Genomic DNA, 72,089 nt, shown 5'->3' on the forward strand with positions numbered 1-72,089 from the left:
TTGAGTTTAACCATGATTTTTGGATATAGTTTCATCTTCATAAGAAAAATCATTTTCCCAGAAGAACAACTTTTAAATCAAAGTTTATCATAGTTTTTAATTAACTAACCCAAAACAGACCGCGGTGTTACTACGACGGCGTAAATCCGATTTTACGGTGTTTTTCGTGTTTTCAGGTTTTAAATCATTAAGTTAGCACATCATATAGATATAGAACATGTGTTTAGTTGATTTTAAAAGTCAAGTTAGAAGGATTAACTTTTGTTTGCGAACAAGTTTAGAATTAACTAAACTATGTTCTAGTGATTTCAAGTTTAAACCTTCGAATAAGATAACTTTATATGTATGAATCGAATGAAGTTATGGACATCATTACTACCTCAAGTTTTCTGGATAAAGCTATTGGAAATGAGAAAAATAGATCTAGCTCCAAAGGATCCTTGGATGGCTTGAAAGTTCTTGAAGCAGAATCATGACACGAAAACAGTTCAAGTAAGATTTTTACTCGAAATAAGATTGTTATAGTTATATAAATTGAATCAAAGTTTGAATATGAGTATTACCTTATATTAGAAAGATATCTTACTGTAAATAAGAAAGATTTCTTGAGGTTGGATGTTCACTTTACAAGATTGGAAGTAAGCTAGCAAACTTGGAAGTATTCTTGATTTTATAAAACTAAAACTTATAGAATTTATGAAGAACACTTAGAACTTTAAGATAGAACTTGAGAGAGATCAATTAGATGAATAAAATAGAAGAATGAAAGTGTTTGTAGGTGTTTTTGGTCGTTGGTATATGGATTAGATATAAAGGATGTGTAATTTTGTTTACATGTAAATAAGTCATGAATGATTACTCATATTTTTTGTAATTTTATGAGATATTTCATGCTAATTGCCAAATGATGGTTCCCACATGTGTTAGGTGACTCACATGGGCTGCTAAGAGCTAATCATTGGAGTGTATATACCAATAGTACATACATCTAAAAGCTGTGTATTGTACGAGTACGAATACGGGTGCATACGAGTAGAATTGTTGATGAAACTGAACGAGGATGTAATTGTAAGCATTTTTGATAAGTAGAAGTATTTTGATAAGTGTCTTGAAGTATTTCAAAAGTGTATGAATACATATTAAAACACTACATGTATATACATTTTAACTGAGTCGCTAAGTCATCGTTAGTCGTTACATGTAAATGTTGATTTGAAACCTTTAAGTTAACGATCTTGTTAAATGTTGTTAACCCAATGTTTATTATATTTAATGAGATGTTAAATTATTATATTATCATGATATTATGATGTATTAATATATCTTAATATGATATATATACATTAAATGTCGTTACAACGATAATCGTTACATATATGTCTCGTTTCAAAATCATTAAGTTAGTAGTCTTGTTTTTACATATGTAGTTCATTGTTAATATACTTAATGATATGTTTACTTATCATAATATCATGTTAACTATATATATATATCCATATATATGTCATCATATAGTTTTTACAAGTTTTAACGTTCGTGAATCACCGGTCAACTTGGGTGGTCAATTGTCTATATGAAAGCTATTTCAATTAATCAAGTCTTAACAAGTTTGATTGCTTAACATGTTGGAAACACTTAATCATGTAAATATCAATTTCATTTAATATATATAAACATGGAAAAGTTTGGGTCACTACAGTTTTGATATATGTCTTGAACTCCTTCAAATATGTAATAATACATCTTAATACACTATATATATATATATATATATATATATATATATATATATATATATATATATATATATATATATATATATATATATATATATATATACATTTTAACTGAGTCGTTAAATCATCGTTAGTCATTACATCTAAGTGTTGTTTCGAAACCTTTAAGTTAACGACCTTGTTAAATGTAATTAATCCCATTGTTACTATATCTAATGAGATATTAAATTGTTATATTATCATGATAACATAGTGTGTTAATATATCTTAATACGATATATAAATATTAAGACGTTATTACAACGATAATCGTTACGTATATATATCGTTTCAAAATCCTTAAGTTAGTAGTCTCATTTTATGTATAATGTTCATGGTTAATATACTTAATGAGATACTTAATTATCATTTCATCATGTTAAATATATATATATATATATATATATATATATATATATATATATATATATATATATATATATATATATATATATATATATATATATATATATATATATATATATATATATATATATATATATATATATATATATATATATATATTATCATGTCATTTACAAGTTATAACGTTCGTGAATCATCGGACAAATTGGGTTGTCACACGTTTACATAAAATTTGTTTCAATTAATCAAGTCTTAACAAGTTTGATTTCTTAACATGTTGGAAACATTTAATCATGTAAATATTAATATCGTTCAATATATAACCATGGAAAAATTCGGGTCATGACAGTACCTACCCGTTAAAGAAATTTCGTCCCGAAATTTGAAGTAGTACCTATTCAATGGGCGGTGTTTGTAAAAAGATGTGGATACATCTGTTTCATCTGGTCCTCTCTTTCCCAAGTGAACTCAGGACCTCTTCGAGCTTTCCAACGAACCCTAACTATAGGTATGTTGCTTTGCTTGAGCCGTTTGACTTCACGATCCATGATTTCGACAGGTTCTTCTATAAAATGCAGTTTCTCGTCGATTTGGATTTCTTCAAGAGGAACAGTGAGGTCTTCTTTTGCAAGGCATTTCCTTAGGTTCAAGACGTGAAAGGTATTATGTACTCCAGTAAGTTGTTGTGGTAGCTTAAGTCGATAAGCCACCGGTCCAATACGTTCGATGATCTTGAATGGTCCTACGTATCTTAGGTTCAATTTACCCCTCTTACCAAAGCGTATCACACCTTTCCAAGGTGAAACCTTTAACATAACCATGTCATCAACCTGAAATTCTAACGACTTCCTTCGAACATCAGCATAGCTCGTTTGACGACTTTGGGCGGTCTTCGATGACTTTGGGCGGTCTTCAATCTCTCCTTGATTTGCACAATCTTTTCAGTAGTCTCCTGTATGATCTCGGGACCAGTTAATTGCCGGTCTCCTACCTCATTCCAACAGATAGGAGATCTACACTTCCTTCCGTAAAGTGCTTCAAATGGTGCAGCGTTAATACTCGTATGGTAACTATTGTTATACGAGAATTCTGCTAATGGTAGATATTTATCCCATCCATTTCCGAAATCGATCACACATGCTCTAAGCATGTCTTCAAGAGTCTGAATGGTCCTTTCACTTTGCCCATCGGTATGAGGATGATATGCAGTGCTCATATCCAGACCATTCCCTAGAGCTTCATGTAGTGATTGCCAAAACCTTGACGTAAACATACTGTCGCGATCGGATATAATGAAGATAGGTACTCCATGTCTTGAAACAACTTCCTTCATGTATAATCGTACCAATTTCTCCATCTTATCCATTTCCTTCATAGGTAAGAAATGTGCAGATTTGGTGAGACGATCGACAATTACCCAAATGGTGTCGTAACCCCATGCAGTCTTTGGTAGCTTCGTGATGAAATCCATGGTAATACATTTCCATTTCCATTATGGGATTTCTGGTTGTTGAAGCAGACCTGACGGTTTCTAATGTTCTGCCTTGACTTTGGAGCAAGTCAAACTTCTTTGATGTACATTGCAATATCAGCTTTCAAATTTGACCACCAAAAGTGTGCCTTAAGATCTTGATACATCTTTCCAACTCCAGGATGTATCAAGTATCTCGTCTTATGTGCCTCATCAAAAACCAACTTTCTTAACCCTTTAAACTTCGGTACCCAAATGCGTCCATTAAAATACCGGGTTCCGTCTTCTCGTATCTCAAGTTGCTTGTCTAAACCCTTGAGCATCTCATTTCTAAAGTTTTCTTCATTAAGAGCTCCTTGTTGAGCCTCCTTAATTTGGGTAGTGAGGTTCGTACGAATCTTCATATTCATTGCTCGTACTAGAATCGGCTCTCTTTCCTTTCTGCTTAAAGCATCTGCTACTACATTTGCTTTCCCGAGATGATAGCGAATTTCACAATCATAGTCATTTATCAGCTCGACCCACCTACGTTGTCTCATGTTTAGTTGTTTTTGATTGAAGATATGTTGAAGGCTTTTATGTTATACACAGTACATTTAACCCTGTAAAAGTAGTGTCTCCAAATCTTTAATTCAAACACCACTTCTCCTAATTCTAGATCATGAGTCGTATAATTTTGTTCATGAATCTTCAGTTGTTGGGATGCATATGCAATAACCTTCTTTCGTTGCATGAGGACACAACCAAAACCTTGTCGCGAAGCTTTACAATAAATTACAAAATCATCGTTTCCTTCAGGTAATGATAGAATAGGCAATGTAGTCAACTTCTTCTTCAATAATTGAAATGCGGCTTCCTGCTCAGAAGTCCATTCGTACTTCTTCCCTTTGTGTGTTAATGCTGTCAATGGTTTGGCTATCCGTGAAAAATCTTGAATAAACCTGCTGTAATAGCCAGCAAGACCTAAAAATTGACGTATTTGCGTCGGAGTCTTTGGGGTTTCCCATTTTTCAATGGCTTCGACCTTCGCGGGATCGACTTGAATTCCTTGACTGCTCACGATGTGACCAAGAAATTGTACTTCCTTTAACCAAAAGGCGCACTTAGAAAACTTTGCGTATAACTATTCTTTCTTCAACAGTTCCAGCACCAACCTTAAATGTTGCTCATGTTCTTGTTCATTTTTGGAATAAATAAGAATATCATCAATAAAGACGATAACAAACTTATCCAAATACGGACTGCATACCCGATTCATGAGGTCCATGAATACAGCTGGTGCATTTGTCAGCCCGAACGGCATGACTAAAAATTCATAATGACCGTAGCGTGTCTGAAATGCAGTTTTTGGAATATCTTCTTCTTTGACATGCAACTGATGATATCCCGATCTTAGATCGATTTTGGAGTAAACACGTGATCTTTGTAGCTGATCAAACAAGTCATCAATTCTCGGTAATGGGTACCAATTCTTGATAGTTAACTTGTTTAATTCGCGGTAATCTATACACATTCGGAAGGATCCATCTTTCTTCTTGACGAATAAAATTTGAGCTCCCCACGGTGAAGTACTCAGTTGAATGAATCCACGGTCCAGTAATTCTTGTAACTGGCTTTGTAACTCTTTCATCTCAGACGGTGCAAGTCTGTATGGAGCACGAGCCACTGGTGCAGCTCCTGGTACTAGTTCTATTTGAAATTCTACAGATCTAAATGGAGGTAATCCCGGCAACTCTTCTGGAAAGACTTCAGGAAAATCTCTTGCCACAGGCACGTCGTTGATGCTCTTCTCTTTTTCCTTCGTTTCAACTTTATTAACATGTGCTAAGATAGCATTGCTTCCTTTCTTCAAACACTTTAGGGTTTTCAAGCAGCTAATGAGTTTTAGCTTTGAGTTACCCTTCTCTCCGTAAATCATTACTGACGTTTTATCCTTACAAGGAATGCGAATTTCCTTCTTGGCACACACAACTTCAGCTCCTATTTTGGACATCCAGTCCATGCCGACTATTACATAAAAACTTCCTAATTCTATGGGTATCAGATCAATTTTAAATGTTTCTCCGGCTAAATTTATTTTACAATCACGGCAAATTTTATCGGCTTTAATTAGTTTACCATTAGCTAACTCAATCATGTACTTAGCATCTAGAGGTAATGATGAAAAATTCAATTTAGCGTAAAAGTCTCTACACATGTAACTTCTATCGGCACCAGTATCAAATATAATAGATGCTGATAAGTCATTAATGGTAAACGTACCCGTAACAAGCTCCGGGTCTTCACACGCCTCTCTAGCATTAATAACAAATGCTCTTCCTCGTGCAGGTCCGTTATTCTTCTCTGGATTCGGGCACTGGCTCTTAATATGACCCTATTTTCCACACCCATAACAAATAACAGTAGCCAGGGCAGTTCTATTTGCATTGGTGGCAGGAGTCTTGGTGCCATTTGTATTTGTAACAGGAACCCAACAATCTTCAGCAAGATGACCCCGACGATTACATTTGTTACACACCACATTGCAAAAACCAGTGTGATGTTTATGGAATCTGTTACATAAGGGATTACGCCCTTTGTAACCCGAGCTTGAAGCACTACCCGCACCTTGCGTGGTTTCCTGTATCTTGAGAGATTGTTGCTGGTGACCTCGATCACGGTTTCCATCCCACTTTCTTTTGTTATCCGATACCTTGGCATCGATATTTGATGCGTTCTTATCCAGGATGATCTGATCCATTAGCTCGTTTGCCATGGTGATAGCTTCATGAATTGTCTTGGGTTTGGATGCTGTAACACTAGCCTTGATGTTCTTTGGCAGACCATCTTTGTACATTTCAATCTTTCGCTCTTCCGTTGGTACCAATTCAGGACATAACAAGGCTAATTCCATGAATCGCCTGTTATAGTTGGTAAGTTCAGTTCCGACAACTTTCAAATTTCGTAACTCGGCTTCCATCTTCCTAACCTCGTTCCTTGGGCAGTATTCGTTGATTAGCATATTTTTCAATTCCTCCCAAGGAGTATCATATGCTTCATCACCCCCTACAGCTTTTACATAGTTTTTCCACCATGTAAGTGCACCATCCTGTAATGTGCATGAAGCATACTTTGTCCGATCTCCTTCCGCACAACCACTGATTTTAAATACGGACTCCAGTTTTTCGAACCATCGGGTTAAACCGACTGGTCCTTCTGTTCCACTGAATGATGAAGGTTTGCAACCTTGAAATGCTTTATATGAGCATCCAACATGAGGGTTTGTGTTGTTTGATGCTGCTCTTGCCGCTTCGACCCAAAGCATTCGGTCATTTACGCGTTGGTTGATAAGCTTCTCAATTTCTTGTTCCGTCATTCGATTTAATCGAGCCATGTTTCTTCAATAAACATATAAGATAATTAATCACATAGAATATTATAGATGTAGCAAGTAATTAATGGTACATCGTGGCATATTAATAATATGAACCAATTATTATAAAAGCCTTTTCTTCTTATTAGCGTTTTATAATTGTAGCTTGGGTAGTACCTACCCGTTAAAGTTCATACTTAATAGCTAGTACACAAATTAACTACTACAATCATGATAATATTCTATCATGAAAAACTTAATGCATTAACACTTCACGCTTATTCTTTTGGTACAATATTTTACAATAATTCAACACCACTATTTTACATAAAACATATGTAAGATGAAATATAGCACACTATATATTATTATATAAGGCGTGAAGTCGAATAGCTGCAAAAACAGATTAGAAATGACGAGGCTTTCTTGGGAATTCAAGGAAATCTGGGAAATCATAGAATTTTCGCTTCCCTACTGTCAGAGTGCGTATTTCAGCGGTAAGTCTAGGTTTTGGTTGGGGTTCAGTAGATGACATTTCTGTAGTATTGGTAAGACATGGTTGACTAGGTGTGGTAGTATCGGGAGCACTTGGTACAATAATTGTTTTATTAATTTCCGGATTTGGAAATTCTGGTTTTGTGACTATATGTTCCTTTCCCTTTTTAAATTCTTTCTCAGTAATCTCTTGTACTTCTTCATCGGGATTGTTTTCAGGTTCTTTCACTTCCGGTTCTTCCAGAAATTGTGAATCTTCCCAAAATGCATCCGACTCCAGGTAATCATCGTCATCAGTTATATAGATGATTGATACACCTTCCCTCGGGCCTTCATCATTATCAGATAAGTCGATGATTGGTACTTTTGCTGGAGATTCAACTTTAGAGTCGCTGAATGTGATAATGAGATTGATGCTAGAAGTAGACATCTATCACACATTAACTACCGCATTAGTGATATATCACATAATATTTTCATGTTAAAATATTCAATTTTTTTTACCAAAAATGATAAGTAATTGTTTTCAAAAACAAGCTCGGTCAAAGTCCAGACTCACTAATGCATCCTAACAAATACCGGTCAGACACACTAATGCAATTTCTAGTTCGCTAAGACCTCTGCTCTGATACCAACTGAAACGACACGTCCATATTACTATAAACACAGTACGTTATTCATTGGTCCCATAGCGAGGTATTTGACCTCTATATGATACGTTTTAGAAAAATATTGCATTCGTTTCATAAAAAGTACACCATTATTATACATAATGCATGTTTTAAACAAGTGGGCGATTATTTAAGAAATAATCCCCATGATACATCTATTTCCAAATACTACACACGTGACATAACAGTCGAATATAATACATGACAAAGGTTTTATTGAATGCAACACTTCATTTAAACAAAAGCATGAGACTCCATGCACAGCTTGCTCAGATAATGCAACAGCGGAAGACTTTCTTAAGGACCTGAGAATAAACATCCTTAAACAGTCAACACAAAGGTTGGCGAGATATATAGATTTAAAGTTAGCATCGATAGAAAAATAGACCACAAGATTTCATAGTTACAAACATTTCAATAAAGATATTCCATAAGTTGTTGAGCGCTTCGATAACCATACTTAACCATTAATGTGGCATATTCCCTTTATTATGAAATCTCCCTACACTGTACCAAGTGTAGTAAAAATGAAGTACTATGCAACCGTTTATGAAACTAGAGCAACTGGGGTTGTCAAACCCGATAGATCTATCAATAGGATTCGCGCTTATATGTTCTTACAACATGTAAATATTAGTTACCAAGCTATTAGGGAAGATATGCAAAGTGGTACAACTCAACGTAGAATATATTTTAAGTACTTGTGTCTATGGCGTAAAACATAAAATGCATGTATTGTCATCCCAAAATATTTGTAGATTTTAAAAATGGGACTATATACTCACGGTAGTAAAAGTATATTAATAATAAGTTTTCAACTTATTAAAAATATGGCAGTCGTCCTTGGATTCACGAACCTATAATAATAATAATAATAATAATAATAATAATAATGATTCCGATAATAATACGACATGTGAATAAAATAAAATAAGTTCATAGAATTAATTTTTAACATTTTTATGTTAGTAGTCCTTTGTTAGTAGTCCAAAATAGTCCGAAATGTCCAACAGTCCAATAATCGGTATATATATATATAATCTTAGAATTACCCCACGACATATTGGATACGTATTGTCTTTGCATCAACCCAGAGACATATTTTATACGAATTGTCTTAGAATTAACTAAGACGTATTGTGTACGTATTGTCTTAGGATTTATCAAAACGTATTGTATACTTATTGTCATGGAATGTACCAAGATTATTATATATATATATGCTATCTCGGAATTAACTAAGATTATAATATTTTGTTATACTAATGACAACATGTCTAAATATATATAGAAAAATTTAGCAAGGATATGGTTAATATAGTTTTTACAATATAAATTTCGTCCATACAATGTTAATTTTAGCAGATTTTGTTTCGCTCGCCAAATATTCATTACAACTCCGTTTAAAGTGAATCAAATTGCTATGGTTTCATAATGAAATGTAGTATTTAGAACTAAACTGAAAAAGTAGTGGTTTATAGTCGAAGTTACAGGTTACAAGTCATATTTGAAAGAGGTAGTCATTTCCGTCGAAAAACGACATCTTGATGACCATTTTGAAAAACATACTTCCACTCTGAGTTTAACCATGATTTTTGGATATAGTCTCATGTTTATAAGAAATATCATTTTCTCGGAAGAACAACTTTTAAATCAAATTTTATCATAGTTTTTAATTATCCAACCCAAAACAGCCCCCGGTTTTACAACGACGGCGTATGTCCGGTTTTACGTGTTCTTCGTGTTTACAGGTTTTAAATCATTAAGTTAGAATATCATATAGATATATAACATGTGTTTAGTTGATTTTAAAAGTTAAGTTATAAGGATTAACTTTTTTTGCGAACAAGTTTAGAATTAACTAAACTATGTTCTAGTGATTACAAGTTTAAATCTTTGAATAAGATAGTTATATATATATGAATTGAATGATGTTATGAAAATCATTACTACCTTAAGTATAGTAGGTAAACCTACTGGAAATGATGAGAATATAACTTGAGCTTCAAAAGATCTTTGATGGCTTGGAAGTTCTTGAAGCAGAATCATGACACGAAAACAAGTTCAAGTAAGATCACTACTTGATTTAAGATAGTTATGTTTATAGGAATTAAACCAAAGCTTGGATATGATTATTACCTTGATTAAGAATAAAAAGTTATTGAGATTAGATGGAAGTTCTTGATCTTTGATGAGTTGTTGGATTGGATTAAAAAGATTGGAAGTAATCTTGCAACATCTTGATTCTAGGTTGTTTTTATGATGATTAAAGCTTGTAATTGAAGCTAAATGATGGGGAAAATACTTGGAGATGATCGACTATGAAGTTAGGAGTATTTTGAGAGAGAATTGGGAGTGTAAGTATGAGAAAATAGAATGAAGAAATGGTGTGCATGCATAAAAATGTTTTTAGTTTATAAAGAAAGAAAAGATTCCTAATTTTGTTTTCTTCCTAAATAATTCATGCTACTTGACAAATGGTTGGTTCCACATGTTCCTTAATCATTTAAAGCTGCTAAGGAGCAGATTTTTATTGGTATATACCAATAGTAAATACATCTAGAAGCTGGGTATAATACGAGTGCACATACCGAGCGAATACGAGTAGAATTGTTGATGAAAATGAATGAGAATGGAATTGTAACCATTTTTGTTAACTATGAGTGTTTTGATATATGTCTTGAACTCCTTCAAATGTGTAATAATACATCTTAATACACTATATATATATATATATATATATATATATATATATATATATATATATATATATATATATATATATATATATATATATATATATATATATATATATATATATATATATATATATATATATATATGCATTTTAACTGAGTCGTTAAATCATCGTTAGTCGTTACATCTAAGTGTTGTTTCGAAACCTTTAAGTTAACGACCTTGTTAAATGTAATTAATCCCATTGTTACTATATCTAATGAGATGTTAAATTGTTATATTATCATGATAACATAGTGTGTTAATATATCTTAATACGATATATAAATATTAAGACATTATTATAACGATAATCGTTACGTATATATATCGTTTCAAAATCCTTAAGTTAGTAGTCTCATTTTATGTATATAGTTCATGGTTAATATACTTAATGAGATACTTAATTATCATTTCATCATGTTAAATATATATATAAGTTCATATATATATTATCATGTTATTTACAAGTTATAACGTTCGTGAATCATCGAACAAATTGGGTTGTCACACGTTTACATAAAATTTTTTCCAATTAATCAAGTCTTAAAAAGTTTGATTTCTTAACATGTTAGAAAAATTTAATCATATAAATATTAATATCGTTCAATATATAACCATGGAAAAATTCAGGTCATGACAGCTTATGTGGTCGAAGGTTTGGTATTATACTTGTGATAGTACGATTGTTTATATTGCTAGCATGTATGCGGTAAATGTGTAAGTGTCTGCAAGTAAGTAGATTGTATATGTAATCGTATAATTATTGCATTCACTAAGCGTTATCTTACCCTCTCGTTGTTTACCATTTTAGGCTCTGGCGTGGATAAGGGCAAAGGTATTCAGTTGAATTAGTGACTCTCAAGAATTATAGCTTTTGGAAGTTCGACCAAGATATGGGTAGTTTAACCCCAAACACCATGCTCTAAGTGTCGTTTGGAAGTTAAACTTTTTGGTGGTCGAAACTAATATTTTGAATTGTAACGAGCAATAATGCTCGGTAGTCAATTATTTTATCGGGAGTCTTAAAACATGTAAACTTTGCTTATTGATGTGGCACGAAGCCTTTTGAAACGTTGGATCTTGTGTTAGCGAGAAAATTGGCACTTGCGTAAATTATGTTAGTTGGAATCTGCATCAGACACAAGTCGCGCCGCGGCCCTCATGGGCGCGCCGTGGATTATAAAAGGATTTGGAGGTTGAGTGTTTTAAAGGTCCCAACGCTCTGAAACTGTATTGAGCCGCGCAGCGGGCTAAGTCTGACAGACAAGCTTGACTTATTTATAAAAAAAATTATTTTTGTGTCAATTTTGAGTTGGGTTGTTACAAGTGGTATCAGAGCATGGTCTAAGGGATTTAGGCGACTTGAGATAGGTGCCTAGACTTAGACTTTATTGTGTGTGCGCTTTATGTGATAACTCGGGAATTTCCTACCAAATTTAAACTTAATTATATATGTTTCCGACACGATAAGCAAAGTCTGTAATGTTGAAGTCTCAAAAACTTCGAACTGTCTCCATGTATACATTTGATCGTTGAACTATTCATTTAACCATGTGACTATCTCCAACGATTCACGAACTGTTGTTGTAAATAAATATGTATATATATACATACATATATATATATATATATATATATATATATATATATATATATATATATATATATATATATATATATATATATATATATATATATATATATATATATATAATTATTAGTGTATATGTTAAATTACATTAATATAATACAAATAAATCATTCAAATTGAATTACAAAATTTAAAGTGATGAATAAAATAATTAAATTATTAATAAAATATCTTATATAATTAGTAAGTATAACATAAATAATAATGCATAATATTATGTACAAGTTAAAATATAGTTGTTATAATTACTCTTAGTATTATCATAAAAATAAACATAATAATATTAACATCAGTGTTAATAATTGTATGATATAAATATGAAACCAAATATGTATAATTATTAGATTATTGTTAATATTATTATTATTATTATTATCATTTAATGATATCCATTTTATTAAAATTAGTATTATTATTAATGTTACTATCCTTATTGCTATTATTAAAATCATTATATTGTTATTACATTTACTTTTATTAGTTATATAAATATTTCGATAGTTATTATTATTAGAAATCAATTTCTACAATTAATAATAAATATTGTATATATAATCTTTATTAAAATAAGATTATTATTATTACATATATATATATATATATATAATTATTATTAATATTGATCGTATATTTTAGAACCACAGATAAAACCAATAATTACAGATAAACAGATAATTTATTTAAACCAGATAAATAACAGATAAATAATTTATTTAGGGTTATATTAGATATATAAATATTCAGAGAAACAGATATATAGATATAAACTATGATATACACAGATTATATATATATATATATATATATATATATATATATATATATATATATATATATATATATATACATATACAGACTACTGGATACAGATATATATATAAATATAGATACACGATGTAACTATATGAATACAGAAAAGAGAGTAACCAGTTTCAGATCGTTTTCAGCTGTAGCTAATTTACTTTTTAGTACAAATCAGAATCTAAAACAAAAGGATAAATCCAAATTTCTGTTAACAATATCATTCATGCTTTATTTTTTTATTGTATTTGTGTACCTGATGATGGAACCTGTCGACCTTTGATCCACCAATACTAGTGTTATAGGATACCAGTTAACTTACAATAACAATTCACGATTTTATCTTATCACTTACAGCCTTCAAATTGTCAAAAACCAAATCGAAAATTTAAAAGAAGCAGAAGACTGCTCTGTATATACTTTTTATTTCAAAAACAAAGATTTCGTAAACCATTTTTAAATTGTGTTAATGTGATCTTATTAGGAATATTTTACTTAAATTATCTGGAAGGTTTCATGAATCAATTTCTCAAATCGATGATGAATTTAAGAGTCAAAGTATTTTTATAAAAAAAGTCAAACTTTGTTTTAAGATCAAATTGAAGATTTACGTGACATTTCTGTTATAACTAGTAATCTCAAAAGTTTCTATGAAAATTTTACTACATATTTCATGAAGGTTTTGGGGTCTCAAAACATCTCTATCTTAAAAATCGAATTGGTGTTCTTCACTTTTCTTGGTTCTTGTAGCGACTGCTGCAGCATTTTTTTTTAATTTTTCCTGTTACAAAATTCAATCCAACCACTTTCAATTAATTTCTGTTTTGTTTAACGGCCTCAATTAAACATCCAGTTATGATTATTAAATATTTTGGAAACGATTTGAAATTTTGTTGTAGAAGGGAAGAAGAAATAGAGTGACAGATAGAATAGGATATATTCTTAAACTTGGTAACTATAACAGATAAGTAAACAGCAGAGCAACGGTTTGGGAAGTTTTGGGTTTACGAGAGGTCACGGGTTCGAGTCCAAGGGAGGGCTGTTTCTTTTTGGAATTATTTTTATGTGAGGTAGTCTATTTTTCATTATTATTATTATTATTATTATTATTATTATTATTATTATTATTATTATTATTATTATTATTATTATTATTATTATTATTATTAATATTAATATTGTTGTTACTATTATTATTATTGTTATTATTTAGTAATGTTATTATTACAAATTATTATTAGAATTATAATTATTGTTGTTAACAAGATTAAAAGTAATATGAACATAATTATTATTAACCTAAGAGTTATCAGTTGTATCATTATTATTAAGTATTAACATTATTATTATTATTTCTATTATCTTTAATAATAAAATTAACACTATAGTTACTAGTATTATTATTAAAATTATATCACTAAAATCACTATTATCATTTCTAATACTAATATTAATATCATTAGTAGAATTATCATTAATATTGATATTAGAATCATTATTAACATGATTATTATAAACGTTATCATTAATACGGATATTATTATTTAAATTAGTATTACTATTATCATTATAATTTTTAATATCAATACTATTAAGGATTATCAAAATATTTATCAAAGTTATCATCATTACTAAAATTTTCATTTAAGATTATTATTAACAATATTATTATTACTATCATTATTATTAATATTTTCATATTAACAATATTATTATTACAATTAAACATTTCCTATATAAAAATATATTATTGCAACTACTATAATTTTACATATAATTATATGTATTAAAAACTATTTATATAAAATTTTACATATAACAAATCATTGATTGTTAATATAATACTAATTATATATATACAAACTATAAAAACATTATTTATTCAATATATAAGATATAAAAACTTAAGATATAATAAATATATTTGTTCCGCTACAAGAATATGTTTTAATATATACATGACTAATATAGGTTCGTGAATCCGAGGTCAACCCTAGACTTGTTCAATGTCGTTCTATGTATTTTTACTACAAAATACATTAGGTGAGTTTCATTTGCCCTTTTTACTCTTTACGTTTTTGGGCTGAGAATACATGCGAATGCTTTATTAACTGTTTTACAATATTTATATGCGTGAGTTTCATTAATCCCTTTTTAAATGCTTTTGCAATATATATTTTTGGGACTGAGAATACATGCGTTGTTTTTATAAATGTTTTACGAAATAGACACAAGTAATCGAAACTACATTATAGGGTTGAATGATCGAAATCGAATATGCCCCTTTTTATTAAGTTTGGTAATCTAAGAATTAGGGAACAGACACCCTAATTGACTCGAACTCTAAAGATAGATCTATCGGGCCCAACAAGCCCCATCCAAAGTACCGGATGCTTTAGTACTTCGAAATTTATATCATGTCCGAAGGAGGATCCCGAAATTATGGGGATATTCTTATATACAAATTGTGAATGTCGGTTACCAGGTGTTCAATCCATATGAATGATATTTTTATCTCTATGCATGGGACGTATGTTTATGAGAAATGGAAATATGAAATCTTGTGGTCTATTAAAATTATGAAATGATTATTTATGTTAAACTAATGAACTTACCAACCTTTTGGTTGACACTTGAAAGCATGTTTATTCTCAGGTACGAAAGAAATCTTCTGCTGTGCATTTGCTCATGTTATAGATATTACTTGGAGTCATTCATGGCATATTTCAAAAGACGTTGCATTCGAGTCGTCGATTTCATCAAGATTATTATTAAGTCAATTATAGTTGGATATATTATGAAATGGTATGCATGTCTGTCAACTTTCGATGTAATGAAAGATTGTCTTTTCAAAAACGAATGCAATGTTTGTAAAATGTATCATATAGAGGTCAAGTACCTCGCGATGTAATCAATTGTTGTGAATCGTTTATAATCGATATGGAGTTCATCGGGATGGATTAGGACGGGCCTTCACAGTTGGTATCAGAGCGGTGGTCTTAGCGAACCAGGTCATGCATTAGTGAGTCTAACTGATAGTCGTTAGGATGCATTAGTGAGTCTGGACTTTGACCGTGTCTGCATGTCAAAAGTTTTGCTTATCGTTTTTGTCGGAAATCATCTGCTTATCATCCTTAGGAAATTACCTGCTCATTATTCTTAGTCTAGACATGTCTTACTGCCTCTGTTGCATAGACAGTGTATAGATAAATTCATATCTTAGCGTATCTATTATTGTTGCGTTTGCCTGACAGCTTTCGTAGATTCCTCTGTAACTTATGGGATTTTAGTATTATATATGCATATGTAAATTATATATTGCAGGGTACTAATCTACATCCTATAATCTATTTCTTATCGAAAAGTCCTTCATCTGATCGTACGAGATGAATTCCTCAACCAGTTCGAATTCCTCGGATTCCGACAGCTATTCCGATATGGAGTTTCACCTATCAGTGTCACCGGAATGAATCAACCAATCAGTCATCCCCAATTCATCTAATGAGTTCATAGTCGACTCAATCAATGGAGACGAGAAGAAGGCGATCTTTTTCACCAACCAAATTCACCTCTTGACGAAAAACCTGAAGCACCTATCGGCGAACCAATTTGAAACACCATTTTCACTCTCATTTCCCGAATATCTCGCCACGAACATATCATATCTCATATTCTAAACTTTATTCATTCGCTGTCCCAACCGCCAATCATCCTGGATTAATCAAAGAAGTCAACGAGCTTCGCGCCTGAGTTGTAGCCTTGAAAAATATGGTGCAAAATGTACCAGCTTCAGCAACATCATCAACATCAACAGTATCACCAACAACAACATCTGCATCCCAAGACTCAATTACATAATCTGCCCCACGAACACTAACATCATACGCACCATAGATAATAAGGAGTACCAACAGCAATGAACGATGAAGTATTGATCCTTAACTTCATTAATATTCTGCGAAGAATATGTGGATCCTAATAGTTTTAGAGATTACTTTTTCTAGCTCAAATCGAAAATCAAATGAGTTTAATATTATATTGACTCATTAAATCCATAATTACATCTGAAGAAAATATATATGTATATATACTTTCATAAAGATTGTGATTAAAAATTCTCTTGTACAAACTGTTAATGGTGAAAATATTTTAACGGGTAGGTAATACCCAGGGAATATTTAAATCTCACGTTAATAAGTTACACTGTACATTCTTCAATTCAGATTCAGCAGTCATTAACAACACTGCTCAAATTCACACATATACATATCCGTTCACCAAAAAACAACTATTTTCATCCAAGTTCAATTTCATATTTGGATTTTGACCTATCAGAATCCAACAAGTGGCATAATGAAGAAAACATTTGACAAAATAAAATTTGTTAGAAACAGACTAATTAACTATGAGAAATTTTATTAAGAATCCACGCTAACTGTTTCCAGCTAACTGTTCCTAGCTAACTGATTACATTTTTATTTATCGCAGTTTATTTATCGCAATTTAATTATGGCAATTTATTTATCGTCATTTAATTTCTGTTATTTACTTTACGCATTTAATTTATCGTCATTTAATTTCTGTTATTTATTTTACGCACTTTAAATATCGGGACACGTATACAAGGTTTTGACATATCATATCGACGCATCTATATATATTATTTGGAATCACCATAGACACTCTATATGCAGTAATGATCGAGTTCTCTATACAGGGTTGAGGTTGATTCTACAATAATATATATACTTTGAGTTGTGATCGAGTCTGAGACATGTACACGGGTCACGATACGTATTATTTAATTCGAATATTATATATTAAAAATTATATATGAATTATTGAATTGCTAGCTGTGGACTATCGACTGAGGACCAATATTGGACAATTAAAATGAATTAAAATATTAATTATAACATATGAAACTAAACAATTCTTCAAGTTGCCACTTGATTTCATCTTAAACCTCATTTGTATTTTGACGATTCCAATCTACGTTCAAATCTTTCATGATTCTTAAAAACACTTCAATCGAGAGGATGAACCAACCGCACTTCATCTATGGAAGAAAAGATTGATGCATATAGTTATGCACCTGAAAACACTCGGAACCTGTGTAAACGTTTAACACGTGTCCGTTCTAGCTCCTTTGGCATTGTTATTACCGAAAATAACATTTCAACTCTTTTTACAATTAGCCAATTTGGTCATAGCTTCAGCAAATCAACTTCGACTTCCATTCGAATTAGCCTTATTATAACCTCGATATATAAGTTTGCCTGTCGTCATTGTTACCGGGGAACCGTTTATATTCCACCACATTAGCAGTAAACTTAACAGCAACTTCAATGAATTTGGACTTTCTGAAAAATCATTATATTCATTGAAACCCCATCATGTATACATCTATACCCCTGTAACAATACTTGCCATACCAATTACCGAGAATCAGCAATCAGTATTTCGAATTTTGTAGTATTTCTACATCAATATTTATATGTATACATATAACAATTATCTCCTAGAATTACGACCTTCAATTCTGAAATTTTGAAAAGCACCCGGCCTACGAATCAATACATTGAACTTTGAAAAAGCTGAATGAAGCAGCAGAAACTGCGGGCAACTGTAAAAGACCTTAGTCGTCGGAAGTTTGATAATAAAGAATAATATGTTGGAAAAGCTCAGAAATGTTGGAACTGGAAAACGGATAGAGTTAACCATGAAGGAGACCAAGGACAAATACAAGGACCATACCCTATATTCAAAGAATCCAGATAATTCTGGATCCGTTGAAATCTTTAGAGAATATCTTGCTCCGAAGTCATATTAAAATCTTGCGAAAAATCTTTCTCCATCAACCATCGAACTTAGAAATTCCAAAAATATTCTCGTTCGAAATTATATACCTCCTCGTGCTTCCTATGTATCATTATATTGGAAACATTCAATAGAAAATTTGGTATCGAAAAGCAGATTATGCAAAACTATGAAGAAAGCCGTGGACAAATCACAAAGAATAAGTTTGACTTCAAAGAATCCAAATGATTCAATGTCTGCTAAAGTCTTTAGTGAATATCTTGCTCCTTACTCTAAACCCTTGAAGTCAATAGTTTCTATCATCCTCTGATCTTAGATATTCTGAGATATTATCGTATCTTTCATTATAAATATCCTCCACATTTCTGGAGATATTTTATATCTATTCTTATCTAAAATCATTAATCTCTTCGTGCTATCAGTATTACATCATATAGAAACTGTTAGTTTCTATATTCTGTAAACTTTCGAGCTTAAAATATGAATGTTATTGAAGTAATGTTGGGAACTGATGCATGAGTTAGTATAATATAATGACACTTGATCAACGTGATTATATTACAGTAAGTCATGTTGAGTTCTAAATGAAACATGATGATTCACAGATTATAACGTCATCATGTGCCATGTTACATAACTCTTTCATTCTGCTTAACTTCTGAACATATCAAGAAAATATATTCTTGATAGTTCAATTCTCAGTGATTCAGGTAATTTGACAAAACAAATCGTGCTACTATCTTTCCTGTCTACCTTGTATATTATGATAATTTGAAACTCCATACCTATGAATTCTGGACCGTTACTTGTGAAAAGTAAACAAAAGCATGAAGCTCCGAAATAGAAAGGGGGTGTAAGTCGAAGCAAATAAGAGAGCGCATTAACGGTGGATGACAATAATTATAGGAGACAAAAGCAGAGACATTGAAATATAAGGGAAGATATAAAACCCAATAACAACACAGAAGTTACAAACCGTAGATACTAATACGAATAGCAATATAAAGACACGGTATAATTAAGAATAGCATCACTCCAAGATAATAGTAGAAGTAAACAGATTTTTCTGATGGGAGAATGAAAAGGATGACAGAAATGATAATTAGAAAAATATCAAGAATTAGAACTGGATTAAGCATTTTCACAATCTTTTGGATGTATGAATTAAGAAAGAAAGTATAGGAATGGTGAGAATAAGGGAACGGAAGAGCGTAATTTATAAGGGAAATATCAGACAGAGTAATCGAGGTGGATCACCGTATTTAATTTTAGAGATCTTAATTTCCTTATTCGCCGAAGAATCAAATCTTTTAGATTTCGAAGATTTCTTTTAAATCTCTTGAATTCCGGAATTCAAACGTGACCACGTCAAAGGTTAAGACGCACTTTATTTTCTAAACTCAACCCTGACTCTGTCGAAAGTTAAGATGAAACTTTACTTTTACTATTTCAATCTTTTGTGATAGCTTCATTCATGCCCTTCTAATAATCGAATTGTTTTATCCATATTACTCAATGATGATAAAACTCAATCTATAAACTCATATTCGTCATGAAAACATGTTTATTGTTAGCCATGACCACCTCACTCAAATTTTGGGACGAAATTTCTTTAACGGGTAGGTACTGTGATGACCCGGGAATTTCCTACCAAATTTAAACTTAATTATATATGTTTCCGACACGATAAGCAAAGTCTGTAATGTTGAAGTCTCAAAAACTTCGAACTGTGTCGATGTATACATTTGATCGTTGAACTATTCATTTAACCCTGTGACTATCTCCAACGATTCACGAACTGTTGTTGTAAATAAATATGTATATATATATATATATATACATATATACATATATATATATATATATATATATATATATATATATATATATATATATATATATATATATAATTATTAGTGTCTATGTTAAATTACATTAATATAATACAAATAAATCATTCAAATTGAATTACAAAATTTAAAGTGATGAATAAAATAATTAAATTATTAATAAAATATCTTATATAATTAGTAAGTATAACATAAATAATAATGCATAATATTATGTACAAGTTAAAATATAGTTGTTATAATTACTCTTAGTATTATCATAAAAATAAACATAATAATATTAACATCAGTGTTAATAATTGTATGATATAAATATGAAACAAATATGTATAATTATTAGATTATTGTTAATATTATTATTATTATTATTATCATTTAATGATATCCATTTTATTAAAATTAGTATTATTATTAATGTTACTATCCTTATTGCTATTATTAAAATCATTATATTGTTATTACATTTACTTTTATTAATTATATAAATATTTTGATAGTTATTATTATTAGAAATCAATTTCTACAATTAATAATAAATATTGTATATATAATCTTTATTAAAATAAGATTATTATTATTACATATATATATAATTATTATTAATATTGATCGTATATTTTAGAACCACAGATATAAACCAATAATTACAGATAAACAGATAATTTATTTAAACCAGATAAATAACAGATAAATAATTTATTTAGGGTTATATTAGATATATAAATATTCAGAGAAACAGATATATAGATATAAACTATGATATACGCAGATTATATATATATACATATACAGACTACTGGATACAGATATATATAAATATAGATACACGATGTAACTATATGAATACAGAAAAGAGAGTAACCAGTTTCATATCATTTTCAGCTGTAGCTAATTTACTTTTTAGTACAAATTAGAATCTAAAACAAAAGGATAAATCCAAATTTCTGTTAACAATATCATTCAAGCTTTATTTTTTTATTGTATTTGTGTACCTGACGATGGAACCTGTCGACCTTTGATCCACCAATACTAGTGTTATAGGATACCAGTTAACTTACAATAACAAGTCACGATTTTATCTTATCACTTACAGCCTTCAAATTGTCAAAAACCAAATCGAAAATTTAAAAGAAGCAGAAGACTGCTCTGTATATACTTTTTATTTCAAAAACAAAGATTTTGTAAACCATTTTAAATTGTGTTAATGTGATCTTATTTGGAATATTTTACTTAAATTATCTGGAAGGTTTCATGAATCAATTTCTCAAATCGATGATGAATTTAAGAGTTAAAGTATTTTTATAAAAAAAGTCAAACTTTGTTTTAAGATCAAATTAAAGATTTACGTGACATTTCTGTTATAACTAGTAATCTCAAAAGTTTCTATGAACATTTTACTACATATTTCATGAAGGTTTTGGGGTCTCAAAACATCTCTATCTTAAAAATCGAATTGGTGTTCTTCACTTTTCTTGGTTCTTGCAACGACTGCTGCAGCATTTTTTTTTTCAGTTACGAAATTCAATCCAACCACTTTCAATTAATTTCTGTTTTATTTAACGGCCTCAATTAAACATCCAGATATGATTATTAAATATTTTGGAAACGATTTGAAATTTTGTTGTAGAAGGGAAGAAGAAATAGAGTGACAGATAGAATAGGATATATTCTTAAACTTGGTAACTATAACAGATAAGTAAATAGCAGAGCAACGGTTTGGGAAGTTTCGGGTTTACGAGAGGTCACGGGTTCGAGTCCAAGGGAGGGCTGTTTCTTTTTGGAATTCTTTTTATGTGAGGTAGTCCATTTTTCATTATTATTATTATTATTATTATTATTATTATTATTATTATTATTATTATTATTATTATTATTATTATTATTATTATTATTATTATTATTATTGTTATTATTATTATTATTGTTATTATTTAGTAATGTTATTATTACAAATTATTATTAGAATTATAATTATTGTTGTTAACAAGATTAAAAGTAATATGAACATAATTATTATTAACCTAAGAGTTATCAGTTGTATCATTATTATTAAGTATTAACATTATTATTATTATTTCTATTATCGTTAATAATAAAATTAACACTATAGTAACTAGTATTATTATTAACATTATATCACTAAAATCACTATTATCATTTCTAATACTAATATTAACATCATTAGTAGAATTATCATTAATATTGATATTAGAATCATTATTAACATGATTATTATAAACGTTATCATTAATACGGGTATTATTATTAAAATTAGTATTACTATTATCATTATAATTTTTAATATCAATACTATTAAGGATTATCAAAATATTTATCAAAGTTATCATCATTACTAAAATTTTCATTTAAGATTATTATTAACAATATTATTATTACTATCATTATTATTAATATTTTCATATTAACAATATTATTATTACAATTAAACATTTCCTATATAAAAGTATATTATTGCAACTACTATAATTTTACATATAATTATATGTATTAAAAACTATTTATATAAAATTTTACATATAACAAATCATTGATTGTTAATATAATACTAATTATATATATACAAACTATAAAAACATTATTTATTCAATATATAAGATATAAAAACTTAAGATATAATAAATATATTTGTTCCGCTACAAGAATATGTTTTAATATATACATGACTAATATAGGTTCGTGAATCCGAGGTCAACCCTAGACTTATTCAATGTCGTTCTATGTATTTTTACTACAAAATACATTAGGTGAGTTTCATTTGCCCTTTTTACTCTTTACGTTTTTGGGCTGAGAATACATGCGAATGCTTTATTAACTGTTTTACGATATTTATATGCGTGAGTTTCATTAATCCCTTTTTAAATACTTTTGTAATATATATTTTTGGGACTGAGAATACATGCGCTGTTTTTATAAATGTTTTACGAAATAGTCACAAGTAATCGAAACTACATTATATGGTTGAATGATCGAAATCGAATATGCCCCTTTTTATTAAGTCTGGTAATCTAAGAATTAGGGAACAGACACCCTAATTGACGCGAACTCTAAAGATAGATCTATCGGGCCCAACAAGCCCCATCCAAAGTAGCGGATGCTTTAGTACTTCAAAATTTATATCATGTCCGAAGGAGGATCCCGGAATGATGGGGATATTCTTATATACAAATTGTGAATGTCGGTTACCAGGTGTTCAATCCATATGAATGATATTTTTGTCTCTATGCATGGGACGTATGTTTGTGAGAAATGGAAATATGAAATCTTGTGGTCTATTAAAATTATGAAATGATTATTTATGTTAAAATAATGAACTCACCAACCTTTTGGTTGACACTTGAAAGCATGTTTATTCTCAGGTACGAAAGAAATCTTCCGCTGTGCATTTACTCATGTTATAGATATTACTTGGAGTCATTCATGGCATATTTCAAAAGACGTTGCATTCGAGTCATCGAGTTCATCAAGATTATTATTAAGTCAATTATAGTTGGATATATTATGAAATGGTATGCATGTCTTTCAACTTTCGATGTAATGAAAGATTGTCTTTTCAAAAACGAATGCAATGTTTGTAAAATGTATCATATAGAGGTCAAGTACCTCGCGATGTAATCAATTGTTGTGAATTGTTTATAATCGATATGGACTTCGTCCGGATGGATTAGGACGGGTCTTCACACTTCATACGGGATTCGTAGGATTTTCGGTCGGATCGGGTTTTGGTTAGTACATAGGTTTATGTGAACCAACCTTACGCTATTTGTTTTGTGTGTTATTTGCGATCATCAAGCGAGATAGACGTTGTACTAGTGAGTTAATGCAATGTGCTCGTGTAGTAATGACTAGCTACCATTATTAAGGGTGCAACTCGTGTCAAACAAGCGATGTACGATGATTGTTGAGAAAGATGGGGCGGTACGGTGTATATGTGTGTATATATATGTGTGTCATGTCTTTTGTTTCTTTGTTTAAGTTCTTCTGTTTTATAGAATGAAGATGAGAAACGGACACGACACCGATAATGGGGGCACGAGCGAGGACCCCGAATTCACGGCCAAGGTTGAGGCCATTTTGAAAAGTCATCATACGTCTTTCCTCGAAGATGTTAAGAAAATGTTTCTTGATACTATTGACGAGCAATTAGTCAACGTAGTAAAGGAACAAGTCAAGGTTTTCCTTCAAGAGGATAACGTTGGAAGGCGTGACTTTTTCTACAAGAATTTCAAGGATGCTCAACCTCCTACCTTTGAGGGCGAAAGAGACACACTAAAGAGTGCCGGTGGATCTCCGACATGGAGGGGGCTTTTCGAACTTGTGAATGCCCTCTTGATAAAAAGACAAGGTACGGTTGTAGCATGTTGAGGGGTGATGCTAAGGTATGGTGGGATGCGAAAATCCAAGTTTATGGTGAAGAACAATGCATGGATTTTACTTGGGATGAGTTCAAAACGGAGTGTTTCCAAGAGTACCGAACTTCGGCCGATCTTACTAGACTTAAGGACGAGTTGCGTTCCTTGAGGCAAGGGTCGATGGACTTGAACACTCTTAAATTCGTTTATTTGTCAAAAACCCAATTTTGCCCGGAATATGTCGGGAACGATAAGATGTTGAAGGAAGACTTTTACTGAACGTTGAATGATTGTTACCAAGAAAAGATTAGTGTGAATGTGGTGAAGATTTTTGATGAGTTGTTTGATACGGCCAAAGGTTTCGAGTCGCTCATCTTGAGAAAGAGTGGCTTTACCTTTGGCAAAAAGAAGTTTGAAGCCACTAGTCACTCGAACTTTTCTAACAAGAAGCACAAGAAGGGCTCCGAGAGTGTTGGTAGTGTGAAGAAGGGAGCTTCTGGTGATTTCACTTATGCTTGCTACAATTGTGGGCAAAAGGGGCACATGGCTCGTGAGTGCCCGAAACCATCATCCACAACCAAGCTCACTTGTTTCAATTGTGGTAAGGAAGGACACCGAAGGACGGAGTGTCCCGATTTGCGGCGTGATCATGTTAAGACGCTAGAGAAGGCGGCGGGTACGGCTAGGGGGTGAAATTATTTGATGACCAATGATGAGGTCAAGCAATCCAATGAAGTTGTCTCAAGTACTTTCATGGTTAACTCTAATCCGGCAAAGATATTATTTGATAGCGGTGCTAATTTGTCTTTTGTGTCGCCTCGATTTGTGCCTAAGTTAAATAAACCGCTAGCTAAGTTAAATCATCCGGTAGAAGTCGAAATATCGGATGGTAAGACGGTGCTAGGGGTTGATGTTTGTAAAGATTGTAATGTTGTGTTAACCTAAACGTTTAAAATCAATCTCATTCCGATAACCTTGGGTGATTTTGATATTGTTTTTGGTATGGATTGGCTCGATCGTTATAGAGCCGATATTTCATGCCATGATAAATTCATTCGTGTGAAGACCCCAAGTGGGGGAGAGCAAATTATTCACGGCAATAAGCGAAGAAGACTTGTGCCGATATGCACTTATGCACGGGCACGCCGTTTCCTTGTTAGTAGTGGCATGGCTTTTCTTGCTCATGTTGTTAATACTCGTGATGAGCCACCACCCATTCGTGAAATTCTGGTGGTTAATGTTTTTGAAGACATTTTTCCGGACGAGTTACCGGGTGTTCTGGCGAAAAGACGAGTTGAATTTCACATTGAGTTGGTTCCGGGAGCTACTCCCATTGCTAAAAATCCCTATCGTTTAGCGTCGACGGAAATGCAAGAGTTGTTAAATCAAACCCAAGAGTTGCTTGAAAAGGGTTTTATTCGACCGAGTTCCTCGCCATGGGGTGCTCCGGTTTTGTTTGTGAAAAAGAAAGATGGAAGTATACGGATGTGCATCGATTATCGGGAGTTGAACAAAGTGATGATCAAGAATCGTTATCCACTGCCTCGAATTGATGATTTGTTTGACCAACTCCAAGGTGCAACGTATTTTTCTAAGATTGACTTACGGTCCGGCTATCATCAAGTGCGGGTCCGTGAGGAAGATATAGAGAAAACAGCTTTCTGAACTCGTTACGGGCAATTTGAGTTTGTAGTTATGCCTTTTGGTCTTACGAATGCACCGGCAGCATTTATGGATCTTGTGAACCGAGTGTGCCAACCTATGTTGGACAAGTCAGTAATTGTGTTCATCGACAACATACTTGTTTATTCTAAGAGTATGAAGGAACATGAACACCATTTGCGTGAAGTGTTGAAGACGTTGCGGAAGGAGAAGTTGTATGCAAAATTCTCCAAATGTGAATTTTGGCTAAGGGAAGTTCAATTCCTTGGCCATATTGTGAATAAAGAAGGTATTCAAGTAGACCCGGGGAAGATCGAAACGGTGAAGAGTTGGGGACGACCGACTACGCCTACGGAAATTCGAAGTTTTCTCGGATTGGCCGGTTATTATCGTCGGTTCATCCAAGACTTTTCAAAAATTGCTTCTCCTTTGACGAAGTTGACGAGGAAGAACGTTAAATTTAATTGGGAAAATGAGCAAGAGATCGCTTTCCAATTGTTAAAAGAGAAGTTATGTCAAGCTCCAGTGTTAGTGTTGCCGAAAGGGGTAGAAGATATGACAGTTTATTGTGATGCTTCTTTAAATGGGCTCGGGTGTGTTTTAATGCAAAGAGGTAAAGTCATCACTTACGCCTCTCGACAATTAAAGGAACACGAAAAGAGATACCCGACTCATGATCTTGAATTGGCGGTGGTTTTTCATGCGTTGAAAATTTAGCGCCACTACTTGTATGGTGTCAAGTGTACGATTTATTCGGACCATAAGAGTTTGAAACATCTCTTTAGTCAATGAGATTTGAATTATCGTCAACGTAGGTGGATGGATTTGGTAATGGATATGAGAACATGGTCGCGGATGTGTAAGGCGAACATGGATTTGGTAATGTATCGTCAACGTATTGTGAGATACTTTATCACCAGGGTAAGGCGAACATTGTCGCGGATGTGTTGAGTAGAAAGAGTCAACATCCGACAATACGAGTAGGATCGTTACGCATGATCATTACTAATGATTTTCTTGTAAAGCTTGGTGAGATTCAAATAGAAGTGTACGTTCACAACAAACATGAAGAGCGGATTGTGGGGCAAACGGAGTTCATTACTTTAAGCCCGCATGGTTTGTTGTCTTTTCAAGGAAGAGTGTGGGTGCCTAAGATGGGTGGTAACCAACGAGTGCTACTTGATGAAGCACATAAGTCAAAGTATTCCATTCATATGGGTGCAACAAAGATGTACTATGATTTGAAGAAAGATTATTGGTGGCCCTGTATGAAACGTGATGTGGTTAAGTATGTTGAACAATGCGTCACGTGTTTGAAAGTGAAAGCCGAACACCAAAGGCCGTATGGTAAGTTACAACCATTGGAAGTCCCGAAATGGAAATGGGAGCACATTACCATGGACTTCATTACTAAGTTACCAAAGACGGCAAGAACCCAATATGATACGATTTGGGTGATAGTTGATAGATTGACGAAGAGTGCTTTGTTTCTTCCCATTCTGGAAACGATATCACAGGAGACTTTATCCAAGTTGTTTATCAAAGAGGTGGTATCAAGACATGGGGTTCCTATATCTATTATTTCGGATAGAGATACTCGTTTCATTTCTCGATTTTGGAATAAGTTTCATGAATATATGGGTACTCAATTAAAAATGAGCACGGCGTATCATCCTCAAATGGACGGTCAAACCGAGCGTATGAATCAAAAGTTGGAGGATATGTTAAGGGCGTGTGTTATTGATTTCGGTGGTAATTGGGATAAGAACTTACCATTGGTGGAATTCTCGTACAATAATAGTTACCACACTAGTATTGGGATGCCACCTTATGAGATGCTCTATGGGCGTAGATGTCGAACTCCTATTTGTTGGGGAGAAGTGGGAAAAAGAGAAATCGGGAGTACCGATTTGGTTTTGGAGACTAATAGTAAGATCGAGATGATTCGGGCTCGACTTAAAGCGGCACAAGATAGGCAAAAGTCGTATGCTGATAAAGGTAGGAGACCGATTGAGTTTCAAGAAGGTGATATGGTGATGTTTAAGGTTTCTCCATGGAAGGGTGTTATTCGATTTCGAAAGCGAGGAAAGTTAGCTCTTCGGTTTATTGGTTCTTTCAAGGTTTTGGCACGTGTTGGTGAGGTTGTGTATAGACTAGAGTTGCCCGAAGAGCTTGCGGGGATTCATAATACGTTTCATGTTTCCCATCTATGTAAGTGTCTTGCGGATGACTCGACTTGGGTTTCGTTAGATGAGATTACGTTGAATAACAAGCTAGAGTATGCGGAAGAGCCGATTTCAATCCTTGATGAAAAGGTTAAAATGTTGCGGAACAAAGAAGTGAGGACCTTTAAGGTCTAATGGCGTCATCGAAAGGGTTCCGAGTTTACATGGGAAACCGAAGAATTCGTTTTGGTTTATCTTCAGGCATGTCATGCGGCTTGGATCACGAGGACGTAATTCGAATCAAGTGGAGGAGAGTTGTAAGACCTAAGTTTGAATTGTACATATTGTAAATATTTTATTTGCTGGCGGCAGTGCTTTTCAGTTTTAAGCCGCGGCACGGCCTGGAGGCCCGCGGCGCGGCTAGGATCTGACGGAAATCTCTACTTTTTATTTAATTATATGAAGGGCAATTTGGTAATTTTTTTCTTGGTGGATGACTTTAAGGCCCTAGATCAGTTTTGGTGAGCCTCATTACTCCACTTTCATCTACCTTATCTCTTTCCACTTAATTTCTAGAAAGAGAGAAAATTCTAGAGTGAGAGAGCTCCAATAAAGGAAGAAGGAGGTTGAATCGGGTCTTAGTCCAAGTTTTAAAGTTGTCCCTTGTGTCTCTAGCTACACTTTGATAGTCTCGGTAAGTTCTAACTCTTTATTTTGAGTTTCAATTGGTTAATGGCTAGGGCTTTGGGTTACTAGAGACTTGTATGACGCATTTGGGAGTAAAATGGGTGAATTTGGGTTATGTTGATGTAAGAAAAACCCTGATGGTGATAATCTATGGTTTGGTCTTGTAAAATTGAGATTTGTAAGTGTTAATGGTGTTGTTAGGCATTAACACACTTGTTTAATGTTGAAAGATTTATAAATGGGTCATGTTTGACTAAAGTTGTAAATGTAAGTGCTAAAATGGGCCAAATAGGTAATGTTGACCTAGTTTGGGTAAATGGGTATGAGGAGACCCAAAATGGTGTTAGTTGATGATGTTGGACTATAATCACTGGTTATAGTGGTTTATAATGAGTCGTGGCCATTTATGGGAGGTTTTGGGTGTAAGTTAGTTATTTAATGCTTTTGGGTCATTAAGTGCTCAAGAGTGAGTAATGTGGCAATTCCACTAGTTGAGTATTGAATGTGTACGTATGTATTAGGTACTTTGCTTGAAGCATTCGGGAGAAATTAATCACCACCGACGTGTTAAGGTGAGTGGAATAATTATATGCGTGCATATATGATGTATTTATTTGTGTAGTATGAGTTATGAAGTGTCGACGTGTTAAGACACCACTACTCACGTGGCGAGTGAAGTGTCGACGTGTTAAGACACCACTCAGGAGTGAAGCATCGACGTGTTAAGATGCCACTCCGAGAGATGTAGCGAGTGAAGTGCCGATGTGTTAAGACACCACTCGGGGTGAAGTTTCGACGTGCTAAGACACCACTGGGGGGAAGTATTGACGTGTTAAGATACCACCCGTGGGGTTAGTGTACGACGTGTTAAGTGCACTAACGGTTGTTATGAAACGCCAATGGGAAATTAATGTACCATTCCTTGTACGATTGGTTAACCATGGTTGTGAGTTGTATTGTAGCATATTATATTATACGAGTTGTATGCTTTGCTACGCTAGCTTATGTGGTCGAAGGTTTGGTATTATACTTGTGATAGTACGATTGTTTATATTGCTAGCATGTATGCGGTAAATGTGTAAGTGTTTGCAAGTAAGTAGATTGTATATGTAATCGTATAATTATTGCATTCACTAAGCGTTATCTTACCCTCTCATTGTTAACCATTTTAGGCTCTGGCGTGGATAAGGGCAAAGGTATTCAGTTGGATTAGTGACTCTCAAGAATTATAGCTTTTGGAAGTTCGACCAAGATATGGGTAGTTTAACCCCAAACACCATGCTCTAAGTGTCGTTTGGAAGTTAAACTTTTTGGTGGTCGAAACTAATATTTTGAATTGTAACGAGCAATAATGCTCGGTAGTCAATTATTTTATCGGGAGTCTTAAAACATGTAAACTTTGCTTATTGATGTGGCACGAAGCCTTTTGAAACGTTGGATCTTGTGTTAGCGAGAAAATTGGCATTTGCGTAAATTTTGTTAGTTGGAATCTGCATCAGACACAAGTCGCGCCGCGGCCCTCATGGGCGCTCTGCGGGTTATAAAAGGATTTGGAGGTCGAGGGTTTTAAAGGTCCTGACCCTCTGAAACTGTATTGAGTCGCGCTGCGGCTGGTCAGACCGCGCCGCGGGCTAAGTCTCACATGCAAGCTTGACTTATTTATAAAAAAAAAAATTATTTTCGTGTCAATTTCGGGTTGGCTTGTTACATGGGCCCTTCATCGTTCAGGCTAGCACGCCGTGTTCCTCCTACATGACAAGCTATCCCCAGATGCTCCACTCCTGTCTCAGTCCATTCAGTCACCTCAGCCCCCGTTCCGACTCACGCTGCTCCCACCACGCCGCCTGTACTTGCTGTTTCGCCTGCCCCAGTCATGGAGACGGTCCCTGTTCATGAGCTACCTGAGGGCTGCCACTTAGTGACAGTACCTATCTTAGTAGAGCCACCCACGACCCAGGTTTTTGAGATTACCGGGAACATTCCCGATGAGGAGCAATTTCCAAGCCTATCACACCTGGAGTTGCCATCGGACCTCTGTCTAGACACGCTTTTGAGTCCTGAGTTGGATAGGAAAGCTGCTTGAGTATTTTCCGGGACTTGAGGATGACGATGATCCCTTCAGGCTTAATGGATACTTCGCAGAAACCGCTCAGTACATTGGCCAGGATAGTATTCCGTAGACTACTTTATTTTATTTTATTTTCAGTTTTTAAAAAGCATTGTATAAAAGTTATATATCTAGTGGAAATGCTACTCTTTTCTGTTCTTCATGCAGAATTTTATCAAAGAGACTGGTCTTTTCCAGCACTAGGAGAACCTGACCGTAGGAAAGCAGAGCACTAGGAGAGCAACCTAACCGTATGGAAGTAATCTTTCCTCAAATCTCTTTCAATAATCACGCACTAAAATCTCTAAGTGTGGGGTCATCCCCACACCAAGCTCAGAGATTCTAGAAGCACTGTCCTTATTTTATTGAATATTAAAATATTCTATTTCAGAGAACATTAGGGACAATGTTCTTCTAAGTGTGGGGTATTGGGTAAAGGTTTAAGGACAAGTAAACAAGTAACCGTAAAAACGCCAAAGTTTTGAAAAATTCTTTTGTCCGAAAGTGACTAGCAAGAAATATTTAGGTAATTTTGAAAAATTCTTACCTCGTTTTACCCAAAAGATTCTATAAAATTGCTAGAAATCAGTTTTCGGAACATTTACTAGAACGGAACGATTAAGCTAAAACTCATGATTTACGTCAAAAGATTTCTTTCGATAAAATATGTTAAAGGCTATGCATGACCAAGCACGACCCCTACTCCCAAAAGTGAGTACTCTTGGACCCAAAGTGTCTGTATGACCCATCAAATCTACAGTACTTTGTCAATTCAATTGATAAGTGTGCCAGTGTATGGTTCAAGTTAGAACTTGGTTTTGATATACGTTTCAAAGCCAATGGTTAGTAAGCGTCATACGTGGTGCAGGTGCGATACTCCTTCCAAAATCATTCTGAATAGAGAAGACAAAAGGCCTCCATTTCTATTTCCACTCCCCGCAATTTAAACACGACCAACTCATACAAAGAGTTGATGAAACAGAAATATTCACCCCAAGTTCACTCCCAAAATACACTACCCATTCACCTTCATTCCCTTTTCGCTTATCAAAAGATCTAGAGATTAATGAAGAGATAGATCGATCAAATCCACTTCAAAAGCACTTGTTAACTGATTCAGAACCCCCGACTGTTTTTGATAGGTCAAAGACCTATTTTCGGTGAATTATCACTTCCTCTCTGGGCATCAGGAACAAAGAACAAAAGTTATAAAGAAAGGGTATGCTAAAAAAACAAATATAATATATATATATATATATATATATATATATATATATATATATATATATATATATATATATATATATATATATATATATGAAAAAAAGATCAAAGCCTCTAAATAAAGGTAAGAAAGACCCGAGAAGTTGTCTAAAGAAGAAGAACCGAAAGAGCCGAGAAAATTCTAGACAAAGTCTTAGCAAAATCCGCATCTTCCGAAGAAAACTCTTACGAAATTTAGGCCGTTCACTATCTAAAAGAGATACTCTGAAGAATCGAAATCTATCAAATCTCTCTAAAAATCAAAAGATCTAGACACCTTTCACTCTTTTCATAAATTCCTCAACCAACCCTATAACTCATCTTCCTCTTGAAAGAATGCCTTGGAAGAAGATCAGTTTCGTCCTTACTTAACCGGTGGAGATATCGATGCTTTACCTAACCTATGATGAGAGCTGTTACACGACTGGCTTCTGAGCGACAATACAACTAGATTGAAAGTATGCCTTTTTCACTATGGATCCGTTAGTAAGAAGTTTGGTCATATGAGTGATCCTAAACACCTGAGTGATATGAGTGATCCGTTAGTAAGAAGTCTGGTCATGTATACTCTACATCTGAGAGTTGGAAAGTATGCCTTTTTCACTATGGACAAGATTAAAATCTAGCGACCAAAACCATCGAAGTTCAAACCTTTTCTAATACTTTTGAAAGATGTAACAACTTCTGATGAAGGCATAATAAAAGATTCAAGGGTGGGCGAGGGAGAATCTATTAAAAAGATCCTTATATTCCTACTTTTTGCTTGAGGACAAGCAAAGCTATGTGTGGAGTATTTGATATCGGCTAAAAAGTCACATTTTTACCCCCAATGCTGGGCCCTAAAAATAATCTCTTTGTCAGTTGATTTTGTAGAATAAGTAATTACGAAGACGATGCAAAAAGAATCAAGTAAAACGGAGCTAAAATGAAAAATCTAGAGCGAAAACGGTGAAAGACAAGAAATCAAGTTACGATCTAGTGAAACCAGCTGACCAGGCAAGCCAAATGGCCTGCTAAACGGGCTGCCAAACGGCTTGCCTGGCTTGCGAACTTCCTGCCACATGCCCAGATCAAACGGCCACGTTAAACGGCCTGGCCCCTGCAAACGGCTTGCCAAACAGCTTGCCAAACGGCCTGCCAGCCGTTTGCAGGCAAAACTCAAGTCTATTTAAAGGGCTCTCTCCATCCATTTCAATACACACTCAAATTATAATTGATTAAACATGACTAGGAACTTCAAAATCAACAGGTTTAATTCACACAAAGGAGGAATTAGTGAATCAAGCCATAACTAGTGAATATGAGGAGCTTTTGGGATTAAATTAGTCAAACCACAACAAGGGTGTGATTAGACTAATGCCTAGAGCTATTATTTACTACCTGGAGTGATTTGGGTTGAGAGAGAATCGGATTAGGGTTTTCCAGATCTGAGTGGTGTATGTGAGAGAGGCTTAACCTAAAATGAAGAACATAACACTTATATACCTCTGCTGTTGACTCACCGGTACACGTCATCCATCACACGTACGAGTTGGCTTCATCAGCCGTACGGGTGATCACTCACTCGTGTCATCTCATTTAGGTTATAATTGTGACTTAGCTCAGCATCAACCGTGCGTATGAGCCTGTCAGCCGTACGAGTGAGACTTCACTCGCGCGTCTGACTAAGTCTAACATAGTCAAACATCCATATCGCGTTCCTACAGTACCTGTAACCGCATACAAACACAAATAGGATAATAACAAGCAATCATGGTATCCCATAAACTGAAATACCTGCAATGGACGTAGGTTAGATGTCTAGGGACTTACAGAAAATGCATCAACAACTCCCCCTAGGACCTAGACCGTCAATTATAATAAAGTAAACGTCCATGAAATACATATAAGTCCAAAAGTAACATCAGTTTAACATCAAGTACATATCCAGATTCTCTCTCTCGCCTAAATACATCATCATCAAAAACAAAATACAAACGAGCAACATAGTATCCGACATAGATCAGCTGGCTTGAACTTGGTTTGAGCTTTGAGCATCACTGTTTCTGTTGAGGTATGCATAGTAGACGTCGATCACATGTTGATATCTCATAACTTCCTCTTTTCGATCATCTCTAAAAGTAATGTGATCGCGGTGAAGAGTCTCCACATCAAATCTCGATAAGTTCCTCAGCCACATAGGATCTAGAATCCTCACATTGTCGAACTGTATGCTTCCATCTTCCTTTTTAATCGCAGTCAAGATCACTGCTTCCTCCGACAACTCATCGCAGAACCACCATCTGAAGTTTTTGCAAATATCCTTGGGTAAGGGCATCAATGGAGATTTCTTCATGTACTTGGCTGGACGGAACTTAACAACGCATACAGGTCCACCTTTAGAATTTCTCTTTGTTGGGTGCATGGAAAACCTGGCGGTTGTTGACTTAAAGATGTCCCGTTTCCCTGTCTTATACTCATATCTGAGTTTTCTCTGAAACCACCTGGAAAGGTCACAATCTTCAGCGTTCAACATCTTCAGCTTAGCAAGTTGCATGATCTCGAAGTACGGTAGAGTTTTGAAGTGACTAGGACGTGCCATGTAATCAACTCCTCCTTGCCTCTTGATCGCAAAACAATTCATATCCTTGAAGTAACCCCAACTCAGTATTTTACCCTTGGAATACTTCTTGGTTCTCTTTCCCCTTTCGTATAAACTAACAAACTTCGGCTCAAGTTCTGGCTTATTCAACTGATCAGGGTTAACAACGTTTTGTTTCCACCAATTCTGACGGATCTCGTCTTCTACAACATTTCTGTTCACTTTAACCCTATCACGTATAAACCATTTCTTAATCTCATTCCATCCCTCTACCTCGGCTTGTTCAGCTCGGAGTTTCTTATCATTTAATTCAGTTTCTTTTCTTTCTTTCTCAACGAGCAGTTTCTCATGTCGGATCTTCTTGTTCCTTTCTATCATAACATCCACTTCTTTCACTTGTTCTTTGTATACCTTCCTCGACTTTTCTAACTCAATTAAGTTCTTTCTTTTCTCATCACTACTCAGATTGAAGAAGTCACTTAAAGTGTTGAGTGACGGATGCGCGTATGGCTCAAGCGAAGGCATAAAAATCTCAACTTCTTCTTCTTCTTCTTCTTCTTCTTCTTCATCATCAGATTCTGTCACAAATTTGTCCTCAGACTCAATAATCACATCCTCTTTCAAACTATCTTTACCAACAGAATCTTCGCTCTTCTCATCAGCAAACAAATTATCGAAATCACTTAAGTTGATATTTTGGATTGATTCGAGAGGGATACTGGAAAATGACTCTTCTTGTAGAGCCTTGTTTTCAGCTTCAGCTGTCTCTGCATCCTTTGTATTGTTTTTGCTATCGTATGCCAGAGCAGCAAGCTGTTCCATCGGAACATCACTTGGTGGAACGTCTCCCTTTTCTGCATTATTAAAAACATTTGAATAATTCATATAATATTCAGTAGTAAAGACCTCACCATATTCATTAAAACTTCGAATATGTACCACTAACGAGTATCCAAAAGAGGGTCCTCCAGTTCCAGCATCTTCTTCGTCGTCTTTCTCATTATCATATCCCAAATCAGAAGAAAATTCTTCTCCTTTCTCCTTAATCAACTTTGTTTTACCAGAGGTAAGCTGTTTGATTCTTTCACTCAACTTCTTCAATTTCTCCTTGTTCTCACTATTAATCGCCAAAAACTTCTACTTCAACTTATCTGTCCTACTCTTCTGTCGGTACAACCTATCAGATAACCTCTTGTTCTCTTCCACCAATGATTCAATCTTAGCATTACTGATCTTCTTCTCCTCAGTAGCTTGATTTTCCAGATTGGTTATTTTCATGATCAAAGACATCAGTAGATTTTGCTGTGTCTTGTATTCGTCTGGCGTGACTTGAGGTGTTGTTGTGGCAGGTTTCGGTAAGGTAACAGCAGCTCTTGCATCCTTCATAAACCCGGATGGTTTCCTCTAAGCTTGTTGTTTTGAACCTCCCTGTGATGACTTCTAAGGTGACTCATAAGAATACTTCATTCTTTTCTCCTTCTTCTTGAGTTGTTCTGAGGTCATAGGATCCTTTCCTTTCCTTTTCCTCTGAATCAAGCTGACATCCTCCTCTGTCGCTTCATCATCACCCTCGATAATCTCATCATCAACATTACCTCCTCCTTGAACATTACCAGTAGCTTTCTGATTATCACCCTCACCTTCCTCATCGGTAACTTCATAGTTAGAGTCTGAATCCTCATTCCTCCAAGCATTACCTGCTGGACATCGATAGCTCTCCTTGATTAGATGACAAATGAGCTTTCTTTTAAAGTTAGGCTTTAAATACTCATTCCTTGTCTCCTCCATCCTTCGAAAAGTAATTGGATTCATCGGCTTAAGGTGAATAATATCCTCTTCAAGCTTAGGTAGATCAGGTGCAGTGTCATTAATGATTAATTGAAGAAAACTGGCATAGATCAGGTATCTCTGAGTAGTACTGAAAAGATTCGCTTTGAAGTAGTGTAGAAAAAACCCTGAGAAATCGTATGGTGCCATTAAGACAAGTGCCACAAACATACTCTGCACTTTCTAGTTCAACTTATCAAAACCAGACTTACGTCCACTCAAACCATGCATGATTATGTGAGCAAGATATCTAAATTGTGGAGGTAGAAGCGTCTTCATCAGTTCAGAATTACCACTTAGGTAACCAGAATAAGCACATCTCTTAAAAAACCATGAATTCTTTCTCGATTGATCGTCATGTGAGAACAGTTTTCATCATTGAAACCTAAAATCCTTCTTATCACTTCCTTAGAAACAGTGATCTCATGTCCTTGAATGTTACTAACAAGCTTAGCATTATCTTCAGATACATCCAGTACAGCGTTTCTCCAGAATTCTCTCTGATGGTTGTAGTATGGTGTGCATGGAGTAGAAATAGCAGTGTGTATCCTTGATCTCTGAAGGAAAGCTATAATCTCTGTAAAATGATCACCTCTCTCTAAAGTAGTGTCATAGAAAGCGACTTGATTTTTTAGTTCACCCTTCTCTAGAGGAATTTCTTGCTGAACATGTGGGTTGATAGGATTAGCTTGAGGATTAGCTTGTTGCTCCCCCTGTCCTTCTACATTAACAACTGGAACGTTGACTTGTTGTTCTGCCATTTGATGATATCTTAACAAACTGAAACATTAACAGAAATGTAATAAATACGACCCACGTATTATAAAATATCAAAGCATTCGCATCAATATGTCATAAACATATTAACATGATAAACCGAGCGAGTGATAATGTCACACGTGCGGCTGAGTGATCAACCGTGCGAGTGATATAGTCACTCGTGCCACTGTTGACACATTTGAGCAGTAATATGGTTTCAGACAAGGTGCACGGTTGAGGTACTGTTTATAAGCAAGTGAGTCAGCCGTGTGGTGACTCGTGCGTGTAATCACACGTGTCAGCTCTATCAAACGAGTGATGAACCTAATCAAATTTAACAAGTGAGCTCAATGATTCACACGTGCATGTCTGATGAAACCCGTATTAAATGCCTTTTTTAAATTCCACAAATTACATGTTTGATCGTTTTAGGAACCGATTTACATCATAATAGCATATATAGGATCCGTTTAACTCAAAACAATAACAAATACTGATCAAAACAAGCACCAATTACACAAAATTCGATTTACAAACCCCTAGGGTTTCGAGTCATTCAAACAACAAATTAACAGGCTTAAACTCGATGAAATCTTACCTAGATGGTGGCGCTGTGGTCGGAATAATGTGATAAAAAACGCTGCGGTGGAAAACTTGATCGGTGAAGTCAAAATTTGAGACAGAAAAAAAAATTTGGGAGCACAAGTGTGAGCGACTATGCTCAACACTCCCTATTTATACTCTCATGATCAACCGTACGGTTGATCACACGGTCCACCATCGACCGCGCATCTCACCTAATCACTCGTGCGTGTGACCCTGATGTCTTAGGACATTTTAGAACAAGGTCAGCCGTACGGTTAACCTCACACGTGTGGTTACTCGTACGGTTCACACATCAAACGTGCGAGTGAGCCACTTAGGCAATTTCAAATTTTCCAATTTTCACAAACTTAGGATTTCGACTCGTTTGGCAATCTTAAAGCTAACAAGCACTTTAATTTGAGTCATAAATCACTAACCCTTCAAGAAATGATCATTAACACTTAGGTAGATCAAAAATCCTAACTCAAACAAGGTTATTACTCTAAACATTCTATGTTCCAAGAGTAAATCCTACAGTGTAATATCATCTGGAGTTCACTAATAACCTTAAATCATTAAAGTCCTTTAAATAATCACAAGCTCTAAAAATTTCAATCTTATGGATTTGGTGGTCAAAAATATCTTGATCTCGACAAGGTTCTTTCAGATGTAGTTATGCATATTCAGAGGATTAATCAGAAAATAAGGAAAAGATAAAATCTTTATAGCTTTTCTGAAATATAATGTCATGCAACTAAAAATATGCAAAGAAAAGACATTCTACAATGAAATGCAATAACATGCAAAACCAAAATCTTTTTGTTGTTTTACAGTTTTCAATGCAAAATACTTAATTAAAGAGATAAACAAACATATAAATCCACATTCTTTTTGTGAACAAAATGATTAACAATTTAAAAATGGATCAGAACTGACATATTGAATCAATTTCTATTGTTCATTCCTAATTATCCAGTCTATGTCTATTATCATGCAATTATTGATATCAATCCTCATTAAACATGAACATATTCATTCCGAACACTTCGACAATCATTTTGGCATTAATTACTTGAACACTATAAAGCAATGATTTTTGAGATCACGCTAAGTTTATTAATCCTTGATTCTTCCATCACTTATGATTGTGCGTTTTTATTAGGTTGTCAATTCATTACACGTAACTTTCCGTTATCTCTTTTCATGCATCACTAGCTAGGATCGTTTGATCAAGGAACAAGCTTTGATTAGCAATTTGAGATTACCTAGTGATAAATGATGAACACATGATGAATAATGAGATGAACACAATAAACACAGCTGATTCAAGCCAAGATTAATTGTAATAAACATGAGAAACGATTACAATAAGAGATTACACTAATCTAGCTATCAAATCTTTATTTCCATGTATTTCATTCAAATTGAACAGGATGGTTCTCACGGCATTTTGAATACCCCTGTCAGCCTTTGGCTTCTATCAGTGTATTGATAATCTTCAATCTAGTTGAAACAGCATATTTTAGAATATATTAGATTATCCGAATAGGCGCATTATTTACCACGCGGATTGGTCTACAGTTAAAGCAGACTTGTCTGATGACCAGTCATCACACGAAATAAATCTCAAGGCCCTTAACTTCATTATGTTCAAGTTGACATGGAAAACGGAATCAAAAGTTAAACTTTCATATATATATTTAATTAGAGTATATCTAGATAAGTATCTTTCCAACTTACAGTCTTAATAGGTATAACTCTATATTGCAGACGACAAGAATCTTGAAAGTTCAGTGTAAACGTCGTGATTAAAAAATTCAAGCTGCGCGGGGGCGTCACACTAAGAATGATCTGAGTTCTTTATGAGCACATCATGAATCAGCATTCTCCATACTTTCAGGACTTTGCCATCTTGATACGCCAATTATCTTTGACTTTGATTTTCTTTTGATATTTCTTTTTCAGCATATCATGGTCTTTTGATATATTGATTTTGAATGCCATCATGAATGGATTTTCCATTTTTATGCATGAACTCATGTTTCTTTGTTGTGTGCTCAGATCACTTGAAGGTGTTCTCCCTTAAATGCTTGAACGGTCCGCAATAAGGAATTATACTTTTCAACCTTAAGCAAGAAGGGACACTTACTTTCGACATAAACTAATTTTCTCTGATATTTTTGGGGTTTAGTTTCGATTATTAAGTCTTAGGCCCGTGACAACGTGGCATGCACAAGCCAAATAGATAATCCTCAACTTAAAATTCACCCACAACTTTCTCTAACGATTATCAATTATGATAGGGGATACCCTCAACCGACTGTTGAGTTCCTCAACAATTATCATTAGATACGATTTCGGAGATAATTAGGTGACTACCTTCAAACGCAATAGATCGTTGATGACATCTGAATCTCAGATGATCGTTATTCTTATTATAATTGTCTAATGCCAATAATTCATAAGTCACATCTATCAGTACATCACACAATAGATAAACATAAACTTTCAATTCATTCATTACTAATCAAATATATCAATTCTCAGTACAGTAATTTCTTCACGTCCATCATATTAATCAAAACAAGCTCATTTTCGGATTTTTCAACTTTTTAGGGTTTTCTGGTGAGGAATTTTACACTTTTTAGGAATTTTCTGTTGAAGCACATACTACCCCTAAAATACTAAAACATAAAATCTTTTTGTCTTTTAGCATTTTAGCATTTTAACAAAGGAAAAACAGAAAATAACTACAGACTAGCATGTAATCAAGGAAATGCAGACAGAAAGCAAAAAATAAGGAGTGCAGATTAAAAACTAAAATCTATATGTCATGCACCCTACATGTAAAGTCTAAAATTTTGATTAACCCTCACAATCAAACCCTAAACCCTAAACCCTAAATTCTAAACCGTTCTTGTTAAAAACTCAATCTAAATACTAAATCTAAACCCTAAATCTAAACCCTAAACCCTAAATTTCTAAACCCTTATATCTAAACCCTATAAACCCTAATATCTAAACCCCAATAGCTAAAACCTCAACATACGCTCGAAAAACAAGATAATTGAAATATATTACTTCTTCAAGCGTTTTCCCGCCAAAATAAAAACATTTATCACAAAGTGTCTCTACTAAATGTTCATATTTTCATCTCATCTATAATGTTCGTGAACAAGGTTTTTTCAAAAAACGGAAAAAAAAATATTTTTGCTTCCCCCCGCTTCCCCCCGATTGGTTACTTCCCTCTTAATCCTACCACTATATATATATATATATATATATATATATATATATATATATATATATATATATATATATATATATATATATATATATATATATATATATGATCGATTCGTCTGAATATTCCCTTTTTAATGTTATATATAATTAATACAATATACATATACATAAAAATTTTATGCACTATATCGTACTTTATTTCGTTTGGGATATTTATTATTTAATCAAAATTGAATGTATTGATAGTATTGTTGTTAAGTTGTTATTGTATAGATAGTGGACAATAGTATGTAATTTTAGCTCAAATTTATTTGTTTAAGTTTCATTTGCTCGATGTAATCATTTGAAATATTTCTTTCGAATTAAAATATTATTATAATAAATGATACATATATACATAGGACAAACATATGATCACATGTATTATAACACGAGACTCAAATATACAATTTTTCGTAAGTACGTGTGCAAAAAAACTTACTTAGACGCATGTAGAATGGAAACAGTTAAACATGAATTTTTAAAAATTGAAATTTGAAACAACCGCACGAGCTTTGATTTCTAGTTAATATATTAATATTAATATACTAATATAAACATTTAGGGGGATGATTCTAACACACACTTTTTTGATCCTCACACACTAATTTAAAGAAATGGGGTATTATTAGAAGAGTAAAAGGTTAAAATAGGTGTGTGAGGATAATAAAATGGTGTGTTAGAATCATTCCCAAATATTTAATACTACTATTTAATTTAATATTAACTTATAAAACAAAGTAAAAGCAACACTGCAACAGTTTACTTCTACTTTATCTAAGCAAAATTTGACTACGGAGTATATTATATTTATATGATTATATCTAAATAATAAAATACGGAGTATTCTTCTTCAACTTTGTCATCTCATTTTTACAAAAATTCTAAAAACCCTAACCTTCAAGCATGCACTCCATCTTCTTCTTGTTGCCACCTGCAATCGATATTTCATACCTGTAAAAAAAAATATCAGATTAAACATTACCAAATACAATACAAAGTAAGAAGAAAGAAAAGGAAAAATGAGGGAATTAAAAAAACATTTAGAAAAGGAGAAAAACAGCGTCGCTAAACCGGGAAATTGATATTGACACCGGGAGCTCTTACAATAGGAAACAATATGTATTGAGGAATATTCATTTGAGTCCATAAATTAAGTTGAGATTCAAGGGACCAATGAGAGCGCGACACGTGTCGCGAAAATCACATGTGATTGGAAAAAAAATTCAAAAATTTTTTTCGAAACAAAATTTTTAAATTTTTTTTTCGAATTTTTTTTTTAAATTTTTTTTTTTTTTTACAATCACATGTTATTTACCTGCACAATCACATGTGATTGAATTGTACAATCACATGTGATTGGATTTGCCATGCATAATCACATGTGATTGGGTTTACAATCACATGTGATTGACATGCATAATCACACATGATTTTAAAAAAAAAAATTCAAAAAAAAAAATTCGAAAAAAAAAGTTTCGAAAAAAAATTCAAAAAAAGTTGTTTTTCGAATTTTTTTTTCCAATCACATATGATTTTCGCGCCACATGTCGCGTTCTCATTGGTCCCTTTGTTTTCAAGCAAATTTATGGATGCAAGTGATTACAACTCTACATATAGTATAATTTACTTTTAGGTGATAATAACTTAAAATAAAAAGTTGGAGTTTTCTAAAAGAGGAGAGTACTCTTAAAAATAAATTAACGAAACATGTTACTCCTAAAAATAATTTTTAAAATATACTGTACGTTTTAAAAGAAACGGAATTTATCATGTATCCACCATTATATAATTTATAAATGAAAATTTTATTAAACAAAATGGTGAACATTAGCCACATATTAGCCACATACTAAATACAAGTGGGATTTTCGCTCTCCTATTGGTCCACGTGGCCTCTTCCCTCTCATAAACATTACTGCTCACCATTCACACCTCTCCTCACTACAAAAAAATTGAAAAAAAAAAGAGAAAAAGAAGTCAGGCAGCGGCCATACCAGAAAACCATACCTCCACTGTAGCATAAAGGGTGTCCATTGCCCATACTCATTGACAATGCTTCAAATCATACCTGCTTCCTGTCATTGCATCTCCTTCAACCCTTTCTTTCTCATTTATTTTTGTTTCTAATCAAAAACCAGTGTCGCTCAACTTCGGTGACGTCCGCTAGTAAATAAACATCGAACAAAGGCAGGATCCAGAAGCAGCGCCAAATGGAAATTGACGGTGAAGCTACAACAGTCGGTACAACAGCAGCTCCAATTCGTCAAGTTATTTTGATCTCCGCCGGTGCAAGTCATTCAGGCGCTCTTTTATGTAAGATCACTATCACTATCAATATTCTTATACTTCTTTATTTGTTTATTTTTTAATGAAATTAGTCTCATGTATCTAAGTAATGACTTCTGTAATAACTTTGCATAATTTAACACTGAAATTGGGAAACTTGCTGCTTGTTAATTCACTTTCATTTTTCTTAATTTGTAGAGATATTTGTTTGATTTCTGTTCCAGTACCGTAATACCTATTGTATGGACTATGGAGGTGTCACTTCTAACTATGAGCTTGATGATTTAGTCTTGGTAATTTTTTCATATACCCAATTTGCAATTTGATTTTTTATATTTGTTTATACATGTATAATGTTGTCAGTTAACAGATAATGACTATTTACAGACATTTCTAAACGAAAACCTCCTCCAAGAGCTGTCAAATTGATTCAACTGATAAGCTTACTAGGGTTCCTTATGGTGCAGGTCTTTTTAATATTTCACTTAACTGCCCTCATTTAAGTTTATAGTATATTTACATAATTATTGATCACTTGATTCGTATGGATATAGATGAAGATGCAATAAGATATAAATGATAACAATGGTTTTAAAATACAGTAGTTTGAAGATTTTGGAGAAGTTGTGTTGCGTTCAAAATTTCGGAGAGCTTCCACAATATGCCGATCCCATAAACCTCTTCTCCATTCTCATTCGATCAGGGCAGGGGAGAGAGTCAAAATAGAAAAACTCACATTTTAGGGATAATCGGGCTATTGTAGGTGATAGTGATACACACTCTTTTGGCCGTGCTTTTGAGGAATCATTCATCATGAGGTAAATATATAGTATAGTTGATTAATTAGTCAGGAATTTAATTTTTATGTGTAGTTAAAAAGTTTCTAATTTCAAATTTAAAGCTAAACTTTGTTAAGTAATTTCCACATTTGTTATTACCATTTTCAAAATCACTTTTAAATTTACTATATTTTGTGAATAGAGAGAAATAAACAAAAGTAATGTAGTTCATAAGTTGTTTCAAAAGTCAAAGATGTATGGCAAATGGGTGAGTTAGGTCAGGTCAGTGTTCAAAAATGGCTAACCGGCTATTGGTCACATAGTCTAATATTGTATTTGTTTGCAAGAGGTCTATGTCACAATTTCATTACTGATTATTTTTTTTATTTTTTTTAGGTAAAGTTTAATTTTCTTTGGTCACTTTAATTGAAAGGTTGCAACTGGACTCTGATGATACTGTGAAATGATTTTGGCAGGGGTGAAGGTATAGTTGAAATGACCTTTTATCAGTTTTTTAAATCGAGATTTTTTTGTGATTAAAGAGGTTAGCGTATATATTTTTCTAATTTTTTTGTCTAACTGGATGATTGTTTTAATTGTTGTGATTAAAGAGGTTAGGTTAGGTTAGGTTCTATATTGTTCTAATTTGTCTGCCAATTTTAGGTTGTTGATTGTGACGACCTGGAAATTTCCGACCAAATTTAAACTTAATCTTTATATACTCTCGACACGATAAGCAAAGTCTGTAATGTTGAGTCTCAGAATTTTTGAACTATTTACATGGATAACAATTACCCCTCGACTGTTACCGACGATTCACGAACAATTGCTTGTAAATAAAGATGTATATATATGATATAAATATAAATATAAATATAAATATAAGTATATATATATATATATATATAATGTTTTGAATTAATAAAGTATACTTTAATTAATTGGAATTTAAAATGTAAAATAATACTTAGAATAATTAAACTATTATTAAAACAAATACATATATATATATATATATATATATATATATATATATATATATATATATATATATATATATATATATATATATATAATATATATATTATTATGAATCTATATATAATTTCTATTAAAGATATATAAAATATATAAATACTAACAATTCAATAAATGTCATCACATAATATAATATTACATAAATGGTATTATATTTAATTACAAGTTTGAAATATAATTGTTATATTAATATTATTATCATTATTTTTGTTATTATAATTATTAGTGATCTAATTATTAATAGTAATATTAATAAATTTATTAGAATTATTGATATTATTATCATCATTATTAATTTTATTATTATGATTATTATTTATATAATTGTTATTAGTATTAATATATATATATATATATATATATATATATATATATATACATACATACATACATACATACATACATACATATATATATATATATATATATATATATATATATATATATATATATATATATATATATATATATATTAATAAAACCAATTATATTTAAACGTATATCTATAATCAGAATCCGTTTCCCATCTTAATCAAACTCTAACAAATTTTGTCTCCTGTCTCTGAAAAACGATAAACATCCCAATTCAATCGTACAATCACAATCTGACTTTATTTTGTTTATTATTTTTCGTACTGAACAAAAGGATCTTTTGTTGATCAAATTAATATAAATCAAAGACTTTAAACAACAGGTGATGGAATCAATACTTTCACTGCTTTAAGAAAATCTCTAAATTCCAAAATCTGTTGAACGTAAACAACAGTTTTAATTTATTTATTCATCTGCTACATGAGTCTGGTACTTCCTGTCTGTAATTGGGTAATCATCGACCTCAAATTTCTATACCAAACAAAAATTGATTACATCACGCGTACTAGCTCCAATTATTCAATTATCATCTTTATATACAGATTACATTTAATTGTAATTGGAAAAATCAAAACAGAAATATTAATATTACTTACACGTACACTTGTAATTAATCAAGTAACCTATAATCACCAAACCCATTCTCTTTCGTGAACCTCATTGAAACAACCTTCAAACACGATCACCACCACTCATTCTAAACCTCTATTAGTCGAGTTATAACCTCCTAAAAAGATCCCAAACTTCTGCAGGTCGAACACCATCGTGAAACCACCACCGCACGCATTTTGATCTTGCAGCTAATACTCCCTACTGTTTTTGTTGTCTAACCAAAACTCCATCACTACCAAGTAACCCACATTGAAAGGACCCGTTCATATACATTATATACGATTCACAATAGTTGATTACATCGCGAGGTATTTGACCTCTATATGATACATTTTACAAACATTGCATTCGTTTTTAAAAGACAAACTTTCTTTACAACGAAAATTGATAGTATGCACACCATTTCATAATACATCCAACTATATTTGACTTAATAATAATCTTGATGAACTCAATGACTTGAATGCAACGTCTTTCAAAATATGCCATGAATGACTCCAAGTAATATCCTTAAAATGAGCTAATGCACAGCGGAAGATTTCTTTAATACCTGAGAACAAACATGCTTTAAAGTGTCAACCAAAAGGTTGGTGAGTTCATTAGTTTATCATAATCAATCATTTTCGTAATAGTAATAGACCACAAGATTTCTGTTTATAAATATATGTACACTCGCAAGTGTATAAAAGTATTCTATAAGTTGTAGGCACCCGGTAACAAGCCTTAACGTTCATGTTTTACCCTCTGAAGTACACCAGATTAGGTGTGTTTAAAATAACCTCGAAGTACTAAAGCATCCCATAGTCAGGATGGGGTTTGTCAGACCCAATAGATCTATCTTTAGGATTCGCGCCTACCGTACATAGACAAGTAGTTTAATGTTACCAAGCTAAGGGTATATTTCTGGTTTAAACCCACATAGAATTAGTTTTAGTACTTGTGCCTATTTCGTAAAACATTTATAAATCAGCGCATGTATTCTCAGCCCAAAAATATATATAAAAAGGGAGCAAATGAAACTCACAATACTGTATTTCGTAGCAATTATGTATATGACGGAACTGAACAAGTGCAGGGTTTGTCTCGGATTCATGAACCTATATTAAGTATATATATTTATATGTTGGTCAATATCTGTCTAACAATTTAGGTCAAGTCGTAGTGTATCGCAATCCTAATGCTCGAGACCGACATGCAAAAGTCAACAAAAGTCAACTTGACCCAAAATGACTTCCAAAATCTATGCATGTTTATTATATAACTTATATATAGTCGTTTTATATATTTAAATATATTTATCAGATCTTATTATACTAAATAATACAAGTCATTTATTAATAAATAAAAATTTATATTTAAATTCATATATGATAAAAAATATACTTTTATATATCTCAAGTAATAAAATTTATAAAATTCACTTGATATCATAAAAATATAGTGGTATGTATTATTAATGTAATTATATTACGTGTGTTAAAAATATCTTTGTACGCATATTTATTTGATTAAATAATATTGATAATAATAATAATGATACAAATAATAAAATGATAGTTTCAATAAAAATATTAATTTTTAGTAATAAAGATAATTTTAGTAATAACATCAACTGATAACAATTATAATAATAGTTTTAATAATAATATTAAAATTAATAATAATTCAGTTGGCCATATCTTTTAATCCGTTCATCGAACCCACACGATTTCTAAATGAAAAGTTATTAATTTTTCTTTAGCTTTTTAACGACATGCATATAATATACCTTATCTCAGTAGCATATGTATCAAATTCGTGATTTATCATAAATTATTTAACGACGAAACTAAGCATACAAACATGCATAATCATATATACTCGAGCACTAGTCAGGGATACACTATGAATATAAAAAAAATAAGATATGAATGCTCACGTATCAATATTGTGATTCAATATTGCAGGAAAGTACGTAGACGCAACGAAAATGATAAACATTAGGTTGACCTCACGAGCAATACCCTCGATCAATACCCATAACCATCATAGCTATAACCCATAATTTCCTTAGCTCTATCCCATTTGAAAACTTATTTTGAAATCGTCTGAATATAACTCCGTCGTAGTATTTTATGTATACTAATAATATCTTGAAATAATACTAAGTAAATATATATATATATATATATGTAATTTGATTGAGAGAGTTTAGAGAAATATATTTTCAAGTTTCTATGAAATAATGAAACCTATTGAATTCTATTTATAATAGATTTTTGAATTATTAAAGTGAATTATTAAAGTATGAATTATTAAAGTGAATTATTAAAGTATGAATTATTGAAGTGAATTATTAAAGTATGATTTATTAAAGTGAATTATTAAAGTATGAATTATTAAAGTGAATTATTAAAGTATGAATTATTAAAGTGAATTATTAAAGTATGAATTATTAAAGTGAATTATTAAAGTATGAATTATTAAAGTATGAATTATTAAAGTATGAATTATTAAAGTTAAAGTAAAGTAAAAGTAAAGTAAAGGTAAAGTTAAAGTATAGTAAAAGTATAAAACTATGTACATATAATACGCGTATAAAAAAAATATATAATATTAATTTAAATCGTTTTATATATTTAATAAAATAAAATATAAATATCGTTATCTTTATCATACTGGTTAAGTATTGAGTTGTCAAAAAGAATAGATTTCTTAAATCACAGTGGACCTCATAACATAGGCCCGTAATCATATCATAATGTATCTGATAATTCAATTATTTGATATTATCTCTTAATTCTGTCGATAAATATATCGATACAAATATGTTTATGTAAAGTATCATATATCTAATACTTTGTTAATGTTTTCAGTTAATATTATATATTATATATACATATCTATATACACATAATTGTTCGTGAATCGTCGAACACGGTCAAAGGGTAATTGATTACGTGAATGTAGTTCCAAACTTTTTGAGATTCAACATTACAAATTCTGCTTATCGTGTCGGAAACATATAAAGGTTAAGTTTAAATTTGGTCGGAAATTTCCGGGTCGTCACAGTACCTACCCGTTAAAGAAATTTCGTCCCGAAATTTGATCGAGGTCGTCATGGCTAACTATAAAAATGTTTTCATGACGAATATGAGTTGATAAATAGAGTTTTATCATCATTGAGTAATATAGATAAAACAATTTGATTACGCGAAGAGTGTAAGTGAAGCTATCGCAAGAGAGTGAAATGAGTAAACGTATATTCGTTTTAACCGATGACGTAGTTATGATTGATTTTCGGAATTCATGGGATTTAAAGAAAATCTTTGCAATAAGATTTGGTTCTTCGGCGATTAAGGAAATCAGGATCTTCTTGGATTAAATGCGATAATCTGTTTCGATTTCTCTGTCTGATATTTTACTATAATTCCACCCCCTTCGTTTCTTTATTTCCACAGCTCACACCTTCTAGTCTTTCTCCCCAATTCATACTTTAAAGCATTCGTTAATATGCTTCATCTAGTATTGATTCTTGATATACTCTTAACTTTCATATCTGTCATTCTTCTTTTTCATCTACCACCGGAGGAAGTTATTTTCTTCTACCATTACCTTGGGGTTATTGTGTTTTTCATTCTCCCGTATCTTTATATTGCTATACGCATTGATATACAAGGTTTTTAATTTCAGGGTTGTTATCGGGTTTTATGTTCTCCATTATATTTCGGAGCTTCATGCTTTCGTTTTCTCTTCCCGACCTTAAGTCAAGCGGATAATGGTCCAGAATTTGTAGATATGAATTTTTGGATGAACATAGTTAATGTTCCAAGAAGAAAATCGTAATGGCACGATCTCGATTTGGCAAATTACCAGAATATCCGAAAATATAGAGCTATCAAGATGATATGTTCTTAATATGTTTGGAAATTGGGTAGAATGTAAGAGTCGTGTAAACAGTACATGATGACGGTATGTTCTGTGAATCATCACGTTCCATTAGAAACTCATCATGACTTACTGTAATATAATCACATTGATCAAGTGTCATTATATTATACTAACTCATGTTTCAGTTCCCAACACTACTTCAAAAACATTCCTATTTTAAATTCAAATTTTTTTTTTTTTAGAATTTAGAAACTAACAAAGTTTCTTTTTATGTTGTAACGCAGATATTGCGAAGATATAAAAGATTTCGGATAAGAATAGTTGTGAAAATATCTTCAGGAATATCGAAGATATTATAATAAAAGATACGATAATATGGATGATGAAGAAGATTTGTCTGTGAAGGTATAGAATAAGAAGTAAGTTGTTTGCTAATGATTTCAGTAGACTCTGAATCATTTGGATCCTTTGAAGGCAGGTTTAGTCTTTGTGATTTGTCCACAGTCTCCTTCATGGTCTGCTCAATCCGTTTTCCAGTTTCAAACCTTCTCTTTTTCTCAGCTTTACCACCATACTATTCTTTATCATCAAACTTTTGACTGTTAAAGTCGTTTACAGTTTTTGCTGCTTCATCAGCATTTTTTCAATTTCGGAGAACTAATTCATAGTTTGGGATGTTTTTCAGAAAATTCACATTCGAAGTATGTAAGTCTAGGAGATAGACGTTATATGTATAACTTTTGACGTAAAATTGTCGCAAAATTCAAAATATTGATTGCTAATTCCCAGTAGTTGGTGTGATAATTATTGTTACAGGATGTAGGTGAGTACATGATGGGGTTTTAATGAATAAGTATAGTGGCTTTTCGGAGAGGCTTAAGTCGAAGGTTAATGAAGTTGTTGATAAGTTTACTGCTAATGTGGCGAGATATGAAAGGTTCCCCGGTAACAATGATGAAGCGGTAATTGTTATAATAAGGTTTATTCGTATAAACAAATGAAGGTGATTTGCTGGAGCTGTGACAAAACTGTCTATTTTGGAAAGAGATTGAAAAATTATATTTGGTAATAAATATCAAAGGATCTGACACGGATACGTGTTAAACTATAACTTTGGTTTTGAGAGCTTTTCAGGTGCATGACAGTGGGTAATGTGTAGTTGGATCATCATCTCGCATGTCTTTAAGAATTTCGAAGTGTTTGAACACATATTGTAATTGTTAATATACATATGATGTTCTAAGATTTTGAATGATACAAATATTTTTGTGAGTTTCATGAATAGAAATGAGGTTCTAGGACAGTTTTGAAGTCAAAGTATAGTTTTGAAAGATGTAGGAATCTAAGAGTGATGATTTCGGTTATATCTTGAATCGAATTCTGAGATTTTAAAATCAGAATATGTAATTAGATTTTGAATGAGTATGGTTGTTTTGATTTCTATAAAAGAATGTATATTGTTGTGAAAGTAGGGAGTATAATGGATGATTTGCTGAATCAGATTCGAAGAATGTAACATATTAATTGTGAATTTATGTATCTCTCGGGTATTACCTACCCGTTAAAAAAAAATTTCACAATTAATATTTTGTACAAAAGAATTTTATTACAGTCTTTTTGGAAATATATATGTGTATATTTCTTCAGATGTAATATTGATTTAATGAGTTAATATTAAATTAAACTCATTTGATTTATGGTTAAGGCTAGGATAGATAATTTCTAAACTTTAGAAATTACATAATCGCCGTAGAATGTTTTCCCAATGAAGTTATGAATCAATACTTCATCGTTGTGGTATTCCTTGGTATCTACATGGCGTATGACGTCGATGCTCGTGGGACAGATTGTGAAGTTGAGGTTTGCGATGCGGTTGTTGTTGGTGGTGGTAATGGTACTGTTGATGTTGTTGATGGTGGTACTGGTTATGCTGCTGGTGCTGCTGCTGGTGTTTGTAACCTTTGCACCATATTCTCCAAAGCCACTACCCGAGCGCGAAGCTCGTTGACTTCTTCTATTACACCGGGGTGATTGTCGGTTCGGACGAGCGGATAGATAAGATCTAGAATTTGGTGTAGTATATAATCATGACGAGATACTCTGGAAATGAGAGAGAAAATGGTGTTTCGGACAGGTTCGCCGGTAAATGCTTCAGGTTCATTGCCAAGACGGCAATGTGGTGGATGAAAGGGATCACCTTCTTCTTGTCTCCAATGGTTAAGTAGATTACGAACTCATCCCCAATTCATCCAAAATAGATGATGGCTAATTGGTTGATCCATTCCGGTCACACTGCTTTCGGAGCTCATGTGGAAATCCATATTGGCATAGCTGTCGGAATCCGAGGAACTCGAACTGGTTGAGGGATCCATCTTGTAGGATCAGGGAAAGAATTTTTTGGTATGAAATAGATTGTAGAATTTAGATTTGGTATTCTTCAATACATAATTTACATATGTATATATAATACCAAAATCCCATAAATTACGGAGGAATCTTTGAAAGATGTCAATCAAAGTTCACAGTAACAGATATGCTAAGATAAGAATTCGTCTATACATTATTATGCAATAAATGTAGGAAAACGCGTCTAGACTTAAGAATGATAAGCAGGTAATTTCCTAAGGATGGTAAGTAGATGATTTCCGACTAAAAATGATAAGCAAAACTTTTGACATGCAGACACGGTCGAAGTCCAGACTCACTAATGCGTCTTAACAACTATCAGTTAGACACACTAATGCAAGACCTGGTTCGCTAAGACCACCGCTCTGATACCAACTGAAAGGACCCGTTCATATACATTATAAACGATTCACAATAGTTGATTACATCGCGAGGTATTTGACCTCTATATGATACATTTTACAAACATTGCATTCGTTTTTAAAAGACAAACTTTCTTTACAACGAAAATTGACAGTATGCACACCATTTCATAATACATCCAACTATATTTGACTTAATAATAATCTTGATGAACTCAATGACTTGAATGCAACGTCTTTCAAAATATGCCATGAATGACTCCAAGTAATATCCTTAAAATGAGCTAATGCACTGCGGAAGATTTCTTTAATACCTGAGAACAAACATGCTTTAAAGTGTCAACCAAAAGGTTGGTGAGTTCATTAGTTTATCATAATCAATCATTTTCGTAATAGTAATAGACCACAAGATTTCTGTTTATAAATATATGTACACTCGCAAGTGTATAAAAGTATTCTATAAGTTGTAGGCACCCGGTAACAAGCCTTAACGTTCATGTTTTACCCTCTGAAGTACACCAGATTAGGTGTGTTTAAAATAACCTCGAAGTACTAAAGCATCCCATAGTTAGGATGGGGTTTGTCAGACCCAATAGATCTATCTTTAGGATTCGCGCCTACCGTACATAGACAAGTAGTTTAATGTTACCAAGCTAAGGGTATATTTCTGGTTTAAACCCACATAGAATTAGTTTTAGTACTTGTGCCTATTTCGTAAAACATTTATAAATCAGCGCATGTATTCTCAGCCCAAAAATATATATAAAAAGGGAGCAAATGAAACTCACAATACTGTATTTCGTAGCAATTATGTATATGACGGAACTGAACAAGTACAGGGTTTGTCTCGGATTCATGAACCTATATTAAGTATATATATTTATATGTTGGTCGATATCTGTCTAACAATTTAGGTCAAGTCGTAGTGTATCGCAATCCTAATGCTCGAGACCGACATGCAAAAGTCAACAAAAGTCAACTTGACCCAAAATGACTTCCAAAATCTATGCATGTTTATTATATAACTTATATATAGTCGTTTTATATATTTAAATATATTTATCAGATCTTATTATACTAAATAATACAAGTCATTTATTAATAAATAAAAATTTATATTTAAATTCATATATGATAAAAAATATACTTTTATATATCTCAAGTAATAAAATTTATAAAATTCACTTGATATCATAAAAATATAGTGGTATGTATTATTAATGTAATTATATTACGTGTGTTAAAAATATCTTTGTACGCATATTTATTTGATTAAATAATATTGATAATAATAATAATGATACAAATAATAAAATGATAGTTTCAATAAAAATATTAATTTTTAGTAATAAAGATAATTTTAGTAATAACATCAACTGATAACAATTATAATAATAGTTTTAATAATAATATTAAAATTAATAATAATTCAGTTGGCCATATCTTTTAATCCGTTCATCGAACCCACACGATTTCTAAATGAAAAGTTATTAATTTTTCTTTAGCTTTTTAACGACATGCATATCATATACCTTATCTCAGTAGCATATGTATCAAATTCGTGATTTATCATAAATTATTTAACGACGAAACTAAGCATACAAACATGCATAATCATATATACTCGAGCACTAGTCAGGGATACACTATGAATATAAAAAAAATAAGATATGAATGCTCACGTATCAATATTGTGATTCAATATTGCAGGAAAGTACGTAGACGCAACGAAAATGATAAACATTAGGTTGACCTCACGAGCAATACCCTCGATCAATACCCATAACCTTCATAGCTATAACCCATAATTTCCTTAGCTCTATCCCATTTGAAAACTTATTTTGAAATCGTCTGAATATAACTCCGTCGTAGTATTTTATGTATACTAATAATATCTTGAAATAATACTAAGTAAATATATATATATATGTAATTTGATTGACAGAGTTTAGAGAAATATATTTTCAAGTTTCTATGAAATAATGAAACCTATTGAATTCTATTTATAATAGATTTTTGAATTATTAAAGTGAATTATTAAAGTATGAATTATTAAAGTGAATTATTAAAGTATGAATTATTGAAGTGAATTATTAAAGTATGATTTATTAAAGTGAATTATTAAAGTATGAATTATTAAAGTGAATTATTAAAGTATGAATTATTAAAGTGAATTATTAAAGTATGAATTATTAAAGTGAATTATTAAAGTATGAATTATTAAAGTGAATTATTAAAGTATGAATTATTAAAGTTAAAGTAAAGTAAAAGTAAAGTAAAGGTAAAGTTAAAGTATAGTAAAAGTATAAAACTATGTACATATAATACGCGTATAAAAAAATATATATAATATTAATTTAAATCGTTTTATATATTTAATAAAATAAAATATAAATATCGTTATCTTTATCATACTGGTTAAGTATTGAGTTGTCAAAAAGAATAGATTTCTTAAATCACAGTGGACCTCATAACATAGGCCCGTAATCATATCATAATGTATCTGATAATTCAATTATTTGATATTATCTCTTAATTCTGTCGATAAATATATCGATACAAATATGTTCATGTAAAGTATCATATATCTAATACTTTGTTAATGTTTTCAGTTAATATTATATATTATATATACATATCTATATACACATAATTGTTCGTGAATCGTCGAACACGGTCAAAGGGTAATTGATTTGTGAATGTAGTTCCAAACTTTTTGAGATTCAACATTACAAATTCTGCTTATCGTGTCGGAAACATATAAAGGTTAAGTTTAAATTCGGTCGGAAATTTCCGGGTCGTCACACACATCGACTAATTTGTTTATTTATAGTAACAAAATACCATCACCTTTAAACTCTATAAACCGTCATCTTGCTACTACCCATTTCAGTTTATGTTTTATCATACGAAACACCACCTTACAATTTACAACCCAAGTTCTTCTCTATCTCTGATGTCGAAGCCTTTTGGTACTGCATCTCCATACTACTGCTCCTGCTGTGATTTTTTTTCTTCTATTCGTGAAATCAAAAGCAACCGTAGGGTTTATAAGGAATAAAGGTGATTGCATATTTTTTCTTTGTTCTTTTATTGGCCGATAACTACTACTGGCACGTTCCATTATACAAATAAATTAGCATAATAAAAGCTATGTTGGGATCCACCGATTAGTGGTTTAGATGCTGGCAATGTTTTGTTTTTTTTTTCTTGTCCCTGGCCGAGGCATCTATACGGGATCTTTTTATTTATTTAATAGATTGCTAAGTGAATTGGGCCGTGATCCAAGACTAGTTTAATTGTTGGGCTGCCATGTTGCTAGCATCTGTTTGGGCCGTATAATATTGTGATGATTGGGCCGAGACCCAGGTTGTGTTTGCTGTGAAAAAAAAATGAAAGATTAATGAAAGTTATGAATATGACAATGTTTATGAAAAACGATAAGGAATGGTGATGGTCATGACGTTATGATTTCATGATGATATCGTTTTATGTTTATGATGGTGATTATATGGAGATGACAAAATATAGATGATAATGATTACATGATTATGGTGATGATAGAAAACGAAGATGATGATTATATAGGCGATATGATGATGCGTGTGATCTTATGTTGATAAAGATTATGATTAGATTATGATATAGATATAGGAGATGTTAATATCGATTATGATGATTGTTAAGATGATGAGAGAATGATATGATGATTTGCTGTTTTCTTGTTGCCATCGAGACTCAACAAGATTCCTTTTAAGTATCATGATGTTATGATTATGTTGATGATGATGTCATGATTATAGAACAATGATGAAAGTTATATTATGATGGTGATCGAGAAGAAGTGAATTTAAAGGTGACGAAAGACGAGGTTAGGATCATAATGTTGATGATGAAACTGAGGGTTTTAGGATGATAATGGAATGTGATGATGATGATAATCCATAGAATTATGATATATGATGATGTTAGATTAAGATTATGATAATAGGATTAGATGATAAGTGGTGTAAAGTTTTGATGGTGTAAACAACGTTGGTAATCTATTAATGATTCATTGACATAAATGATAATGTTAATGGTATGATAACGTTGTTGTTTCGGTTATAAATGATGATGAAGTATGGTGGTGTTTTCGAATGATGATGATGATGAATGTATGATAATAAACGAGGCGAAAGGATAACAATGATCATGGTGTATTATGATGATTATTATTATGATCATGATATGATTATGATTATGGGGATTAGATGATGTTATAAATGAAAGATTGATTAAGGATGTTATCGGGTTAGCGGGACGTCGCGGGTTCAAACCCGGACTTGGGCATTTTTTAAGGGCTACTTCTTTAAGGTAGTTTACTTGTTACTCATTATTATTATTAATATCATTATTATTATTATTATTATTATTATTATTATTATTATTATTATTATTATTATTATTATTATTATTATTATTATTATTATTATTATTATTATTATTATTATTATTATTATTATTATTATTATTACTACTATTATTATTATTATTACTACTATTATTATTATTATCACATCATTGTTATCATTAGAGATAAGTATTATTATTATCATGACTATTAAAATTATCATTATTTTCAAAACTATCATTTTAACAAATAAATATTTGGTATATAAAAATATACTTATTACATATACTATAACTATATTAATATTACATATACATTATATATTAAAGCTAATAACATTATTTATATAAATATTTACATATAACAAATTTTCAATTTAACAATATAATACTAATTATATAGATACATATGTATTAGTATAACTATATGTATAAATATTAATATACGAAATAAATATATACATATATATATAACCTTTGAAATAATAAATATATTATTAAATTAAATAGGTAATATATGTAAACTAGTTTGATTATTATTACATGTTAATTATATGTGTTAATATATATAAATGATATAGGTTCGTGAATCCGAGGCCTACCCTACACTTGTTCAATGTCGTCATATGTATTTTTACTACAAAATACAATATCGTGAGTTCATTTGATTCCCTTTTACTCTTTACATTTTGGGACTGAGAATACATGCGCTATTTTTACAACTGGTTTATTAAATGATTTTGAAATATATTTTGAACTGCGAATACATGAAATGCTTTTATAAATGTTTGACGAGATAGACACAAGCAAAACATTCCTCAAATGAATTATGTGGACGTGATAATTGCCACCATTGAATTATGTGGACATGATAATTGCCACCAATTGATGTGAATATTTTTCCCCTTATTATTATTGCTTGGTAACCTAAGAATTAGAATCGAGTATGGCCCTAATTCACGTGAATCCTAAAAGTAGCTACCGGGTTTAACACCCCCACCCAGAATGTTCACTAGACAGAAGGGCTAGTGGGCGTGGTGTTTAGTACTTTGAAGTTTATATATTATACAGACGAGATGTTCTGTTTTTGGGGATATTATTGATGCGCATTATATGTTAAGGTCGGTTACCAAGCTGAGCAATGAAAGTAAAGTGAATGTTATGTATCGAGAGAATGATTTTTATACACAGGTTATGTGTATTATTTTTGTGCACGAGATATGTGTACGGTTATTTAAAAATCGCGAGGCAACCTACCGGGGAGAAAAGGATACGAACCTACTCTGCTAAGCAATATGAAAAATGGTTTTGTACACGAGATAGGTGTATTGTATTTAAATCTTGTGGTCTATCAAAATGATGAATTTTATTGCGTGTTTATTCTCAGGTATGAAAGAAATCTTCCGCTGTGCATTTGCTCAGTTTAAAGACATTACTTGGAGTCGACCATCGCAATGGGACCAGATGTTGGTGACTTCGTCCAGATGGATTAGGACGGGGTATGACATGTGGTATCAGAGCGGTGGTCTTAGCGAACCAGGTCTTGCATTAGTGTGTCTAACTGATAGTTTCTTAGATGCATTAGTGAGTCTGGACTTCGACCGTGTATGCATGTCAAAAGTTTTGCTTATCATTTCTAGTCGAAAATCGCCTGCTTATCATTCTTAGGGAATCACTTGCTTATCATTCATAAAGTCTAGACACATCTTACTGATTTGATTGCATGAATAGTGTATAGACAAAATTCATATCTTAGCGTATCTGTTACTGTAAACTTTGCCTGATATATTTCGTAAATTCCTTCGTAATCTACGAAATCTTTTGTTCTATATATATAGATATTCTATGTAATTAGGATACCATCCAATAGCTGGAAATCATTTCCTATCGAAAAATCCTTTACTCAATCATACGAAATGGAACTAGTCACTGGTTCAAGTTCTTCAGAACCCGACAGCTATTCCGACATGGATGTTCACCTAAGCTCCGAAAGCATGCGTCACTAGAATGAATCTGCGACGACCCGAAAATTTCGACACGATAAGCAAAGTTGTTAAGTTGAATCTAAAGAATTTTAAACTATGGTCATACATTCATTTAACCTCGACCAAATTCTGACGATTCACGAACCGTTATATATAAATAGATATGTATATATATGTATATATATATTATAACTTAAGAATATTAATAAAGTATCAAACGTATAATACTTTACACGAACGTATTTGTTTCAATATGTTTATCAATGGAATTAGAAGATAATATCAAATGATTGATTTATCAGATACATTGTGATATGATTACGGGTCCATGTTATGAGGTCCACTGTAATTTAAGAAATCTATTCTTTTTGACAACATTCGAAAAAATCGTAAAGTGATTTATAAGTAAGAACGTGGAGTGTAAATAACTTAGATGTTGGATATTGACAAGTTAAGTAACTCGACATTTTTCATTAAGATGATTTCATACGTTTATTTAACCTTTGGACTTTATCTCATGCTTCACCAACAGACTGTAATTTAAAAACTTGAAACCTATTATGAATATATATGATTCTACTTTTATAAAAACGTTTTATGATATAACGATTTCCATTATTTAAACCTTTAAACAAAATAATTCTTAAATATATTTAGTTTTGGAAAACAAAATTATCATATTTATTTGATTTAGTTTCAAACGTACAAAAACGTTTTCAGTTTAAAAAGAAACTTTATTATTAAAACGTATATAACTTTTATAAATATCTAGAACCACTTTTGACAACTCATTACTTAACCAGTATGATAAAGATAACGATATTTATATTTTATTATATATATATATAACGATTTAAATTAATATTATATATATTTATACGCGTATTATACGTACATAGTTTTATACTTTTACTATACTTAAACTTTACCTTTACTTTATTTTTACTTTACTTTAACTTTAATAATTCACTTTAATAATTCATACTTTAATAATTCACTTTAATAATTCATACTTTAATAATTCACTTTAATAATTCATACTTTAATAATTCACTTTAATAATTCATACTTTAATAATTCAAAAATCTATTATAAAAAGAATTTAATAGGTTTCATTATTTCATAGAAACTTGAAAATATTTTTCTCTAAACTCTCTCAATCGATTTACATATATATATTTACTCCGTATTATTTCAAGATATTATTAGTATACATAAAGTATTACGACGGAGTGCTGTCCGAGTGATTTCGAAATTGTTTTTCGAACGGGATAGAGCTAAGGAAATTATGGGTTATAGCTATGGAGATTATGGGTATGGTTCGAGAGTATTGCTAGTAAGTCAAACTAGTGTTTATCATCTCTGTTGCGTCTACGTACTTTTCCTACAATATTGAATCTCAATATTGATACGTTCTTGAATCCAAGGCCAACCTTGCACTTGTACAATGACGTCATATGTATTTTTACTACAAAATACATTAAGTGAGTTTCATTACTCCCTTTTTATATATATATTTTTGGGCTGAGAATACATGCGCTGTTTTATAAATATTTTACGAAATAGGCACAAGTACTAAAACTAATTCTATGTGGGTTTAAACCAGAAATATACCCTTAGCTTGGTAACATTAAACTACTTGTCTATGTACGGTAGGCGCGAATCCTAAAGATAGATCTATTGGGCCTGACAAACCCCATCCCGACTAAGGGTTGCTTTAGTACTTCGAGGTTATTTTAAACACACCTGATCTGGTGTACTTCAGAGGGTAAAACATGAACGTTAAGGCTTGTTACCGGGTTCCAACAACTTATAGAATACTTTTATACACTTGCGAGTGTACATATATTTGTAAACGGAAATCTTGTGGTCTATTAATATATTGAAATGATCGTTTATGATAAACTAATGAACTCACCAACCTTTTGGTTGACACTTTAAAGCATGTTTATTCTCAGGTATTAAAGAAATCTTCTGCTGTACTGATAATGCTAAAAACGAACATATATTTCATAGCATTATTCCTCAAGAAAGACAAGCTTTTAGTTGCAATTGTTCTATTTACAAGTGATATTCGTTTAAATAATAAAAGGTGAAGACAAAAGACAGATTCGACGAATTGAAGACGCAAATGACCAAAAGGCTCAAAAGTACAAAAGACAATCAAAGAGGTTCCAATTATTGATAAGAAACATCTCGAAATTACAAGAGTACAAGATTCAAAACGCAAAGTACAAAATATTAAATTGTACGCAAGGACGTTCGAAAATCCGGAATCGGGACCAGAGTCAACTCTCAACGCTCGACGCAACGGACTAAAAATTACAAGTCAACTATGCACATAAATATAATATAATATTTAAATAATTCTTATAATTATTTATATATTATAATAAATAATAAAAACCGTCGGCAAGAAAGACTCCAAAAGGGACTGAGCTGTAATTTCAATCTCCGCGACTCGCGGAGTTTGAAGGCCAAAAATGCCGCGAGTCGCGGAGCCCCAAGTTTTGAAACTCCCTATAAAGCCAACCGAATTCTGAGCATTTTAAACACAATATATCCATCCATCTCTCTATCTATATCGTAATATATATATATATATATATATATATATATATATTTATAATTTATATTTTAATTTTAATTATAATTCTAATAATAAGGGTATGTTAGCGAATGTTGTAAGGGTGTAAGTCGAAATTCTGTCCGTGTAACGCTACGCTATTTTTAATCATTGTAAGTTATGTTCAACCTTTTTATATTAATGTCTCGTAGCTAAGTTATTATTATGCTTATTTAATCCGAAGTAATCATGATATTGGGCTAATTACTAAAATTGGGTAATTGGGCTTTGTACCATAATTTTGGTTTGGATAAAAGAACGACACTTGTGGAAATTAGACTATGGGTTATTAATGAGTTTTATATTAACTAAACAATACCTTGTTAATTTAATATACAAACTTATAATTCGACGTATTTATATATTACCATATACACTCGATCGGACACGATGGGCGGGGTATTTATATGTACGAATAATCGTTCATTTAACCGGACACGGGAATGGATTAATAGCCACTAGAATAATTAAAACAGGGGTGAAATTATGTACAAGGACACTTGGTATAATTGATAACAAAATATTAAAACCTTGGGTTACACTCAGTCGACATCCTGGTGTAATTATTAAACAAAGTATTAAAATCTTGTTACACTTTAAGTCCCCAATTAGTTGGAATATTTAACTTCGGGTATAAGGATAATTTGACGAGGACACTCGCACTTTATATTTATGACTGATGGACTGTTATGGACAAAAACCAGACGGACATATTAAATAATCCAGGACAAAGGACAATTAACCCATGGGCATAAAACTAAAATCAACACGTCAAACATCATGATTACGGAAGTTTAAATAAGCATAATTCTTTTATTTCATATTTAATTTCCTTTATTTTATATTTAATTGCACTTCTAATTATCGCATTTTTATTTTTATTGTATTTAATTGCACTTTTAATTATCGTACTTTTTAATTATCGCAAGTTTATTTTATCGCATTTTTATTATTTGCAATTTCATTATCGTTATTTACTTTACGCTTTAATTTAAATCTTGTATTTATTTTTAATATTTTACATTTGGTTTTAACTGCGACTAAAGTTTTAAAATCGACAAACCGGTCATTAAACGGTAAACCCCCCCCCCCCCCCCTTATAATAATAATATTACTTATATATATATATATTTGTATTTTTATAAAAGTAAACTAATATAGCGTTAAGCTTTGTTTAAAGATTTCCCTGTGGAACGAACCGGACTTACTAAAAACTACACTACTGTACGATTAGGTACACTGCCTATAAGTGTTGTAGCAAGGTTTAAGTATATCCATTCTATAAATAAATAAATATCTTGTGTAAAATTGTATCGTATTTAATAGTATTTCCTGCTAAACTTTAATAGTATTTTATATACACCTCGCGAAACATCAAGTTATTTTTGGCGCCGCTGCCGGGGAACTACTCTTAAAAGCCGGAAGCGCAACGCTAATAGAAAAAAAAAGATTTTTATTTTACTTTTATTAAAATTCGTTTTTATAAAAATACGTTTTAAATATTCGAAAATATAAAAAGAAAAACAAAAATTTATATATTTTTAAGAGTTTGTTAAAAGTTTTATAAGTTTCTTTATTTTTATTTTAGTTTATAAAGATATAAAGTTTTATTTAAATATCTTTTATTTATTTAAAAACAGAAAATTAGAAAACAAAAAAAAATAAAAAATAAATAAAAAATAAAAACGCGTCGAATTTTAAAGCTGTCAGTTGAATTTTTGAACCCCGCGACTCGCGGAGGTTTACAACTTCAAATACCGCAACTCGCGGAGTAAACCTGACACGCTGACAGAAACCCTAATTCAGTATTAATTACGAGTAATTATTAATAATTATTATTTTAAACCCTAATTAATTATTATTATTATAATTAGTTTTATTATAATTAGTTTTACTTTTTATTTAATTTGTTTTATTTAGTTAAATTAGTTTAATTAAATTGTAAAATTAGTAGTTTTATTAAATAAATAATATAAAAAAGAATATTTTTATAAAAATTGTACTTTTTACAACTTTTTGTATATTTTTATATTTTGTCCCTTTTTAATCGTTGTAGCGTAATATTTGTATTTTTAGCTAGTTTTTAGTTTTGAACTCAGTTTTTGCCATAGTTATTTCTACTTCTAGATTTTTAGGCTTTGCCGTAGAATTCCTTAAGTGCTTTTTATTTAGACTAAGATTTAGGTGCTTTAGAATTTTGCGACGCCTTTTTAAGTTTTAGTTTCTTTTTAAGTTATTTCCATTTGGGATATAGTTTTTCCTGTAAGCTTTAATATTTTTAGACACCTTTTACTATGTATCAATTATCATTCCAATTAGTAATCTCAATTTGCGATTATAATTTTAAGTTAGTTGTAGTAATAAGGTTAGGTTAGTCAAGTGTTTTTAAGTTTTATAAGTTTCTTTTATTTTTTTTTCCGTCACCTTTTATTTTTCAACCATTTTTCTTTTTCGACCTTTTCCGACGAACTCTTTTTCTTTCTTATTTCTCGCTATTCTAGTTTTAGGACATAGATTTTTATTCTACTTCTTATCTAAATTTTCTTAAAATTACGAAAATTTATTTTAAGTGGTTAAATTGATAGACATCAAAATTTTCTGGTTCGTAGTAATAGTTGGATTTGTACGTGGACCGGGTTATTGGAGCCAAACAGTCCTCAATTATATTGAGACCAAACGAATCCTGCCCCTCTGCTGCATCTTTTGGCTATTCGAAACGTGGGCAAAATCAGAAAAGTCTATTGATTGGATAACTTATTATAATTTTTCTTTCCTTTTAAAAACTAATAGGATATTCAGTGAATGCACCGAGCAAGATGTTCACCACCTTTTGTACGTTCACCACCTGTAACTAGATCAAGACATTTAGAAAATATTACTGCCGTTTATTTCTCTTTAGAATCGTCATCCAGTCGACCAAGTACTTCAGTTCAAATTTCCGATAATCCATTTTTTGAACCCGACCTCACAATTGAGAATCCGGAGAATATTCAGGAACGGTTCGTAGATCCTGAACCACTAAACTTTTCTCCGGAACCACCAATCATTCAAACAGAGATTGTTGAGGAACGAACCATTAAATCAGAATCCTCTAGTGATTCCGATTCAACAAATTCAATTATGGAGAATCTGGAACCTTTAAGTATGGAAGACCGAATGAGAGCTAAACGCACTGGCCAAGGTCACGCAATTACTCATCCAGACATTAATGCGCCAGATTATGAAATCAAAGAACAAATTCTACACATGGTGACTAATCAATGCCAATTTAGTGGTGCGCCGAAGGAAGATCCAAATAGGATCTGCACACTATTTAAAATCCGAGAAGTGGAGGATGAAAAGATATATCTCATGTTATTTCCCTGGCCTTTAAAGGGAGAAGCCAAAGATTGGTTGGAATCGTTACCTGAAGGGGCGATTGATACATGGGACGTTTTAGTTGAAAAATTTCTTAAACAATTCTTTCCGGCATCTAAAGCCGTAAGACTTCAAGCAGAAATTGTTACGTTCACACAGAAACCGAATGAAACTCTATATGAGGCGTGGACAAGATATGAAAAGTTGTTAAGAGGATGTCCGCAACATGGTTTAGACACCTGTCAAATAGTACAAATATTCTACCAAGGATGCGACATCACTACAAGAAAAGACATAGATATAGCAGCTGGTGGTTCTATTATGAAGAAAACCAAAACTGATGCTTACAAAATTATTGATAACACTGCTTACCACTCACATGAGTGGCACCAAGAAAAAGATATCGTTAGATCATCTAAAGCAGCTAGAGCCGATTCTAGCCATGACTTAGATTCCATTTCCGCAAAGATAGATGCTGTCGAGAGACGAATGGAAAAGATGACTAAAGATATTCACTCAATACGAATTAGTTGTGAGCAGTGTGGAGGACCACATTTGACAAAAGATTGTCTCAGTATTGAATTAACAATGGAACAAAGAGAGAATATTTCATACATAAACCAAAGGCCTGGAAATAATTATCAGAATAATTATCAACCGCCAAGACCGATTTACAATCAAAACCAGAATTATAACCGAAATATTACATACAACAACCAACAAGGTCCTAGCAATCAACAAGTATCCAATAATACTTACAACCAGCAAAGACCTAATTTTCAAAACAAACCACCACAACAAACCGATGATAAAAAGCCGAATTTAGAAGATATGATGACGAAGCTAGTTGAAACTCAAATGCAGTTTTTCACATCTCAGAAACAAACTAATGAACAAAATGCTCAAGCATTTAGAAATCAACAAGCTTCTATTCAAAATATGGAACAAGAAGTAAGTAACCTAGCAAGGTTAATAGGTGAAAGAAAACCGGGAAGTCTACCTAGTGATACAAATGCTAACCCCCGGAATGAAACAGCTAAAGCTATTACCACAAGAAGTGGTACAACACTTAAACCACCAGAAATACCTGTAACTTCTGATGAAGCTATTCCTACTCCACAAGAACCACAACCTGATCAAGATAAGGAAAAAGAACTGGTAGTTGAAAAGGTTAATGAAGATAACACAGTTAAGGCTAAACCTTATGTTAAACCATACCAACCACCACTTCCTTACCCGAGTAAAATGAAGAAAGAGAAACTTGAAGCCGAGCAATCCAAATTCTTGGATATGTTTAAACAGATAAATGTAAATCTTCCTTTCATTGATGTGATTTCAGGAATGCCTAGATATGCTAAATTCTTGAAAGATCTAATCTCAAATAGAAAGAAAATGGAAGAACTCTCGGCTGTTACCATGAATGCTAATTGTTCAGCAGTGCTGTTGAATAAGATACCAGAAAAACTATCTGATCCAGGAAGTTTCACAATTCCATGTTTTCTGGGTAGTCTTAGTTCAATAGAAGCATTGGCAGACTTAGGTGCTAGTATAAATCTAATGCCATATTCACTATACGCTAAACTAGACCTTGGAGAATTGAAACCAACCAGAATAAGCATACAACTAGCCGATAGATCAATAAAATATCCTAGAGGGATAATGGAGAACATGCTAGTTAAAGTTGGTACTTTAGTATTTCCAGTAGATTTTGTTGTTTTGGACATGGAAGAAGATTCTCAAGTTCCTCTCATATTAGGAAGACCATTCTTAAACACGGCTAAAGCAATGATAGACGTGTTCGGTAAGAAACTGACCCTAAGTATAGAGGATGAGAGTATTACCTTTTCAGTTGATAGAGCAATGCAACAACCACAATCTGCAGATGATACATGTTATTATATTCAAACTATAGATGCACATGCAGAATTATTAGAAGAATTTCTAGAATTACAAGGAACAGGAGAATGTTCTTTAGGAGAAGGTAATGAACCAATTGATGAAGCTGAAATGTTAGCTACACTTATAGCTAATGGATATGAACCAACAACAGAAGAAATTCAAATGCAAAAAGAAGAAGACAGATATCGATATAAATCATCGATAGAAGAACCACCGAAATTAGAGTTAAAGCCACTTCCAAACCATTTGGAATACTCTTATTTACATGGTGAATCTGAATTACCTGTAATAATATCGTCTTCTCTTACTGAAAATGAGAAATCACAACTCATTTCTGTGTTGAAATCTCATAAACCAGCCATTGCATGGAAGATTCATGATATTAAAGGAATAAGTCCTTCGTATTGCACACATAAAATCCTTATGGAAGAAGGTCATAAAACGTATGTGCAACGCTAACGAAGACTAAATCCTAATATGCAAGATGTAGTAAAAAAAGAGATTATTAAACTGCTAGATGCAGGTTTAATTTATCCAATTTCTGATAGTCCATGGGTAAGCCCAGTTCAATGCGTGCCTAAGAAGGGTGGCATGACTGTCATTACAAATGAGAAAAATGAGCTTATTACTACTAGGACTGTAACAGGATGGCGTGTATGTATTGATTATAGAAAATTAAATGACGCCACCAGAAAAGATCACTTTCCCTTACCTTTCATAGATCAAATGTTGGAAAGATTAGCCGGAAATAGTTACTATTGTTTTATAGATGGATTTTCCGGATATTTTCAAATTCCAATAGCACCCGAGGACCAAGAGAAAACCACATTCACGTGCCCTTATGGTACTTTTGCTTACAAACGCATGCCATTTGGACTTTGCAACGCCCCAGCAACCTTCCAAAGGTGCATGATGGCGATTTTTCACGACATGATAGAAGAATGCATGGAAGTTTTCATGGATGACTTTTCAGTCTTCGGTGATACATTTGAATCATGTCTAGTTAATCTGGAACGAATGCTAATTAGATGCGAACAATCAAATCTAGTACTTAATTGGGAGAAATGCCATTTCATGGTTAAAGAAGGCATCGTTCTTGGACATAAAATTTCAAAAGAAGGAATTGAAGTGGATAGAGCTAAAGTAGATGTAATTGCTAAACTTCCACATCCCACCAATGTTAGAGGAGTTAGGAGTTTTCTAGGGCATGCCGGTTTTTACCGACGTTTCATAAAAGATTTTTCTAAAATTGCCACTCCTATGAATAAACTCCTAGAAAAAGATGCTCCATTCATCTTTTCAGATGAGTGTATCAAATCTTTTAATATTCTTAAAGAAAAACTCACTAAAGCGCCGATCATGATAACACCAAATTGGAATCTACCATTTGAACTAATGTGCGATGCAAGTGATTTTGCAATGGGAGCCGTTTTAGGACAAAGGATTGAAAAACGATTTCAACCTATATATTATGCTAGTAAGACGTTATAAGGAGTACAAATGAACTATACAACTACTGAAAAAGAACTCCTTGCTATTGTCTTTGCTTTTGACAAATTTCGATCATATCTCGTTCTAGCAAAAACAGTGGTCTATACCGACCATTCTGCTCTTAGATACCTATTTTCAAAACAAGATGCTAAACCAAGATTAATCCGTTGGATCTTACTCTTACAAGAGTTTGATATTGAAATCCGAGATAAAAGAGGAGCAGAAAATCTCGCCGCTGATCATCTTTCTCGTCTTGAAAATCCCGAATTAGAAGTTCTAAATGAATCGGCCATACAAGACAACTTTCCTGATGAATATCTATTGAAGATAGATTATAAAGAAATTCCATGGTTTGCAGACTATGCAAACTATTTAGTATGTGGATTCCTTGAAAAAGGATTATCGTACCAAAGACGAAAGAAATTCTTCAGTAATATAAAACACTATTTCTGGGAAGATCCACATCTGTTTAAAAGTTGTCCCGATGGAATAATACGCCGATGTGTATTTGGAGATGAAGCTAGTAAAATATTAAACCATTGTCACACAGGACCAACAGGAGGGCATTATGGGCCTCAACTAACAGCAAGAAAAGTTTATGAAGCTGGATTCTATTGGCCTACAATTTACAAAGACGCACACCTTCTTTGCAAATCCTGTGATGCATGTCAAAGGGCCGGAAAAATAAGTCAACGTGATGAAATGCCACAAAATGTCATCCAAGTATGTGAAGTATTTGACATTTGGGGTATTGACTTTATGGGTCCATTTCCAAAATCTCATAATAATCTATATATACTCGTAGCCATTGATTATGTATCTAAATGGGCGGAAGCACAAGCTCTCCCAACTAACGATGCACGAGTTGTAGTCAACTTTTTAAAACGTCTTTTTGCAAGGTTTGGAACACCGAAAGCTTTAATAAGTGATCGGGGTACTCATTTCTGTAATAATCAACTTGAGAAAGTTCTTAAAAGATATGGAGTAACTCATAAAATCTCCACCGCATATCATCCACAAACAAGTGGACAAGTTGAAAATACCAACCGAGCTTTAAAACGTATTCTAGAGAAAACCGTAGGATCAAATCCGAAGGAATGGTCCATTAAATTGGAGGATGCACTCTGGGCTTTTAGAACAGCCTACAAAACTCCAATTGGAACCACACCTTTTAGACTTGTTTATGGAAAAGCATGTCATCTTCCAGTAGAAATTGAACACAAATCATTTTGGGCTTTGAAGACATGTAATCTTGATTTACATGAAGCCGGACGTCTACGATTAAGTCAACTAAATGAATTAGAAGAATTAAGACATGAAGCATACGAAAATTCGTTAATCTATAAAGAAAGAACGAAGAAATGGCATGATAAAAGAATCAGAAGTTCAAAAGAATTTAAAGAAGGAGACAGAGTTCTTCTTTTCAATTCACGATTCAAGCTATTTCCTGGAAAATTGAAATCAAGATGGTCCGGACCATTCATAGTCAAAAGAGTTTTTCCATACGGAACGATAGAATTAATAAATTCAAATGGGATTGAATTTAAAGTTAATGGTCACAGAGTTAAACATTACATACATGGTCCGATGGAAGTTGACAACGAAGTTAATCACAATTTCGACACCACAGCTAACTAAGTGTGGGGAGAATCAAGTCTTTAAAGGATAATATGTATTTCTGTTAGAGTTAGATTATTTGTTTTCGTGTAGTTCTCGAAAATGGAACCCGAATGGTCTTTCCCTAGCAGACCCTAAAGAACTAGTCTTCTCCCCCCATTCTGAATTTTTATTTTTTTTAGGTTTTTACAAAATGAAGACTGCCTGTGAACTAAACCATGGTCTAATGCTACACGCTTTGATCACTAAACGTAATAATGACATACTACCGAGTGAACTAGTATCAGTAATCAGAGAAAGAATGGACGGAGTTAGAAAAGAATCCAGATGCGAAGATAATAAGTTACAATTTAGTAAAGGAAAATCAAAATCCGTAGCGAAAAGAAGAGCACGATACCTAGAAAGATGTCACAAATGCGGAAAATGGTCACATGGAGGTAAATGTTCAAATAATCAAACCTATTCAAATACCGAATTTGTTACTTTATGCAGAGACGGACCGTTCATATGTTTAGAAGAAAAGACACTGAATGCTCGAGGTTACGCCTATGTAGCTATGGAAAACCAATTAAACCGACTATCTTATGAATGGGATAGATCATATAACTAAGAAATCTATTTCACAGGTATGTCTGTACAGTTTTTATTTTATTTTTATTTTATTTTTAACCTTTTGATAATAAACGCTAATTTGTTCGCTAAAAAGTATTAA

At 32.3% G+C, this 72,089-nt stretch overlaps 1 long non-coding RNA gene across 1 annotated transcript; it reads left to right on the plus strand.

Annotated features, from left to right (window-relative positions):
• Nucleotides 1–44,253: 44,253 nt before the first annotated feature.
• LOC139891613 (uncharacterized) lies at nucleotides 44,254–45,956 on the plus strand. Its single transcript, XR_011773725.1, has 3 exons — nucleotides 44,254–44,598; nucleotides 44,770–45,389; nucleotides 45,827–45,956. It is a non-coding gene; the product is annotated as an uncharacterized lncRNA (long non-coding RNA).
• Nucleotides 45,957–72,089: the final 26,133 nt, after the last annotated feature.

This window comes from Rutidosis leptorrhynchoides, chromosome 2 (assembly GCF_046630445.1).
Source record: "Rutidosis leptorrhynchoides isolate AG116_Rl617_1_P2 chromosome 2, CSIRO_AGI_Rlap_v1, whole genome shotgun sequence".
Lineage (NCBI taxonomy): Eukaryota > Viridiplantae > Streptophyta > Magnoliopsida > Asterales > Asteraceae > Rutidosis > Rutidosis leptorrhynchoides.